Here is a 72,089-nt window from a genome sequence, read left to right as displayed (position 1 = left end):
AACAGCGCTACAATTTTCTGAGGCACGATGCAATGAACGAACAAGTATCAATTACTTCCCATCTTTTGAAAAAAAAAGCTTTCAAGAAATAACCTCATATAGTTAATTATTCAGAGCATTGTCGCACATGGTCAGGAAGAAGATGCAATTATGGGTGTAAAGAGCCAAATTGTACACCTTGGTTGTGTATATTAATAGAACCGAAATATAAAGTAAGGAAAATAAGTATAACTTATATGATATTTACCACCTAAAAAAAATTCCTTTACAAGCAGTAAAATATGTATTGAAGAGAGAGAGGATTGTTGATAATCATATAAAACTTAAAGACATTTAGAAAGTAAACTATGTAGAATTATACAAATAAAAAATCATAAAAACAAAAACATCAAGACTGAGAGGTATATAAATGAATGCTAGCTAGTCGAAGTCAGCAACTCATTGTACATGGAAAGTTCTTTAAGTGTTTAAGTGTCCGAGTGTCGTATTTTAACACTTTTATCCGCAACAGGCCAAAGGCGCTGTCTCATATTGTTCGCTCGTATGACCCGTCATTCATTAGTTCGATTTGTACTTCGTGTTTTATTTCTTTTTAAACATTCTTATGATTTGTTTCGACCAAATTTCTCTTTTGTCGTTTTTAATATTTGGTTTATTGTACAAATATGTATCAGCATGAGGTATATGTAAAATACAAACAATTTTTATTTAAAATGGGAATCAATTGTCTTGTTGACATCAACAAGCTTTATAATAATGTATTTTTGCATACATTTTAAGAGTTCGGTTGCATTTTCCACAGTCTGAACTGTTATGTTTGGTTTCATTCTTTGGGACTTGCTGGAAGAAAAAAATATCAATAAAAAAGTTTTGTGTTGTCATGTTATTATATTAAGGGCTTGTTGCAGAAATGTGATCACAGTATTAGAATCTGATAATTTTATTTAGGAATTTATATTGTTTTCTACTAAAACAGTATCATGTCGAAGTATATGAATGAATTCTCTTTATGGGGTCAATTTAAATATCTTCTTATAAAACTTGACATAAACATTTAACCATAATAGTTTAATTATTTTGATTGCGTGGACAAACGTATTCTTTCTATATGTGTGTATGTCCAGCATTAGGTGGAATTTTGAACAAAGCGCTTTTTAAAACATATTCCTGGGGTTGCATAATTTTTTATTCCTCGTGTATACCCTGTAATCCTTTCAGGACCATGTTTTATGTTCAGCATGCCTTTAACGTGTTTTAAATATTCGATCATTATATAAGAGTAAAACTCTAGTTTCTACGGCCTTTATTTAGGATAGAAATGTTATGTATTAAAGAACATGTAATTTCTGATAGTGGACGTTAACAAATTAAAAAGTTGTGATATCTTTTATATATTTTATTACCGTTTTTGTGAATGTATATTTACGTACCCTGCTGGGTTTCAGCACAGCATACAAGTACTTGTCCAACGAAAAGAAGGCTGCGCTATGGGTTTGCCCTTAAATCAGCATTAAGTCGAAGTACCTTAAAGCTTTAATGTTTGTCGTCGGATAATTTAAGTTCAATTTATATAAAGAAATAAGTCTATAACAATGATTTTGGCAACAAAAACGTTGACAACTTTAATAGTATATCACCATTTAAACAGATGCAAAATTTAAATCCAACTGCTAAGATGAACTAGTTTTTTTGTTTCGTCATATTAATACTGAATGAACTTTGCATAAAAACCATTTTCTTTAACAAATGCTTTCTCTAATAATCACATGTGTAAACACAGATGTTGGGAAAGTAGCATTGCCAACAATCTAGTTCATAACATTATCTGATTATTCATACTTACACGGATAGCTTTATTTTTATTTATTTTATCTACATTTTCAGAATAAGGTTGCATTTTCAACATTGTGAAATGTTATGGTTGGTGTTTAGTTGTGAGCGTTAGCTCACAACTAATGTAGAGAGGCAGTTTTGCAATTCAGTCTGCTTTAGCTAGGCTATGAACGATAACTGCAAGTAAGTCTGCTGTAAGCTATGCTATGAACGATAACCACTTCCTGCCTGCACTACCTGCATTGACATTATGCAGAAGACGAATGTTAGGAGCGTCTGCGCTACTACTGCAGTGTGTGTATTTAATCAATAGTGTTTAACAGCTTGTAAGACGACATTGGCAAGTCTAGTGTTTATCATTGAAATCTGTACATATTGGCTGCTTTCAGAGAAAACGGGCCTTAATGCATGTCAAATATGATTAGCCTGTACACATTGAGCCTGTGTAATTCGCACAAGCTAATCAAGGACGACACTTTCTGATTGTATGGTGTTTTTCGTTTAAAGACAGTATCTGGTACTGGGATGACAATTAATGCATATGCAAAAAGCCCTGTTTTCCCAAAATGAAGCTTAAATTATCTTTTTTATTTATGTTATAAAAAAACCATCTCAACCTGTGCTTTAAGACACACTCTTTATAAATTGAATGGGGTGTATTCATTTCAAACTTGCGATATAAAATGCTATAACATAATTTTGAAAACTGAGTTGCGTCTAAGATTATACAACAGCGAACAACTTCAGTGCCCCTAGCGCTTTGATATTCACACGGACTTGCTGGAAGAAAAGAACGTATCAATAAAAAGTTTTGTGTTGCCATGTTATTATATTAAGGGCGTGTTGCAGCCATGTGATCAAAGTTTTAGCTTCTGTTATTTTCTTTCATACATTTAGTTTGTTTTCTACCAAAACAGTATTATGTCGAAGTATATAAACGCATTCTCTTGATGGTGTCAAATTAAATATCTATATCTATATAAAATTTAATGATATACAAAATGAAGATGTTATGATGTATTTTAATACCAAAAAAAAACGTTAACATATTCACGTATATTGTAAATTGACTTGACTCACTACTTATTTGTTCTGGTTAATATTAAACTTATATCATTGAAACTCTCATTTGTACGAAATAATATGATATCGCCTTATTGTTATGTAAGAATTATATGCAAACAGTGTACGCCTGAATAAACATATATGGTATACAAATAAAAACGCATAAAGGAATATATACATTTTACCATAATAGTTGAATTATTTTGCATGCATGGACAAGCTGATAATTTCTATGCGTGTGTATTTCCATCATTACGGGGAATTTTAAACAAAGCGTTTAAAACATATTCATGTGGTTGCATAACGTTTGTTTACACGTGTTACCCCTGGAATCCATTCAGGACCATGTTTATGTTCAGCATGTCTATAACATTTTCTAAATATATATTCGTTATATAAGAGTATAACTCTAGTTGCCCGAGCGTTTATTTAGGATATAAATGTTATGTTTAAAGCACCTGTAATTACTGATCATGTGCCTTAACACAATTACGAAAATTGTAATATCTTTTATATATTTTATTACCGTTGATAATTATATACCATGATATATTTCAGCATAGCAAACAGGTATTTGTCCAACGAAAAGAAGACTACAATGGGTTTGCCCTTAAATGATCATTAAGTCGAAGTACCTGAACGCTTTCATTTTTGTCGTCGGATAATTTAAGTTCATGGACAAACTGATACTTTCTATGTGTGTGTATTTTCAGCATAATGGGGGATTCCAAACTAAGCGCTTTTCTAAACATATTTCGAGAATTATATGATTGTTGTTTACACGTATATAAACTGTAATTCATTCGGGACCCTGTTTTGTGTACAGCATGCCTACATAACTTTTACTACCTATGTGTTCATTGTTACGGTTAAATCTGAAGTTGCTCCAGCGTTTTATAGGATAGAAATGTTGATCTTACGTTTAAAATTGTTAATAATAAATTTACGTTTTAAATTCTGAGCATGTATGTCAACAAAATTTCAGAAGTTGTGATATTTTTATACATATTTTAACCGTTAAATGTTTAATTATGTGCCGTGTTGGATTTTAGCATAGTATACGAGTATTTGTCCTATGAAAAGGAGCCTGTACTATAGGTATGCCCATATGTAAGTTTTTAGTCAAAGACCCTGAAAGCTTCCATTTATTTGACGTCTCGATAATGCAGGGTTCGTTTAAATATAGAAATAAATATATAACAGCCATTTTGGCAATACAACTGAACACATATTACACGTATACACACAGATGTTGCGAGAATAGCATTGTCAACAATCAAAATAAGATCTGAATTAGCCAAAAGGAGGTTCTCATAACGAAGATTAAAATATTTATAAACTTCGCTCATTCAGACAGTTTTGTTCTTAATTTTCAAACGGGTTATTGACGAGCATTTTTGAAGAACAGATAAAGACATGTTTTAAATTTTGCTGAAAAAATGGTAATACAAAAAAAACGAGTATGCTCTAACTTTTGTATATTTTTAAACAAATATTGACAATTATAAGACCAATTTTCGTTTAAAATGGTAAAAATAAACTTTTTAGCACAATCAATCTTTAATATGACCAACAACACAACTAAAACGACCAAAGAATTAGTTTGACTCATACTATAATTGTTGTTATATAATGTTGACGCTGTAATACAATTTTAATATTCGAATTTGAATTAAATGACTATATACCGTTAAAATTGGTAAGCGCAGCAAGATCAAAATCAGCGTTAAGGTGCTGAGCTTCTTAAGTCTGTAATTGCTACCATTAACTGCGTAGCAGTTTCCGGTTTAGAAAAGAAAACTTAGTGTTTTTGGACAAGTCGAAATTTTGAAATGTATTTCTTATATATTAAACAACAAAACAACGAAATGTAAAATGTACAGACATCTGCAGCTTTCGAAACTTGTTCTTTACAGGGTCCAACCGAAAACATATATTATTGGTTTAGAAGAATAAAATCCACATATTTTAAAATGCGCCCTAAGGCTGGATTTCATAACCACATACATACTTTTTTTAAAGAAAAATCATGAAAAATGCATGTTCTATTGTAAAACGTCTTCAAATGTATTAATATACTTGCTATATCATGCTCTACAAGCATACCAATTTTTAAAGCGGAATAGTTAACAGGTAATTAATAATTAATTAAGAGAATTAAGTCACCTTCGCCATAATGGTCGAGGTCGACTTAACTCTGCAAAATTGAATTTCGGCTTCGCCCATCGGTCGCGATAGTATTTATATATATATATATATATATATATATATATATATATATATATATATATATATATATATATATATATATAGAGAGAGAGAGAGAGAGAGAGAGAGAGAGAGAGATAGAGAGAGAGAGAGAGAGAGGAGAGAGAGAGAGAGAGAGAGAGAGGAGAGAGAGAGAGAGAGAGAGAGAGAGAGAGAACAGATTCACGTTAACATTTGGGAAAACCATAAACCATTTCTTCACAAAACAGCCAGTTCATATTCTTACCTTATATTTACCGAAATAACTTATTTGCCAAGACGACTTATCGATATTTTGTCAATCTTCCATGCCTAAATGTTATTTATTAATTACACTCCTTGGCTATTACGCTTACCTGTTCCTGTTCCGTTTGCGCATTCCACCGTGTATAACATACTTCCTTCTAGTGGTTCATGGGTATTTAACCAGTCACTTTTTGTATTTAATTAGTTAGGAGAGTACCCGCTATAGAAGCAGAGATAGACAATTCTCAATGTATTGCTTTCGCATGCGAGGCCTGTTCATGGTAACGCATGTATGTTGTTGGTTAAACATTCTGTTGACTTTGGAAAGCGTTCGAGTTAAATTTTGAAAACATTCGTCGAGATGTCAGTGTCTTAGTTCCATCGCATTATGCTACACCTTTACGTGTATTTAAGCATCTTGGTTGTTTCAGTTTCTAACAATACCAGAAAATAAAACGTAAATAAACAAATGCACGGTGTTCATCTTTTAAAAAGAGCCTATGCTCATATATAAATAATACATATGTAAACATCGTCAGATATTAAGATTTATTAACCAAACCTAAACAGCTTTATAACATTAAAAGCAAAAGTCACTTGACTGTTAATCCGATCATATAAAGTGTGATATATTAATTAGTTGTTTAAGAATGTTTTCAGATTAGATATGTTAAAGCCAGTAGTCAATGAATCTTACACATCTATTAGCACCACGTTGATATCAACCTAATTAGCCATAAACTACAGTTGGTTGAATGTTTAACTTTCGTTGAAGGTACTTAAAAAGCCTCATTTATTATTCTGTTGTGCTTGTACTTCTTCTACCTTATATTATTTGAAGAATTGCACGAAATTCAATTACAGACAAATATCGTATTTAGACAAAACATTTTTACAAATGCATGACCATTTCTTTTGAAAAAAAAGAAACGTTAACGTTCCACGATAGGACTGATATTTTTATCCCATTATGTCGCTAGTCCTTAATAAGGTGGCCTTCTATGAAGATAAAAAAGCAGTCTTGCCTTAAAAAAAATGATGGAATCTCATAAACGTTGTTTAAACGTCATGTAAGATATACTCAAACAGAATTGCGAATGCTCAGTAAAATTGATCGAATCTGTCTTGCGTGTTGTAGATTTATTATTTTTTCTCCTTAATATATCTCATTATGTCAATCATATTGTCAATTACTGAAAGTATTGATACGAATAAACACTCAGTGTCATTTCACTATACATCCACGTCTAAATGAATATATATTGTTTATTGTAAATTTCTGAATTATGTTGGACTCAAATACAAATTATATATCGATATTTGTTTTCGATTGCGTTAGAATAAAGAGCGACGATGTTGTAATGCTTAATGTGCTCAGCACACGAACAAAGAAGCTAGGACCGGTATGTAATGCAATACAAAGAACTATACGGAATGTGTAACTAAATGTTCAGGATTTATTTCCCTTGAGTTTAAATCATGCTGTTAATATGCGGGACGTTGCCTCCAATAATATGCCGTAGAAAAATGCACTTATGTTGTCATGTTTTGCACAAAATTGTTCAGGTGTGAGATGGTAAAATGGAGAACACATTGACATGTATCAAGGAATGTTTTTAATTATCATTTCCGATGTGTCCCCACCTACTTAAAACTGACTTCAGCCCAAATGTTTGGGTCCAATTGTTGTCAGCCAAGATTTTCTCATTTGTCTTTAGGTGTCGATGTGTCACATAAATCGACAAACGTTCACTTTTTATTAATTACGGAACCGTATCGTGTTGTCCTGTACAGAAACAAATTAAAGTATGTTAATATTTGTTAATGAACGTCCATCCACTTGTATTACATGATTTAAAGTAACAGGTTATTTATAGACATATACAAACTGTTGATTGATCCCGTTATTCAACTGTTATATATCTTTTTAAATATCCACTGCATTAGTTTGTTTAGACTTATGTGTATTGTCGTCTGTTAAATTGACACATGTTGGTGATTTGTGAAACAAGCGGCTGAAAATAAGTGCTTTTCTCCTGTAAAAAAAGACAAATACAGACTGTTGTTTGATCACGTTATTCAAGTAAAACTCATGTTCAAAGCATGCGCTGTTGTGTTATTTCTTACATATAAAAACCTTTTTACTCAAAATTGCAACATTATTTTAGTAATGATTAAACACATATGTAGAAATAATGGTTATGGCAATTTGATTCACTGACAACTTTCATAAAGTGTCACTTACAACAATACAATTGTCTATATACTTAACAATTGCACTCCTTCATTCACATACTAGCTATACGTCATCGTTCCTATGGGCTCCTGGTCATTTTTCCATTTCAATGATAACTGACCCCCGGGACAAGGTTTCCTTTTGTAAGTGGAAGAATTACTTAACTTCTTTGTAATGGATAGTGAATTGGTAATACTGGTGCTTGAGTATCTATATTCATTTAATATTGTTGTTTATGTGTGTTGAGATGTAATGAATAAGTTAAGTAACAGTGTTTTTTTGTAAGACTGAGCACACGGCATATTGTATATAAAACTGTCATGCAACGGCATCATATGCGAACAATTACCTTCTGTTGATTAATACTTACGTGTATAATTGTTAGTTGAACGTGAAATATATCTCTTAAAACGAATAGTTTGCAATTGATTCAAACAAGTGGGTGATGCGATGATTTCCAAAACCAGCAACCACTTTATTGGCGATATAATAGTGAGTTATGTTAGACTATACTTAACATCCCAATCAAAACTTAATTCAGTCATGTAAGTGTTTCCCTTCATTCGTGTATTCTTTCATTCATTCTTTATTCATTCATTCATGCACTCGATTATTCATTCACTTATTTATTCATTCATTCATTCTTTCTTTCACATTCGTACTTTAATAAATACGATAAAGAGGATTTATTTTTTTAGAAATTTAGAAATAGAATAATCAAATTATCATACAATTATTGCTAACTACTATTGATTATTAAACGCTGAACGTGATACACAATTATACCCAGTAAAAAGAATACACGCAAATAATGTATCGAGTATAAGCATAGATGTTTTATCATCAAAACGTTAACTTCAATTGTTTATAAAATCGATATTTTTCTACATAATGAAAGTTGAAAGAAATGCCAGTCTTAATTTCAGTATAGTTTGTTTAAAAAAAGCTATTTAGGACTTTAATATATATAATTTTACTTTTGGATGTCTACATAATTTTATGTAATTTTCTTGAAATATGTCAATCGTTATGTTATTTACAAGTACGTGAATTGTGGTATTTTATGGGCCATTGGTGAGCTTAATATTTTGTTGTATCTATTTAAATATCCACTGCATTAGTTTGTTTAAACTTATGTTTATTTTCGTCTGTTAAATTGACACATGTTTTTCATTTGTGGAACCAGCGGCTGAAAATTAGTGCTTTTCTCCTGTAAAAAAGTATATATAGTTTTGTTAGTCCTTTATGTTACTTATCGTGTTATGAAGCGTCGGTGAACCATCTATTTGGTTGATGTGGTGTATACACTTGTACTTTATATTGCAATCAACTACGCTATTGTACTGTAAAATTCTCATAATCTGTTTGTATGTTTATTATGGGTTTAGCAGTGTACGTTAACGATTTCAAGAGTATTATTTGAACGGTGAACAGGAATGTAAAATAAAACTTTACACAAAATAAAACGTGCCTATCCCCATTAAATATTGTATGCTAACAACAATAAAACGATCCTCGTAGACATTCCTCATTTACTTTTTGTCGAAGTATATTCACGATTCGTATTTCAAACGTCGGTGTCGATTTGCATTTATACTTAAGGAATTTCGTAACACGTTACGAAAAACACAAATATATTAAGACAAGTCAGTAGAAAGACAAAAAGCAAAACATGGTATCTACTACTAACATCGGAACTCATTGAAGACATAATTAACCTCTGTGAGGTCGTTATTATCTTGATGGTCAATGCCTTTATTTCAAAGAAAAAAGGTGTCTGCTTTTAAACGTATATTAACAGCGTACACAACAATTTATATGAAACAATTATGTATTGTACTGACAGTATTTTTTGCAATTAGCGTAGAAGGGGTTCAGAACTTGCATCCATATGTAACATAATGCTATTAAAAGCTTTTCCATTATCTTAATATTGTAAACATCTTGCAAATAAGTGATTGTTATCATATACACTGCACTGAAGCAGTATATGATTTAAGCAAAAGTTATTTTCAAATATTCTTAAGTAAGACAAACTCCCCAAAATGTCACTTTGTAAGATCAAGCGCATATGACCTGTCTTTAGCGGCTAAATTACATCGGGCGTGATTTTGAAAAGGAGCAATTTAACAAGTTTAGTTATTTAATTGTGCCAGTTAATGACACAATAAACGTTTGACGACATTTGTATACTGTACTATTACCTGAATGGTACATCATCTTTTAAACAACACACACTAATATCTTTAAAATGACCCCATTTATAGGTTATTAGATAAAAACAATACAAAAATACCAAAAACAAAACAACAACAATGCAACCTACATAACCGTACATATAACTAAGTGCACATGTATAACAAAACAATATTTTGCAGCGGCATAAAGATTGGAACACAGGTCCTTGATGTTTATACTTCATTCTTGAAAGTGGTTCATCATTTTTTGCATAGAGTAAAGGAAAAAACAGAAATGAACTTCTCCTAAGTAAATATATTATTCAACTAGTTATTTCTTATTTGCGTAAATTGAAAGAGCAAAAGTATTATTTTTGTTAAATTTTGGCCGCTTGTTTAACAAAGTGTTAGCAATTGTATGTCTTAACAATTGGGTTTATCGCTTGAAATCGGAAGGTTTTACTTTATTAACATGCAAAAATAATCAATAACATAAACAAAACATGCAATGGATTTCTTGGATATAAACTTTTAAACAGAACACGTTGCATACTACACTCAATGGGGGGAAAACGTGTACATATTTTTAAATATGTAATACTTATTCAATGTCCAATTTTGTTATATGTACCTTATATTATTTATTAAAATAATACGCTTTTCATTGAATTTCTTATCATTTATGTCCACATGTTTTCTTCGCCTTTGTCAGAAAATGCTAATCCTGAACTTACAAAAGGCCAGTATTTGTCCATTTTTCATCTTTGAAACCAATGATTGATGTGACAGAAGTATTTCCGATAGCTTTCATATGATTGGGTACGCCGTTTATGGGAATTCATGTGGGAAGATGGTTTCTATAATTATTCCGATGTTTATATGTTTTATGTTTTACAAATATGTTTTATATGTAAAGCAATATTCAAATTTGTTTTGGCATTTAGCATTTGTGCGTTTATGCCTAGTTTTATCTTCGCAATCCATTCGTTAATTTAAAGAACTAACTGGTTGATTCCGAACTTTGGCATGATCGGCGTTGTGGGACTTTGTCTTGAACTATATATTTCTGAATAGGCTTTAACACACTTGTAGTAAACGTATACTTTGTTGCGAGCATGCACTGGATTGTCGTTGAATTTACTTGTCATTTACTGTATGTATTTAGACACAAACTGTGTAGGCGTTTCCACTTTGTCCATCATTTCAAATACATAGACATAGTATAACTCCAGAAACTAGTTTATACAAATATTGTATGCAAACTAAGCGTTTATTATAGGCAATTGACAAATACAATAGAATGCTAATGCAATACAATTCACTACTAACAACACGTGACTTTACATACAATCATAATCAAAGTTGGTGTCAACGCTATTCAACGGTTTATGGAAAGCACTTGGACTTTAAACCATCGTGATTAAAATTAAAAAGCAAAAACAATATAATAACTGCATTAAATGTTCATTTAATTACCCAACGGTTAAGTTCCACGAAAACAAAAACATGCGTCTTTTTGAGGCACAATATACCACGAGCTGGCGATAAAGCATCAATGACCAAGCGACGAACAACTATGTGTTAATATATGTCATTACTTAGATATGGTATACTGATGCTTGGGTTATTGAACTTTAAATTTTTCATGACAACCTCGAACTTTCTGTTCATGTGAGTAAACATCATACACATTTGAATAACATTTCATAAAAGCGTTAGTTAGATACCACATGTAAAAAATCATGTTTAATCCCCCTGGCGCCATACGTTTCATACGACCTGACCCATCTAACGTATTCATATGCCATGAATGTTAGTGTGCAAACACTGAATTGTGTGATTCCTGTCCCCTTGACCTTGAAAATTGACCTCAAAAACATATGTCGTCTCCCTTTACTCCAAGTATCGAGCATATCAAATTTGAAAGTGCAAAGGATCAACACTTTATCTTGCGGAATTTGATTTCATGTTAATTGTTGAAGCCCGTGTGATATTGACCGTTCACTTTCGACTCCAGAAGGCATCTTCCTTTTATCCTAAGTAACCACCATATCAAATTTCATGATCGGATGTCAACGAGTTTTCAAGATGTCATGCGGAAAAGCAACGATCTTCTTATCGTGTTAGAATGTAGCCTCTGACTTATTGACCTCACAATCTATAGGCCTCTTCATTTATCCCAAAATAACCATCATACCAAATCCCATGGGTGTATGTCTTTATATATCATTCGGAAATGACATCATAAAAAGACGGACCATCAAACCGACCGACCGACCGACCGACCGACTGGCTAATATTCGGGTTCAGTATCCATTTTTAACGTTTTAATCAACTACTGCTTTTGTAAGGCAAAAATATATATTTATCGGTTGCGTCTTGATCTTCATAATATGCGTTTTAATCGAGAAAACTTTTTTCTGAAAAACAATTGTTTGCCTTTTTATTCAATATTTTTACATTATCAAATTGATATAATGACACTATTTTCGCGACTTCATTGTCCTAACGTATTTGACACAATTACGCTCTCTTGAGTCACAACAATTTAGCACGTTCTCAGTTAATTCAAATCCGTGTCTAAATTCGTGTTGACACTATGCTTCTCATTGAAAATATTAGTTTGCATTTACACTAATGGTTGAGTCAATGACTGCAACCGAGCGAACGGCGTTGTAAATTATTTAATGGAGAACGGAGCTTTATAAACGGCGGTGATTACTTTACGCTATTTAGATTAGGAAAATCAAAGTACATTAAGTATATTACAGCATTGTTTTTCTCATCATGTCGACAATTACAATCATGTCTGAGCCTAAAACAATATATAGCTGAAAAAAAAAGAAATAGCGACTGTTTTAATGTTATGCTAGGTAATTACTTAACATCGTTGACTATTGGTTATGAACACTGTGCAAAGTAAAACCTTGATAATTAAAATGCCTTTACACTTCATCCGCGATCGGCTCAGTCACTGTTACTGAAACATAGCGTCAGATTTGGCATGCAATCTTATTATTTAGCACTCATTTTAATGTTTTAACACGGTTCACAAAGTGTAGAACATGACAATTATCATTAAAAATATTTTTTACTTATGAGAAATAACATTTAATATTTTCTATCAAGCCCTATTTTCTCGTGATTGTATCCATTTTACAATGCTTGCATTTACGCTCGGGCGGATTGATTAATGATCGTTTTATTAAAAATAGACCTTGTGGACTTGTTATCTTATCTTTGCAGCTTGTATACAAACCAAGCACTGAGCTTTATTCGGCAATAAATGAAAGTTCTGCGAATAATAACATTGTTGAGCGAATTTTACACCTCGTTTCGTGCTTGCCGAATGCAATAAAGTGCGTCTGTTATTGATTACGCGGAATGTCCAGAAAATGTTCGACATAAAACAGAACATTAAAACTAAAATTGGTATTGTGAAACGGCAGTGTTTCACACTTCATATGAACCAAAAACCAAGGGGATAAAGTATTAAACATCGGCATTACAGAACACCCGTCGTCTTTTTCTGGTGCCATCAATCCTGCAAAGTCGGCTCTTCAATCGCGTTTAAAGATGTGGTGAAAGTTTAGCTTTGCACCAATACCAAACCTAACAAGCACACACACAACTACTAAACTGTAGACATAGCAAGTTTCACTTACTTATGTTTTCTTTTCATCATATCTGAAAACGTTTCACGTTAATCATAATATGCGTATGTAGATGTCACGTTGGGCCGTTGATTATATCTGAATACTTTGCACATAAATTACTAACTATACCGTAGAACATCATGCAAAATCTAACTGCTTGCATATATAGAAAGTCAAACTTGAAATAAAAGTTTTTACAAAGAAGCTAGTGCATGAAAAAGGCATATGCAGCCTCAAGTGAAGATTGAGATTTTGCAAGCACACCGGAGTATGTATATTTAAATTGCACAAGGTCCTGTATAAGTGACCTGTGATTGTACAAATTGCGATCATTTGCATAACATTTGCATAACAAAATCCATCACCTTCAAATTATGTTTGTATTTTAGCAAATAATTGCTACCGTTTGTTGAGTATTCATCTTTTAAAACACATAGTACACAATATATTATCAATTTGTGTGTTTACCTGCTAAATAAAAGCATTCAACATTATCACCAACTGTAGCAATTCCGTTTTAAATCTCAGTTCAGTAACGATAGCCACTTAGACATATACTTATATAAAAATGCAATTGCTGTTGTCGTTTGCATTGCTTTTTGCGTGCTTATCCAAAATAATGTTTTGCAATTTCGTTTGTTTTCCGTATTCCGATCGCGTTGCATCGTAGAATAACCCCATAAGATGTGGTGCCCTAATCTTAAAACCTTCCTTAATAAAATATACCCATGAAACTATATTAAGATTCGGACGATGATCCGCACTAAGTATATTCGGTGTCCTACAAATATAATTTGGATCGTATAATCAAAACCATGTTTAATAAATGGATGCTATTTTGTATTTACCACTTTGTTAGGCATTATTCCGTAGTGTAGTAAAATTGTTTTTCAACATTTGTTTCTTTGATTAGGTGGCGTTTTCTGAACACCGCGGTCAGCTTAGCTACTCACTTTCTACATAAGCAACGTAATACACCGTTGTAACCGTAGACACTACATGCGTTCAACTGTTCAGATTGCAAAAATGGCTTACACAATATTTGATCAGACACGAATAGACAAAGTTGAACTCAAGCTGCATCAGCAGGAGATATGTTTCAGACTCAACATCAGTCATTAACCTGCAAACTATGGATAGATTTATTATGCAGACGGTTTTAAAATCACATTGTACTGTGATGTAATTTGTGTAATAGATGTACAATGTCAAACAAATGGTCGCAACGTGAGTTGATGGTGAATTTACAGCGAATTAATTTCAATTTCCTTCTTGCTCGATTGCAGGTCTTTACGGAACAATAGGTAATGACAACTCTCCATTAAATCACTATAGTCTCATTTCATGATGCAATCAGCCAAGGGTATTCGGATCCAACGTAACGGACAAAATATCGTCTGATATCATACAAATAACTTGTCATTTCGGAATTATTATCGAGCGTTTTTATTTTAGACACTGAAATTATAAGGAAGGGCATCTCTTCTGGATTGCTACATATGAATAATACTTACCTTATGTTTTGTTTTATTTGAACAATTAAATATTGTTTCCCTCAAAATGTTTGAATATTGTTATACGTCACTAATGTCGATACTTTATGCAATTTCCCAGGTGGAATAGTAATGTAGATTGTAATTTACAATAGTAAGTATGTAAGTTATAAAAATTGTTTTTTAATTCTTTAAAGGTATGTTTTTATGAAATCCTCAACAAAAATATCAATTAAACTTTTAAGCTTTATATACAGTTAGGCTACATGTAATTATACTTGTAATACACCATTCAACAGCTATTTAAAAAGAGAACAATGACGCAAAGCAGACTTTAATTATATATGAAATATACTAGGGACTTTTTCACAGTATGGCAAAATAACAATGTCATAAATTAAAAACTAATGCATATATTATATCATACGATCACAACAACACACAAGACTGAACAAATATACAAAATATCGATCGATTTGTTGATAAATAATCATACATCCAGATAAGTAAATTTTAAAAGCCTTTGACATAAAACTAGGCAAACATTCGTGTTTCTAACATAGCGCTCAAGCACTCTTATAATTTCGAACTCCTTCTTGGTGAAGTTGAAGCATGTTTCGCCTCTGGAGGTCCGGAATTGTCATTACTAGCTGTGATTGAAACTGGACACAATATTTAATCTGGTTGGTTTTGATTATCTTTTACGAGATGAGCTATTTGGTTTTTAACATATGTGTCTGTATGTTAGAATCGAAAAAAACGCGTAATTTTTCTTTAAGAAATTAGAGTCTAGTTTGCTTCATACAGTATTTCTATAAGTGTGCGATCACTATTAACGTTTTTTTCCTTGTGATTATCATAACATAACATACAAAACTAAACACATGCCAGGTGTACATCTGTTTAAAACAAATACTATATAATATTCTGTTCGAAATGTATTGATGTAGTGCGGTTTTTGAATGAATATGTTGATAAAATCATAAAAATATAATCAGACCATATTCCACGACATGGAATTTAATCATAATTGTTTGATGGTCACGTGACTAGCGCGGTGAACGAACGTATATTTCGAAGATGAAATTAAACAAAATTGGATAAAATGAGTTTCTAAATGCATATTTTCACTTTAAAAGGTGTTCACTGGTGTAGATTTATACGTGACAGAGGCTATGATATGGGAAAAAGTAAAGACAAGAAAAGAAAAGATAGAAATAGCAGTGAAAATAGTAGCGCAGTAACTATTCAAAGTAAACAGTTCAAACATAGAGGCCCGTCAAGTGAATTGGATAATACAGTTAGTGTTAGTAAACTTTTAAATAAGACAAATGCAGTTTTATTTGGCGATGATCACGAGTCGAACAATATTGTTTTTGTACCAGAGAGGGGACTATAAAGTGATTTAACTGTGAGCTTTTCAAACATGGCCAGCTGCAGTTTTAGCGAACCGACTATTTCGGATGTGATGAAGTGTCTGGTGGCGATGAGCGATCGGTTTGCTGTAGTTGAAAAGAAACTTCGTGTTTTGGACGTGCTCGAACAAAAGGTTAGTAGTTTTGAGAAAGAGTTAAAGAGCATCGAGGTTGCTATTGATGATCTGGCCAAAATAATGTAGGAGCGTGTGTCCAAGATCGAGGACAAGGTGGATGGGGCTGATGTTAGTGCCGCCTTATTAGCCAGTAGGTTCGAGAACCTTGAGAAACCGAAGGCTTCCCTTGGTGACGAGGTGACATACCTTAAATCGCAATCAATGCGAAATAATCTTATTTTTACTTCCGTTTCGGAAGATAATATTTGTGGTAATGAGTCGCCGGAAGTAACAGAGCGCAAACTCAGGCAACACCTCCACGACGCTCTGAAACTGGCCAAGGAGACTGTGAGCGGCATCCGATGTGAACGAGTGCACAGATCCCCTGGGCAACCAGTTCCAGGAAGGGTGCGTACCATTGTTGCCAAATTTACGTACTTTCAAGATCTAGAGCTCGTGGGGAAGAAATGGAAATCTCTTGCAGGTACAAACTTTAAAATGTATGAATAACTTCCACAACAGGTACTAGCCAAGCGCCGTAAACTGGGTCCCAAGTTGAAAGCGGCTAGGGACGAGGGGAAAAGGGCATGGATCGTGTACGATACACTCTATGTGGACGGACGCCCGGTACGTGACTAGGGACACGACGGAGGTGCGCTGTCCGTTCTGTCGTGGAATGCGCACGGTCTCACATGTGACAAGAAACAATCTACAGGCTTTGTAAATATTTTGTCACGTAATGACATTTGCTTTTTCTAAGAATAATTTTTACCGAAAATTCCAAAATAGAAATGCTAAAAGATGCAGTGGTGAATTAGTTCTTTATAATAAAGAGGGTTTGAAAAACGGTATTCAACTCATTCAAAATCACTATGACACAATAATTTGGCTTAAACTTGATAAAACATTCTTCAAAAAACCGATCAGGATATTTTTTTATGCGGAACGTATTTATGGTGCGAATATTCACCTGTTTATAAAATTGTTAATGTCGATTTGTTTGATGTTCTTGAAAGAGACATTTTTACTTATATTAACAAGGGTGCTGTTTTTCTTGTTGGTGACGTCAACAGTAGAGTTGTTTAAACAATGATTTTATAACCCATGATAAGTTTAATGTATTAATTGATGACAACGATTATGAACCCGACTGTACTCCATTACGGGCCTCTGTTGATCGTTCACATAATAAGCATGGTGTTATACTGCTGGATTTGTGTAAATCACTTAACATTCGTATTGTTTATGGCCGTGTTGGCAATAGTAATAATTTTACATTTCTGTCACATAACGGATCATCTGTGATTGATTAAGTTCTGTACAGTGAACGTCACGTTTCATTGATAGGGGTTTTAATTTTGGTCCATTTAATGAGTGGAGCGATCACGCACCGATACAATTAACATTGCTGTGTAATACGTCCAAAAATTGTTATGATAGTTACTCAGATACTAAGTATGAATGGAATGATGCGTTTTTACAACAGTACCGATCTGGTTTTATTGCTAGTTTACCGAGATTAAATTCGATTGTTCATGATATAAGCTGTGATAATAGGCAGTCAATAAATAAGGCTCCGAATGATTTTATCACTGTTTTACGCAACATTGCGGACCCATTTTTTTCTAAACAACGGACTGTTACACTCAAATGTTGTTTTGATAATGAATCTCCTATGAAACATTCTAATTGGTTTGATACCGAATGCATACGTATTCGCAACGAATATCTTGAACATCTGAGTCGTTTTAATGTTTGTCCGTCGGACTTTAATATGGCCCAATTATACGAAAGTAAAATAGAATTAAAACGTTTATACGCAAAAAGAAGTCAATTTTTTATGCGCATAAAATGAATGAAATTCAAAACCTAAAATATGTAAACCAAAAGACTTTTGGAAATACTTTAGAAAACGAAAAGATAATTTTAATAATAATTTATCATTAGACGAGTTGAACGATTATGTTTCAAACATAAGTAACAAAATATTTGAGTGTACAAATGTTCAGGCGGAAGCTTTTTGTGAAAGTAATGATTTTAATGTTCCCATTGAATCTTTCCCCGTGTTAGATCGACCTTTTACCGTTAACGAAATTGTTTCTGCAGTTAAATCTTTGAAAAAGAACAAAGCGTAGGGTAGTGATTGTGTTTTGAATGAATATTTTATCGAAAGTATTGATATTTTGTCAACACATTTATGTGATCTTTTTAATTCTATATTTAATGCAGGTTTTTTTCCTGACAATTGGACTGAAGGTATTATAATTCCGCTACACAAAAAGGGTGATAAAAACGACGTGAATAATTATAGAGGTATTACTTTGGTTAGTTGTCTAGCAAAACTTTTTACAACCGTTTTAAACAAGCGAATAGAGCAATTTTGTAGCGAAAATAACACTATTTCGGACGCACAGTTCGGATTCCGTAAGGGACGATCAACTGTTAATGCAATATAGGTACTCATGTCTATTGTTCAAAAATATATAAATGAAAATAAAGGATTATATGTTATTTTAGATGATATGATAAAATGTTTTGAATCTATTTATAGAAATGGCTTATGGTTTAAATTGTAAAATAGTGGAATGCGTGGAAAACTTTTAAGAATTATAAGAGATATGTATCAGCATATTAAAATCGAGTAAAATTGTGTTCTATTTTTTCCGATAACTTTGAATACGCATTTAGATTACGTCAAGGTGAGGTATTGTCATCTCTTTTCTTTTCTATCTTTTTTGAAGATTTGGAGTTGTTTTTGCAAAAGGATACAACTTGTGGCCTTATGTTTGATGATATTGTCTTAATACTTTTACTCTTTACAGATGATATGACAATAATTGGTAAAACACCATATGAAGTACAGCAGCATTTAAATAGTTTAAAAACACATTGTGACACGTGGGGTCTAAAAGTAAATACTTCAAAGACAAAAATCATTGTTTTTCGTAAACGGAGTGGCTTACGGCATAATGAAAGCTGAACATACAATGGGGAAAACATTGAAGTTGTGAGTGATTTTAACTACTTAGGTACAGTCTTTAATTACACTGGTAATTTTTTCTTAAATCAAGAGCATCTAGTTGGAAAAGCGTTGAAAGCTATGAATGTTCTTTTGTGTAAGTGTAAGGAATTAGACTTAAGAATTTAGACAATGTGTAAGTTATTTGATGCCTTTTTGAGTCATATTTTGAATTATTCCTGTGAGGTTTGGGGATATACTAAGTCAAAGGAACTGGAAAGAGTCCATCTCAAGTTCTGTAAGCGGTTATTGAATGTTAAAATAAATACCTGTAATGCAGTCAAATATAGTGAATTAGAACGATACCCTTTGTTTATTAATTGAAAATTGTAACCTTAAACAATATAATAATTAAAACTATTTATTCACAATCTGTTGCAGATTGTTATAACGGTCATTCGAATTAGGCTGCAAATATCAGAACATTGTTAACAGAATATGGCTATGCATATATATTTGACAATTATAACGTTATCGATAAGACTACATTTTTGAATGAATTTAAAACCCGTATTATAGACATTTTAAGCAAGAAACTATGTCTAAAATAGAAAAAAGCTCTATGTTAAATCTATAAAAGTTTTGTAAACAATCACATTTCTATGAACAGCATACATAAAGAGTATATTGGAGTATAATTCTATACTTAGATTTGGTCTTCACACGAATAACAAAATGTAGACTTTCATTAAATATATTTTTATGTTACAACATGTAGACTTTCATTAAATATATTTTTATGTTATTATGCTTTTGTCCATGTTTATTTTAGTAATGTGTCGTACATAACATAACACGACTAGGTTTGATTATTAAAATCACCTTAAAGAAAGCGCTTATCCGCTTTTACACAATGTTCACTAAAAAGAATATAATATAAACATAAATTCAGCTTCAATATACATATTTTTGGATAATACGTCGAACGCAAAGACACATATCCTTACGCCAACGGCACACATGTCCTTAATGATTATTCTTTATTCAAGTGGTTCATCAGATTTTGCACATATTAAAGGAAACTCCAGACATGAACCACATTTTCCTCAGTGAAGCATATAAGTCAACTAGTTATTTTTTATTAACGTATATGAAAATAGCAAAGAATTTTTTGTAAGGTTTGGCCCCTTGTTTTACAAAGATGTAGCAAGCGTATGTCTTGACGAATGCGTTAATGCATTGAAATCGTATGTTTTCACTTTATTTACCTACACAAACTGCCGATTGTGTGTTGACTGTATGAGCACATTAAAAATAATACATGCAATCCATTTCTTGGCTTTAAGCTATTAAACAGACAACGTTGCATACTACACCGAATGGGTGAAAACGAGCACATGCTATTTTATATTATTTGTTGAAAAACCACGCTTTTTATTGAATTTCTCAGGATTCATGCCCGCATGTTTTCTTTGCCTTTGTAAGACAATGCTAATCCTGATCTTATAAAAGGCCAGAATATGTCCATTTTTCATCTTTGAAACGAATGATTGATGTTACAGTAGTATATCCGATAGCTTTTATTTAATTGGGTACGCCGTTAATGAAAATTTATGTGGGAAGATGATTTCTTTTAACATTCAAATGACAAATGGAAATATGTTTTATATGCAAAGCAATATTCAAATGTGTTGTTGCATTTAGTATTGGTGCATTTATGCCTAGTACCGCTTCGCAATACATTCGTTAATCTGAATAAGACTTAATAGCGTTGAATACGCTTTTTGTAAAATTTGTTCTGGGCTTGATCTTGATTTTAGTTGAACTGACTTTTCATTTTACTGTATGTTTTGGACACGAACTTGGTAGGCGTTGCCACTGTGCCCACCATTTCAATTACATGGACATAATTTAACTCCAGTAACCAATCAATTAATATATTGTATGTGAACTAGTTTTTTAGGCATTTGACAAATACAGTAGAATGCTTATACAATACAATACAATTCTAACAATACGTCATTTAACATACATGCATATTCAAACATGGGGCCAACGCTTTTGAACGGTCAAAGCAAAGCACTTGGGCTGTAACCATCGTTATTAAAATTAAAATGCAAAAACAGACTAATAATGTTTTTAAATCATTATTTATTTACCCAAAAGTTAAGGTTAACCAAAACAATACAAATACGTTTTTTTGATGCATAATATAACACGAGCTGTCGTTAAAACACCAATTACCCCTCGACGAACATTGATGTGTAAATATATGCAATTACTTAGATATTGTATACATGTGCGTGGGTTATTGACCTTTACCATCAACATGTCAACCTCGAACTTTATGTTCATGTGAGTAAACATCATACACATTTGAATAACATTTCATCAAAGCGTGCATTGGGTATCACATATTTAACCCCCGTGGCAACATACGTGACGAACGACCTGAACATCTATAGTATTAATGTATAATGACTTTTAGTGTGCAATAAATACATGTGTGTTATTCCTGTCCCTTTAACATTTATATTTGACCTCAAAATCATTTGTCATCACCCTTTTCTCCAAGTATCGAGCATACAAATTTCAAAGGTCCAAAGGCTCAATAATTTATCTTTCGGGGTGTGATTTGATGTTTATTGTTGAAGCCCGTGTGATCTTGACCCTTCACTTTCGACTTCATTTGGCTTCTTCCTTTTATCCTAAGTAACCACCATTCCAAATTGCATGATCGGAGGTCAACGAGTTTTCAAGATATCATGCGGAACGCAACAATCTTTTTTTCGTGTTAATATTTTGCCTTTGACTTCTTGACCTTACAATCTATAGGCATCCTCATATATTCCAAATTACCATCGTCCCAAAGCCCATGATTGTAGGTCTTTATATATCATTCGGAAACGAAATAATAAAAAGACGGACCATCAAACCGACCGACCGACCGACTGGCTTATTTTCTGGTTTAGTATCCATTTTAAACGTTTTACTCAAGTACTGCTTTTACAAGACAAAAATATAAATGTATCGGTAACGTCTCGATCTTTGTAATGTACATTTTAGTCGAAATAACTTAATCCTTTTCTCAACGAGATTTGCCTTTTTATTAAAGATTGTTACATAATCAAAAAGATAGAATGACGCTATTTTCGCGACTTAATTGTCATAACGTATTTGACACATTGACGCACACTTAAGTCTGAACAATTTAGCACGTTCTCAGTTTATTGTAATTCGTGTTTAAATTCTTATTGACACCTTGCTTCACACTGAAAAGATTGGTTTGCATTAACATTGAGTATATAACTGCAACCGAGCGAACGGCGTTATAAATTATTTAATGGAAAACAGAGCTTCATAAACGACGCTTGGTCGTTATTACTTTACGCTATTGAGATTAGAAAAATCAAACGATATTTAGTATATTACAACAATGTTGACCTCATCACGTCGACAATAACATTAATGTCTGAGTCTAAAACAATATCTAGCTAAAATAAAATAGCAATTGTTTTAACGCTGAAAGTCCAGAATATGCTCGACATAAAAACAGTTCATTTTCACTATTATTATTGCGAAACGGCAGTGTTTCACATTTAATATGAACAAATACCAAGGAAAAAAAGGCATCAAAACATCGGCATGGCAGTCAAGCCGTTGTCTTTTGTCTGCGGCCATAAATCCTACATTGTCGGCTCTTTAATCATCTTAAATGATGTGTTGACATTATAGCTATACACCGATACCACATCGAACAAGCACACACACAACTACTAAACTGTAGGAATGTCAACTTATGTTTTATCTTCATTTTTTCTGACTACGTTTTACGTTACTCATAATATACGTATGCAGATGTCACGTTGGGCAGTTGATTATATGTGCATATTTTACACAAACATTACAAACTAAACTGTAGAAAATAATGAAGTATCTTACTGCTTGCGTATGTAGAAAATCAACTTGAAATAAAATTTTGCACCAAGAAGTTTGTGCGGGAAAAAGGCATATGCAGCCTCAAGTGAATATTCAGATTTGTCCAGTTCACGGGAGTATGAATATTAAAGTTGCACAAGGTCGTTTATATGTGATTTACCTGTGAGTGTATAAATTGCAATAACTCGCAATATATTTGCAGAACAAAATCCGTGACGTTCAAATAATGTTTGTATTTTACCAAGTAATTTCTACCGATTGTTTCGTATTCATCTTTTAAAACATATGGTACGCAATATATAAACAACGTGTATACATACATTTTTGCTAATCTGACCGCGTTCTGCCGAAAATGCCACAAACCGACAATTATACTACTATCTAGGTAGTTTGTTTACCAGCTCAATACAAACATTCAACACTATCACCAACTGTAGCAATTCCGTTTAACATCTCAGTTCAGTAACGATAGCCACTTAGACATATTTTATATAAACATGTAATTGTCGTTTGCATTGCTTTTTGCATGCTTCTCCAAACAATGTTTTGCAATTTTGTTTGTTGTCACTTTTCCAATTGCTATGCATCGTAGAATAACCCCATAAGATGTGGTGCCCTAATCTAAAATCCTTCATAAATAAAAAATACCCATGAAACTATATTAAGATTCAGATGATGATTCCCACTTAGTGTAATCGGAGTCCTTAAAATATCATGTTGAGCGTATAATCAGAATCATGTTTAGTATATGGATGCTATTCGGTATTTGCCACTATCTGAGACATTATTCCGTAGTGTAGTAAGAATGTTTGTCAAGATTTGTTTGTTTGATTATGTGGCATTTTCGGCAGAACGCGGTCAGATTAGCTACTCACATTTTACATAAGCAACGTAATACATAGTTGTAGGCTGTGCTTAGTGTAAAACATTATTTGACGCGTGCATATATCTGAGTAACCACCGACTTGAATAATATATGTTTCACGACCTATCCGAAAATAATAAAATGACTAAACTAGTTTTCAAACTCGCGTTGACCGGATTGATATGACTACTTCATGTTCGGCTGCAAACATTTTTGTTTAACAATTGACAGTTGAAAACAAAATATAATTGAACAAAGTGATTAATGTAAATGAACATTTAGATACGTCTGAACTAAACAAACGCATGTATTAATCTTATTGTGGATGTGTAATAACAGGGCACACCACATGCGCTCAACTGTTCAGATCGCAAAAAAATGGATCACACAATATTTGATCAGTCACGAATTAAACAAGTAAAACGCCAGCTGCATCAGCAGGAGATATGTTTCAGAACAATCATTCACCTACAAACTATGGATGGATGGATTCTGCAGACGGTTTTAAAATCACATTCTACGGAGATATAATTTATGTAATAGATGTACCATGTCAAACAAATGTTCGAAACGTAAGTTGATGGTGAATTTACAGCGAATTAATTTCAATTTCCTGCTTGCTCGATTACAGTTTTGTACGGAACAATTGGCTATGCCATCGCTACGTCAAATCACTACAGTCTCATGTCATGGGTTGTTCGAGGCAATCAGCCCAGGTTATACGGGCCTAACATAACGGACAAAATATCTTCTGATATCATACAAATAACTTGTCATTTCGGAATTATGATCGAGCGTTTTTATGTTAGACACTGAACTTATGCGGGATGGCCTCATTTCATTATTGCTACGTTTGTATAATACTCACCTAATGTTTTGTTTTATCAGAACAGTTAATTATGTTTCTTCTTTAAACTGATTGAATACTGTAATACATGACAAAGGTCATTACTTGATTGAATTTCCAAGTTGTATAGTAATTAAGATTGTAATTTAAATTAGAAAGTATATGAATTTAAACATTTGTGTTAACTTCTTTAAAGGTATGTGTTTGTGACATAAACCCTCAACACAAAATATAAATTAAAATTTTAAGCTATACTTATTATACTTGACACTTTTTTATTTTACACACTGAAATTATGAGGGATGGCATCATTGCATATTTTTTACGTATGTAAAATACTCATCTTAAGTTTTGTTTGATCAGAACAGTGAATTATGTTTTTCTTTAAACTGTTTGAATATTGTTATACGTGACAAATGTCGTTACTTTATTTAAATTCCCATTTGGATTAGTAATGAAGATTGTAATTTAAAATAATAAGTATGTAAATTAACAAATGTGTGTTTACTTCTTTAAAGGTATGTTTTATGACATAAACTCTCAACAATAATATAAATTAAACTGTAGAGCTCTGTATACAGTTAAGCTATACTAATTATACTTGTAATACACCATTCAACAACAATTTCAAGAGTGAACCATGACACAAATTACACTTTAATTATATATAAAATATAATAGGGACTTGTCCACAGTATGGCAAAATAACAATTGCATGAAGAAAACATTAATGCATGCATTATATCAAACGATCTCAACAACACTCAAGACTGAGAAAAATATACAAAATATCGATCGAATTGTTAATAAATAATCCAAAACCAAGATCAGTAAATTATTAAAGCGTTTGCCATAACACCATGAGAACATGCTCGTTTTTAACACACTGATAATTTAGAACTCCTCCTTGGTGCAGTTGAAGCACGATTTTCCTTTGGAGGTCCCGGTTTTGTCGTTAATAGCTGTGATTGAAACTGGAAAAAATATCGAATATGGTTGGATGTACTAATCTTCAAGAGATATGAGGTATTTGTTTTGTTTTCACATATATGTTTGTATGTTAGAATCGAAACAAACGGAACATACAAAACTAAACACATGCACAGTGTAAATCGTCTGAAACATTAATGTACATAAATTAATAATACGTCTGACATCATCGTAAAAGCTTGGATTAATTTACACAAAACACAACTTTTAAACAGCTTTATAGCATTAGAATTAAAGTTTTTGTGTCTGTTAATTGAAGTATATAAACTGTGATATATAAATGTGTTTTGAAATAATGTTTTAAGTTGAAGGCACCTTAAGTGCAACATTTATACCAATGTTGTATTTGTATTTCTGTATACCTTATATTATTTGACGTATTTGCTCAATATTAAATTAAAAACAAATATCATATCTAGACAACACACATTTTTTCAAACAAACGGTCATTCCTTTTGCAAAAAAATCCGTTTACGTTCCACGACAGGATTAACATGTCAATCATATTGTAAATTACTTAAAGTGTTTTTTATGAACAGACAATCAGAGTCATTTCAGATAAATTCATGCTTAAATAAATATTTATTGTTTATTGAAAGTTTCTGAATCATGTTGGACTAAAATACAAATTATAAATCGATATTTGTTTTCTATTGCGTTAGAATAAAGAGCGACCATATTGTAATGCTCAGTGCGCTCAGCATATGAGCAAAGTAACTCAGCCTGTAAGAGTACACACTATAAGATTGTATATGTTATGCAAAACAAAGAACTATGAGGCATGTGGAACTCGATGTTTAGGATTTATTTCCCTTGGGTTTAAAGCATGCTGTTAAATTGCGGGAAGATGCCTCAACTAATATGACATAGAAAAATGAATTGATGCTGTCGTGTTTTGCTTCAAATTGTTCAGGTGTAAAACTGTACCATCGCGAACACATTGACATGTATCAACGAATGTTTTTCAATAATCAATTCCGATGTGTCCCGACCAACTGAAAACTGACTTAAGACCAAATGCACGGGTTCGATGGTGGTCATTTGTGTTAAGGTGTTGCTGTATCAAATAAATCGACAAACGGTCAATTTTCTTTCATGTCGGAACCGTAACTTGATGTCTCCTGTAGAAACACATAATACTTTTTTTACATTTGTTAAAAGATGTCCACCCACTTGTGTAACATAATTTAAAATTATCGGTAATTTATAGACACATACAAACTGTTTGATCTCGCTTTTCAAGTTCAACTCATGTTGAAAACATGCGCTGATTTGTTATATCCTACATATGTGAACCTTTGTACACACAATTGCAACAAACACTTTTTTAAAGAAAGTAATGATTAAACACATGACTTTGTGGGTTAGAATGTTAACAATTTATTTCAATTTAATGTTTTTGTAACATGCAGATACAATGATAATTGCATTTATGCATAACTGACAACTTTTGTAAAGTGCCACTTACAAAAATAAATGTGTCTATATGTTCACTACTGTATTCAAATACTAGAGCTCCGAACTAACTTGTCCTTTTGTAAATTGAAGACTTACTCAACATAATTGAAATGAACTGGGTATTTAGTAATAAAGTATTTAAGTAAATGCCTAAATTTGATATTACTTTATTATTTATGTGGAGCTGTAATGTATAGGTTAAGTAACATTTTGTATGACTTATCACACGGCATTTTTGTATATAGAACTGGCATGCACCGGCATCATATGCGAACAGTTACCTTCTGTTGATCAATAATTACATGTATAATCGTCACTTCAAAGTAAGTTATATCTCTTAAAACGAATAGTTTGCAATTTATTCAAACACGTGGGTGATGGGATCATTTCCAAAATCAGCAACCACTTCATTGGTGATATAATAGTGAGTTATGTGAGGCTATTCTTAATACCCTAATCGAATCTTGATAAATTGAGGTAAGTGTTTCCCTTCATTCACTTATTCATTCATTCATTCATTCATTCATTCATTCATTCATTCATTCATTCATTCATTCATTCATTCATTCATTCATTCATTCATTCATTCATTCAGTCATTCAGGCATGCATTCATTCATTCACATGTGTACTTTTATTTACATAATTGTGTTTAAGAGGTTTGTTTGTACAGTGGAATAATTTAGTGATCAAACATATAATGTTTAATCGTATCGACTATTTACCGTTGGGCGTGATACAAGATTATATCCAGCATATCGTGAACACTCAAATAGTGTATCGAGCATAAAGCATTGTGGTTTTGTCATCAAATCGTTGACTTAAATTGTTTATTTTAATTGATTGGTTTATAGACAATTAAAGTTGATAGGAATGTCAAATACGTATATTCAATACAGTTCTTAAAAAACTATGAAAAACTCTTTATCATAATTTTACTTTTGGATGTACACGCAATTTTACGTTATTGAATTTAATTTTTTGAATTGTGATTGTGTTTACAAGTACGTGAATTTGGTATTTTTTGGGCCATTGGTAAGCGTCATAGTTTATGTTAATCTATCTATAAATATCATCTGCATTGTTTTTTGTTAGACTTATGGGTATTAATTTCTGTCAAAAGGAAAATTGTAATTGGTTTAAAAAAGCGGTTGAAAATACGTGCTTCTCTCCTGGAAAGTCTATATAGATGTGTAAGTCGTGTATTTGTTTAACTACTTTGTTATGAAGCTTCGGTGCTCCATCTATTTGGTTGATTGTTGTATACAATCGTATGTTTGATAGTGAAATCAACTACGCTATTGTACGCTCATAATTCTCATGATCTGTGATACTAATTTTTTATATTACGTTTAGCAGTTTACGTTATCGAATTCCATATACTAATTTGAAAGGTGAACTGAAATGTGAACGAATACTTTACAAAAAATAAAACGTGCCTTTCCCCATGAAACATTTTGTGTAAACAACAATAAAACACTTATCGTAGACATTCCTCATTTACTTTTTGTCGAAGTATATTCATGATTAGTATTTCAAACGTCAGTGTCGATTTGAAATCATATTAAAGGAATTTCGCAACACGTTACGCAAAGCACAAACACATTTTGCAAATTCACGATAAAGACAAAAAGCAAAACATGTTCTCCACTAATAAAACTGGAACTTATTGAAAATATAATTAATCTCTGAGAGATCGTTATTATCTTGAGAGTCATTGTCTTTATTTCAAAGAAAAACGTTGCCTGTCTTAAAACGAAAGCTTACACAGCAATTTACAAGAAACAATTGTATAGTGTATGGAAAGTATTTTGCATTTGCAATATAATACATTGTCGTCTCCCTTTACTCCAAGTATCGAGCATACCAAATTCGAAGGTTGAAAGGCTAAACACTTTACCGTGAGGAATCTGAGTTCATGTTAATTGTTGAAGCCCGTGTGATATTGACAATTTACTATCAACTCCAGTAGGCTTCTTCCTTTTATCCTAAGTAACCACCATACACAAGTGCATGATGGGAAGTCAGCGAGGTTTCAAGATATCATGCGAAAACGCAAAGATCTTCATTTTGTGTTAGAATGTAGCCGTGGACTTCTTGACCTCGCAATATATAGGCCTCTTCATTTATCCCAGATAACCATCATACCAAAGCACATGCGTGTAGGTCTTAATATATCATTCGGAAGTGACATCATAAAAAGACGGAACATCAAACCGACCGACCGACCGACCGACCGACTGGGTAATATGTGGGTTCAGTATCGAGTTTAAACAATTTACTCAACTATTGCCTTTTCAAGGCAAAAATCTAAATTTATCAGTTACCTCTCGACCTTAATAATTCACGTTTGAATCGAGACAACTTAATCTTTTTCTCTATGTGGTTTTCTTATTTATTCAATAATGTCACATAATCAAATTGATAGAATAACACTATTTTCGCAACTTATTTGTTCTAACGTATATGACACATTTACGCACTCCTTAGTCAGAACAATTTAGCACGTTCTCAGTTATTTGAAATCCATGTCTAAATTCTTGTTGACACTATGCTTCTCATTGAAACGATTAGTTTGCATTAACAGTGTGGTAATCTAATGGTTCAGTCAATAACCGCAACCGAGCGAACGGCGTTGTAAATTAGTTAATGGAAAACGGAGCTTTATCAACGACGCTTGTTCGTTATTACTTTACGCTATTGAGATTAGAAAAATCAAACGATATTTAGTATATTACAACAATGTTGACCTAATCACGTCGACAATAACAATTATGTCTGAGTCTCCAACAATATATAGCTGAAAAAAGAAATAGCGATTGTTTTAATGTTATGCTAGGTAATTACTTAACATCGTTGACTATTAATGATAAACACTGTGCAAAATACAACCTTGATAATTTAAATTTCTTCACACTTCATCCGTCACTGTTACTTAAACATACCGTCAGATTTGTCATGCAACATTATTTTTTCGCGATCTTGTAAATGTTTTAACACGATTTATATGGTTAGCAAAGTGTAGAAACATGACAATTATCATTAACAATAGTTGTTTACTCATGAGAACTAACATTACATAATTATGTTATATTATGCCCTTTTTTCTCATGATTGTTTCCATTTTGCAATGCATAAATATACGCTTGGACGGATTGATTAATGATCGTTTTATTAGAAAAAACACTTTATTGGCTTATGACCTTATATTTTAAGCTTTAATCCAAACCAAACACTGAGCTTTATTCGGCATTTAAATGAAAGTCCTGCGAATAATAGCATTGCTTTAACGAACTTTACAGCTCGTTAAGTGTTTGCCGAAGTACAAAAAAGTGTGACTGTTATTGATAACGCGGAATGTCCAGAAAATATTCGACATAAAAACAGAACATTATCACTATTGTTATTGCGAAACGGCAGTGTTTCACATTTTATATGAACAAATATTAATGAGAAATCGTATCAACACATCGGCATTACAGTAGAGCCGTCGTCTTTTTCTGGTGCCATCACTCCTACATTGTCGGCTCTTCAATCATCTTGAAAGATGTGTTGAAATTATTACTATACACCAATACCACACCCAACAAGCACACACACAACTACTAAACTGTATACATATCAAGTTCCGATGAATTATGTTTTCTTTTCATTATTTTTCTGCCCACGTTTAACGTAACTTATTAAAAACGTATGCAGATGCCACGTTGGGCAAATGCGTATATGTGAATATTTTGCACATACATTACTAACTATACCTTAGAAAATCATGAAGGATCTGATTTCTTGCAAATGTTAAAAGTCAAACTTGAACAACAAGTTTGTACACAAAAACTGGTGCATGATAAAGGCATATCCATCCTCAAGTGAAGATCGATATTTCCCACGGGAATGAATATTTAAGTTGCACAAGGTCGTTTTTATCTGACCTGTGATTGCATACATGGAATTCGTTTGCAATACATTTTCAGAACACAATCCATGATGTTCAAATAATGTTTGAATTTTACCAAATGATTGCTACCGTTTGATTCGTTTCCATCTTTTAAATACATTTTACGCAATATATTATCACTCTGTATGAATAACTCTTTGAGCGCTATAATACTATCAGGGTAGTTTGTGTACCAGCTGAATACAAACATTCGACATTATCAACAACTTTGGCATTGCCGTTTAACATCTCAATTCAGTAACGATCGCCACGAAGACATATACTCATATAAACATCCAATTGTTGTTTCGACTGTTGTCCCTATTTCGGTAACTACGTGTATGCATCGTAGAATTACCACGTAATAGGCGGTGCTCCAAACTCCAAAACAAGACAAATAAATTATATACATGAAACTACACCAAGATTCAGATTCACACTTAGTGTAATCGGTTAACGATTAAATATAATTTTGGTCGTATAATCAGAACTATGTTTAGTAAATGCATGCTATTTGTATTTGCCACTTTCTGAGACATAATTCCGTACTATGGTAGTGTAGTAAGAATGTCAGTGAACATTTGTTTGTTGGATTAGTTGGCGTTTTCGGCACACCGCTGTCAGCTTAGCTACTCGCAGTCTACATAACCAACTTAATAAACAGTTGTAGGCTGTGCTTAGTGTAAAAAATAATTGGATGCATGCCTATATTTGAGAAACCACCGACTTGAATAATATATATCTAACGATTAATTAAGAAATTATAAAATGACCCAACTAGTTTTCAAACTCACCGTGACCGGATTGATATGGAAGACGTCATGTTAGGTCATGTTCGCCCGCAAACAATATTTGTTAACAATTGACAGTTAAAAAATAAATTATAATTGAAAAAAGTGATTAATGTAATTGAACATTTAGATATGTCTGAACAAAACACACTCACCCATTAATCGTAATGGGGATGTGCCAAAACCGTTAACACCATATGCGTTCAACTGTTCAGATCGCAGAAATCGCTTACACAATATTTGATCAGACACGAATAGACAAAGTGGAACGCCAACTGCATAAGAAGGAGATATGTTTCAGACTCAACAACAAACCTGAAACTAAAAACTATATGTATCAGACTCAACATCATACCTGAACCTAAAAACTATTGAAGGATGGGTTCTGCACATTGTTTGTAAATCACATTGACTATTATGTTATTTATGTATTAGATGTACAATGCCAAACAAATGGTCGCAACGTGAGTTGATGGTGAATTTACATCGAATAAATTTCAATTTCCTGCTTGCTCGAGTACAGTTCTTTACGGAACAATATGTTATTACATCTCTCAATCAAATCACTTTAGTCTCATTTCATCAGTTGCTCGATGCAATCAGCCCAGGTTATTTGGACCTAACGTAACGGACAAAATATCGTATGATAGCATACAAAGAACTAGTCATTTCGGAATTACAATCAAGCATTATTTTTATTTTTTTGACACTGCTTTTATGAGAAATGGCATCACTTCTGCATGTCTACGTATGTATACGACTTACCGATGTTTTCTTTGATCAGATTCGTTCATTATTGTGTTCTTCAAACTGTTTGAATAGTGTTATACGAGCCAAATGTCGTTACCTTATTTAATTTCTCAGGTTGTATAGAAATAAAGATTTTAGTTTAAAACAGTTAGTATATAAACTAACAAATTTGTGTTAACCTCATTTAAAGGTATGTTTTTATGACATAAATCCTCAACAAATAATATAATTTAAACTGTAAAAGCTGTATATACAGTTAAGCTATATTAAATTATATTAAATTTACACCATTCAACAGCTATTTAAAAAGTGAACCATGATGATAAGTACACTTTAAGTATATATGAAATATAATAGGGACTATGCCAGAGTATGGTAAAATAACAATGGCATATTAAAAAAAAATAATGCATGCATTATATCAAACGATCACAACAACACTCTAGACTGAGAAAAAATACAAAATATCGATCGATTTGTTAATAAATAATCATACATCAAAGTCAGAAAATAAATAAAGCGTTTGACATAAAATAAGGATAGCATAGCGTTAAATGATCATTTTATAAGAAACGTGATTGAAACGGGAAAATAATTGAATATGATTGGATTTAATTATCCTTTACGAGATATGAGGTATTCGGTTTTTAACAAATATGCCTGTATTTTTAAATTGAAAATAACGCGCGATTTCTCTGCTTCCCAATCTTTAAGCAATTGACATCTAGTTTGTGTCATACATGATATATAAGTGTGCAATCAATATGAACGTGTTTTCTTGTAATTATCATTACAGAACAGGTGGGAGAGGCGTGGGACATGTATGATGCTACTTTCTGTGATTTATTAAATGTTCAATCACCAAACGTTTTGGGACGAGAAATTTCAATAACGCAACACGGTTAATTACTTAAAAAGGTTAACTTCAGTTGAATCAATGTTTTTAACATATCAGAACAAAATAAAATACTCCATTTTTATATGGTACTAATTATCCAATACATCAAGAAATAAGTATTTTGTAATATGTATATAAAAGGTTTATTTCACTTGCATTTCAATTTTGCCATGTCTAAACTACGATATAGCATATAGCTTTCAAATAGCAGCCAATAAAATTTGTTACAATATAACACACAACATGCCTGTTGACACGTGAATTCTTGGTTTGCTTTTGGTCTTTTAAACATCAAACCATAAAGCAAATAAATGGTACATTATTAATGACAGTAAACTTTTCATCTGCATAAGTCTACAATGTTCAGTGCCATTTATTCTGAAGAACATGTTTTGTTTGTTCAAGTGAAACAATTTCATTTCAAATCTTCTATCTGCTACATTTGAGTGCATTATGCAACATTATTCTATATCCAATAAATTCATCCAATCGGCATTCTTCATATCTACCACGTGACCGTCCAATATATTCTGGTATTGGATCAAAAAAGTCTCTATTTTTTCCATATTGGACAGTTGAGTACAAGTGCACTAAGCAATTGTTTTATAACAATAAAAGCCGTTACCGAGAAAAAGTATCCGAATGTACAATAATCGATTCACACGTGCGTTTGTCTTGAAAATAGCATAGATGCAATTAAAGCATTTTAAAATCAAAATTAAAATTTAAATGAAACAAACAGCTGAAGAAAAGGATATAGAAACAAAGCTTATAGGACGTTTAAACTGTACAATACGTGATTTTTTAACGGCTCGTTCAATATGACGTCAAACTGTGTGCTCTACTCTACTGATGAAGTGGCAAAAGATCCCTACGTTAAATATAGTTTTTCCCCTCTTTAAGGAGTGGCTATTCTTTCAACATCCGTTTAACACTTGTGGTATACACTTGAAAATATTTGCTTTAACTTCCATAGATATGGATGATTTTGATATCAGAGTTATGTTAAATTTTAATTGCGATGTTCTTGTCACATTGAATGTTTTTAATTTTATTTTGTAATGAAAGTGTTAAAGTATAATTTTATGCATATGCCAAATGCGTTTTCTCCATAAACAATTACTTGCAAAAACAATAAAACGGAATTTTCGTATCAGTTGGGCGAGGGCTTTTCACACATTATGGTCCATTTGTTATGTATAATTAAAGTATTTTCGCGCAAAACATAACACCACTATATCAAACACCACATTAAAGGTGAAAAGAAGACATATTCTTCACAACAGACGTCAGTTCTAATTGAAAAGTTAATTAATCTCTGTGATGGTGTTCATATCTTAAGGGCAATTGTCTCTATTTCAAACAAAAGCGATTTGTGTTTGGGAACTTATAATTATAAGCTCTCTCCGAACACGTTAAAAGAAGCACTTTCGTAATGCACTGAACATATTTTACATTAGGGTAGATGGGACTATGTTTGATTGCTAAGAAATCTTTAAATATTTTTCTGACAATGCGCAGTGGTACTTACATATATCGTGTCATCTTTGAAATTCAATTCTTACTGTAAAGAATTGCTATACACGTATACGTTTCCGAATATAACACAGATTTTTACAAAGTTTTGCCACAATTAAAAAAGCGTATAGATACTTTACTGATTGCACGCAAAATGCACGGTTACCTATTTGTAAATTCAAGCAAAGCTTATTTAAATTATGTAATAATAAAATATGTAGTGTGAGCTTATATATATATATATATATATATATATATATATACATATATATATATATATATATTTATATATATATATATATATATATATATAGTTATTAAATATATATATATATAGGTGATACGCCTATTCATTTGAAAAGCAAAACTGGTGGTATGAAAGTTTACAATTCAAAAGTAACACAAATATATCAGACGAATGGTAAACAGATGGATTGTAAGCTTTACATTAATTTGTTTTCCTTTCTGTGATCAAGTGTAAGCACATTGCAATACTTTTACAATTTCCTTATAACGAGGGCGTTATAATTCGTGAAGATTATATAAGTTGCACATCATATTGATTTGAAGGATGACACATGTTACATTTGCTTTGCTCTTTTATTGTGTATTGTTGAACTATTTCGTTTATATCTTTATAATACACATGCTTATAATTTAAATATTTTAATTAAAACGTATGCTCACATGCAAAGCTTGGTTTAGAGTGGCATTGCGATATGTTTTCATATGCATCACTAAATTATTAAAATGCTCTCCCAAATACAAAATTACACAGATACACATTACGCATGCTTAACATGAAACTTTAATAATCAGTCTGGAAATAAAAAATTTTGAACTTGCATTTGCAGATGACCCAAACTTCACCCATTTATGCCTATTGGACTATTTCATCCTTCTAAATTTGATCAATTTATTTCCAAAATTAGGGATGTTTAGTATATATATTTCTATATTTAGAATATTTCTTACATAAATTCCTTTAAGCAAACAGCGCAGACCCTGATGTGACGCCTCATTATTCGGCGTCTCATCTGGGTCTACGCTGTTTGCCAAGGCCCACGCTCATGGACATGTGTACACACTGAACGTTAGAATGCCATAACCAGAATGTGAATAATTAGTTTAGCGAACTGAATTATAAAACGTTAAGTTTCAATATATAAAATTAACTATTGTTACGGCATATTTACTGTCGAAATGTGTATAACATTCTTTTAAAAACTAATAATATTATTTGCTATGTTGCAACAATTTACCCCCGCAAAACAATAGGTGTTAACTGCTAAGTAATTTAATGGTGTAATGAGTATTTTCGACAGTTGCTTCCAATAATCAAATAAGTGGAGCAATCATTTATAATGATTTAAAACGTTTCACGATTATATTTTGCATTTAAAATCCAATATATCAAATTATGTGCACTTTAAAAGACGTTACATTTCAAGCAAGAATGTACGTTTTCCGACCTGTTAACCATCAGTTTCAATATTCTTTATGAGATTGGGTTTGGTACCAAATATTCAATACAATACACGTTATCGATTTCACTATAACACAAATATCCCGTTAAGTTGTGTCAGGCAGTATGAAACTGTTGTCAAATAGAGAGTTCATGGATCAGAATTTATATTTCATATCAAATGCACGTACTAGTTCATACAAGTGGGTTCTTTTTATGTCTCAATAGATACATGGGGTATTATGTATTGTTTCAAGTGATTTTGTATTAGCAGATTTTGGTTTTAAATAAATGTTACATGTACCTACTATACTCAACAGTGAAAAATGCGCATACTATCACTTTAATGCTGTAAAAACACGATACGATTCACGACATTCTATGTTCAACTATAATTTAACGTTTCATCGGGAATGAAAACGACTCTTACTTGTAAATGAGAATGTGTTTATTGATTTATTTTTATACCAAATCTTATAGCTTCCGATGTAATTAACTTAATGTGATAAAAAGATACATATAAATAGTTTCTGTCATTGATTTGTATGTAATATTATTTCATAAAGGGATATCACACTTTGCTAATACGCGTTTAATTTTAAATAACGACTTGATGGGAATGCCATAAAATACCATAAGTTATCTACATGATTGTTTCCCATTTAATATCACGTGAAAATCCTTTTTTTTCTCAACTAGAACACAGTACAGATAGCTTGCATGCCCGGGGTAAGCTTAAATGTGACCAAACTCCAATATTGCATGTTTTTTGTTCGATTTTAAGACAGATTTCATTGGTTTTAAAACTGTTAAAAGATAACTATCAACTTGTTTTAAATGTAATACTCTCAACATGATATTACAAGGTTGTTCAACCGTTGCTTACAATGGCATATGAAGTCATATGAAGACGGTCAGTCATTCCTCTCTTATTATTGCTGACTAATTTTAGAGGCAATTCTAAGCGTTTGCTATTAACTATAAAATAAAATGACTGTATGTCGATACAATATAATTAAATGTATGTCAATATCATGTTAGTTATTGACAAATCACTTATTTAAATCACTTAATTATAGGTACAAATTAAAATGAATTAATGGTATGATAAAGCCTGTCTTGTTCAGGTTTTAAATCTGTCAAACTTCAAATATGAAATGAATTCATAGTATGATATTGTGACGTTATACTGTTACAGCTGCAGGCATTGATTTATTCTGATGTAAATCTGGCTATTTGCATTAAAAAAATTGCCACGAATACATCTCCTCAAGCTGATAACTATTTAAACAAGTCTCAATTTAAGTTTGATTATGGTATATTAATAATTGTTATTTTATAAAGGATGATAAGCCTTGTTTTCGTTGAAAAAACAACAACGGGTATTACTCACAAAAATAAAGCTTACCAAAAGGCATCAACTATGTTGTGCCTTTTGCCGTTTATACTTGAGTAAATTAACATGTATTTTTATGCAAAGCAAATAACATTCTGAACGTAAAACTGTTGGTAACATTGTGCAGCAAAGGTTTTAAGTTGCTTTCTTTTTCATCGGAAGTCATCTTATTCAGATGTCTCTTAAATAAACGACCCATTCACAATTTTTACAATACTTTATGCAAAACCACCATACATTATATATTTACAAAAAATATGAATGCATTTAAATATATTCACAAAACCCAGTAAACCCAATATACAATTAAACATATGCACTTGTGCGCTCATAAATTTGCATAAATTTGAACCAAATAAAGAATGTATTTATACATGGAGCACACAGACATACTCTGTACTGTTTAAAAGTACATTCATGTTTCTCATTAAATTGAAAATAGTGTTTGCACGTTCCTACTCTATAATCATAAAATAATACACAAACAAAAAGAAACTGTAATTGCACAAGCAGAAGAGAAATGTTAATTATAACACTTAGACAGCTTTCTGTTTTAGTTGATCTACGACGAAGAACTGGCAAGGACGTGTATTGCTGAAGAACATACAACGATTTTCATTTGATGTTTTGCTTGCTCGAGTACGGTTTTGACGGTACAACTGAAACGGCCATCACTTCATTATAGTCCGAATTCAATATTTCTTTGATGCAATCAGCAAAGGCCATTTAGGCCGTAAAACAGGGACATAAAAGCGCTTACTGTCATAATTATCAACTTTAATTGCGGTATAAATATCCGCCATTCGAATGTTGGTTGAGGGAATAAAGACGAACAGACGACGATGTGCAAATGACTGTGCTGTATTATATGATTGTTTTGAAGACAACACTATTTTCTAAATGAAACGAATTTTACCAATAAACATTTGTATCCTTATACAACTTGATATCATTGTAGACGTATTTTTTTGAAAAATGTTTCGTGTGACTATCATTTTATCTGCTACACTGTTACTAAGAGAAGATATGTACATTTAAATTATGACTTGATTGTTGTATTATTATAATTGTTAATAATAATAATTCAATACAATTCCAGCAGCTGGAGTTTCACTTCTTTATATTGATATTGATTTGATGGTTATATGTTAAAGTATGGGCTAATACATTTCGTTTCATTGTACAGAATATTAATAAGAACATATTGATCATAAATTAAACTGTTAGTTTATTGATAGATAAGCAATATTTCATATCGTTTGCAATATTGCTTACCAGCTGATATACAGTAAGCAAGCTACAGACAAAGAAATAATATGCTAAGAATGCATACACTTTGCTTATCGTGCTATAAGCAAACATTGTTCAACATATGATGCAAAACTGCGGATAAAATGTACCCATAATAACAAAATAATTATAATTTGAAACGCACGTTGAAATATAACAAACTATAATAATTCAGAAAACATACATTTTAAAAGAAGTAAATCTGCTTTCCAAACAAATGAATGGTTTGATTGATATTAAGTTAAACATGAAGCATGTAAACTTCGAGTGCACGTGTCTATTTTACAGGTTCTTGTAGTTCTCCCGTAAGTTCTGACGAATACAAAGCGAAACAACAACATGGTATTGTGTCTGTACGTTTGTTTAATTCTCTGTGTAATTATATTTGCTTTGGGTTCGTTCTTCGTTGCATTGTGAGTAAAGTTGCCTTTTTAAAAACATGCTCTTGTAGATGTGCCCATGAACTCGGTCAAAACAGCCAATTTCTGAATTCAAAGTGGCGTCATAAGTTCAATTAATTTACGTGTTTAGTTAACGCTTTTTTAATTGCGGTGTATATGTCTTTGTGTTGTCATTTCGAATAATATATCTAAAGACCTTGTTGTTTGTTTATAATGATTATTATAGACTACTCATAGATAAATATAAGGACCCATAATTTCGATGTTTATATCGATTATGAAAGGCTTCTTTATGCAACCTTGACAGTTTGTTAAGTCTCATACTGTAAGAATTTAAATTGATAGCGTTGTTATGGCTTTAGCATATGCTTACTCTCGTTATTCGATACGGTTCTTCTGTTTTGAAATTCTTATCTGAAATATTGGCCGTTACGTTGCATAAGTATTAAACTATCAAACGCCACAGATTGTGATATAACGCAATTTGAACCAGTGAAGGGTTTTGCCAATCTTGACGTAAGAATTTTGCTTACTCACTATTTCATTGTGAGTAAATCAATCATTCCCTAATTTAAATGGCTTCAAAAAACAAAATCGAACAACAACACAAAGTATAGGTATAAGGCATGTTATTGGAAGCAAAATACAAATTCAATAGAATCTTGATTTAGCGGACTTCATCCAACTGCAATGACTCAGGACGTGTTTCCTCATGGAACGGAAAACTGATGATTGACTGTTTGAAGCAAGCGGAAACCCAAAATGTAAAGGCCTTCTCGATAACTGAAAATATACTAAATAATGTTACAGAAAGGAGTCAACAAGTAAGTTATACTGAAATATCAATAACAATAATACCGTTGACTGCATCTAGTACAAACAAACTTAAAAAACAAACTCAATTTACTAAATTAACAACAACAGTCTCTTAAAACCTTCATAGACGTAAATTCTGAAAATACAAATTAATTAAACCAAAACAAAATATGCAAATATACCATACATATGGTACTGCAAATTAAGCCAAGTAAGGCGGTGGGTGGGCGACCTTTCTTTGCTGCCAATAAAACCTCGAGAGACACAACACGCCTCTATACACCTTTATAACGCCTCTAAACCTTGAAATGCACGAGCTTATTTCACGCTTAATCAAATCGTTAAACAAACAATTACGATCAATACCGAAAACTATAAATAGAACCAATTTAGAAACGTGAATAATTTCAGGACGTTTTTGTTTTCTCTTTTTTTGGGGATGGATTTTTTTAACGTTTTTAGAATTTTTTACCTAGAATACAATCAAAACTAAAAGCAGGGGTTTTAAATGATGTACACGAGAAGTACATATTGGTGCAAAGAACATCCAGTTACAAAAATCCATGTCTAATCCCGTATTATATCACAAGGACTTTCGTTGATTGTTAATGAATGCTATAGCGAATACACCATCTATTATAAAATATCGACTAACGCGCAACGTTCAAAACATTCATTTATCAAAGTTTGTGCCGGATAACACTTTCTTGTTAGAATTCACTCTAGTGTTTTGTTTCGAAATAGAAAAAAGCACTCCTCTTTTTTCTATCTCGTGGCCACGACATAGCTAACGCATGGCCACGAGTTAGCTATGTCGTGGCCACGAGATAGAAAAAAGAGGAGTGCAAAACTAAATAAAAAAGGAGTGGAATTAAAAAAAGAGCGGTGCAGTAAAAAAGGCAGAGTGCTTTAAATAAAAGGGGAGATAATTTTTGCGATCTCGAGATCCCGAGTTAGTCAGCCAATCAAATTGTGCGTAACATGTGTAAATATTCTGTACGTATATATTCTGGTTCCCAGCTTCTACTGTAACAAATAGAAGCCTGGAATTTGCGGAACCATGGTCGACGCGATAATAATGGTGAGTTAACCAAGTATTAAAAAATGTGGTTCGTCGGGTTATCATTCATTTTTCAATCGAAATGCATATATTTCATTCTGTTAACGTTTTTTCTTTTTTCGGGTTCTTCCGCATATAAGAGTTAATTAATGTTCCATTACCTAAGTATGTTTCGGACAAGTACACAGATAGTGTAATTTCGGATGTTTGAGTAAATTTATAACATACTGTATTTGTGATGTATTTTTGAGTAGTGTGCCTAATATGAAAGGATTGCGGTGTGGTTATCATTGATTAACAGTAGTAATGCATTTTTATGTATTCAGGCCTTTTTCCTGGTTCACCACAGTCAGAATTTCAGACCTTCTTTTCCCAGATTAGCAAAATGCTTCAAAATATCTTTTCTAAACTCTATTAAAATGGTTCGTGGTTTTCAAGACAAAGTTATTCATTATTCATAATTCAAATCATAAATCATATTTCAGATGGATCATACCAGGTTCCAAGTAATTGAGAGTAGGTCTGGCCCAGATCACATATACAGTGCCTGTGCCCAAAAAACTCAAGTACCCCTCATAAACGAGGAAGCAAGAGGGCAATATCAACTCCCACAGGACAAACACCTAAACATTAACATTAAAGGATTAAACTGGTGATTATTTTTCACTTTCTAGTACTTATTTCTTTTCTATTATAATTCAATTGTATTTTTATAATTGTGAAATCTCTTCAACTAATTGTAAAATTTGTTGAAAACACAATATATCACTTATTTAGTACCAACATTTGGTATATATCACTTATACAGTACCAACATTTGGTATATAAACTATGGATTTAATATTTGTTTAACATAGGCTTACTTAATAGAACACTATCTTGTTGTGTGTATATTTGATTTTTGCCACTAATATTAAGTTCTTTGCATTAGGACATGGGCTAAAATTTTAATTCAAAGATCAAATAAACCACTCTTCATTCATATAAACTATTTTGGCACAAGCCCATCGATCCTTTTTTAAGCTTTGCCTTTAAACACTCAAATTTTCATGTTTCATCACTGATCTAGGATGAAACCCCCCCCAGACAAAACAAATGGTCCATCGAAGAGAAATTACGAAAAGATGGCGAGTCAGAAAACAGTTTCTGGAACAACTATGCAATTGCCATGAACAACATGTTTGGTGGAATAAACAGAACAGGTACATAATGATTCTTAAACAGTGATAACATAAGTATATTTTTCTTATTTTGCTGGCAGAGCACTTAATTTTATATTCAGGTATGATGCAATGTCATATGAATCATGCTTATTAAATTGAATTTAGAAAACAGTCATAACCATATGTCATAAGCTGTACATATGTACACAACAGAAACAGTGGGAGATGATAAATGTAGTAAAGGGCGGGTGATTTTATAAAAAAAATCTAAAACGGCTATCAATCAGATATTTTGTTTTTGTAAAATATATGACTTATTTTTAGTCAAATTAAATAAATAAATTTTTTGAAATGACTACTTATTATGTATAAAACACTTTTTAAGAAGTCTATGATAAAGAAACATAGATTATTAATGTTTGCTTAAATAACATTATATTGTCATTTCTTTAAAAGAAAAAAATGATTTATCCAGCAATATTATCATATATTATTATTTCTTTTTATTTTTTAATTTTACTTTTTTTGCTTCAATCAGGTTCCAGCTCTCCAAGAGAAGTAGCAGGGCATATATTGTCTTCTCCAATGAGAAGAAGTATCGTTGTAGAACTTTTAAATGAAATTGAATATGAAGCAAAGGGATGCTACAACAAGGAAAGTGTTTTAGCCCAAAAGGATTTCTGTGACCTGGCTGAATTTTAATGGCATGAACTCATTGATGAACTATTAGAGCAACAGCCACTGCTAGCTGATGTTCTCTTGGCTGTGTCTCTACCAACCTCTAAGATAAGGAATACAAAATCTGTTCAGAGACTAATACTGGTCATATCTTCTGTGTTTGGAATGTTGATGAATACAGAATACCAGGAGTTGTCGTTACAACTCGTTAATTCAAAAGATAATCGCAAGGACTTAAGCTAATGACTAAACATGCCAAAAATTACATTTTGTTTTAACTGTGTTTCTTTTTTTTCTTCAAATGTTATGTTTTAGCCCAAAAGCACAAAATATGAACTTAACACCTTGTGTATAGAATGAAATATTGTAAAGTGTGCAATTTATATTTAATCATTTTATGAGTAACTCAAGAGAAAATTTCATTAAAGAGTTGCCAAACTCAGCTGTGAATGAATGTTTGTTTTATAAAATATTCAAATATTATTTCTTCAATCTTGTTTGAATATTACTTACATTTAATGACAATCCCCTTTTGACCAACTTGTAGAGAAAAAACAATGGAATTTTTCTAAAATGAAGCAAAACCAAGTATAAGATTTTTTATTGGCTACTTCGTTCGACAATTATCTGAAATGTGATGTTTCTATGAGCCTTTAAACTAATTGTTCATGTAGTAAGTTAAGCGCACCGACTTGAAACAGGTGTTGTAAATTATGAATTATTCACTATATACATTTGTATATAATGTATGCTTATATAATTTTACTTAATAAAATGCCTTTCATGTAAATGGAAATATATGAAGTATCACTCAAATGTGTTTGGTTTAGCTTTTCAAACCCATTTTAGTTGATTTATTTAAGGTAATATTAAAAAAAAAATCAAATGAATTATAGTCAAAAATGTTTGATCATTTCAACCTTTGGGTTTCACTCTGAGCCATTCAGGCATGTTGTATACAATGGATAAGTTATCGGGACATTTTAATACTGAGTTAATTGATTCCATTGCCAGTGGAAAGAAATTCAGCATTGTTAAGGGCCAACATTAACTTTCATTTAGGTTTAAGCACTGTCCCAACAAGAGCTGTCAGAGGACAGCGCGCTCGACTATTTGAGTGCTTGACAGTATAACGTAAGCCATAATAGGGTAAATTCAAATTATTTAATATGGTCAAGGTAATAGTTCAGGTATATTTTCCTCAATCTATTGAACAATGGTAAAGACATAAAACAAAATAACAAGATTTTATTTAAAGTTTAATTGCAATAGCTTGGGTGGGAAGTTTGGACGGTCCTTCAAAAATAAAGTAAATACATATATTTATATATTTGTTTAACCATGTTTTAAAGAAAAAAATATTCTTTTTTGGGTTAGGTGGGGGTTGAGAGGGAGGTATACTGTGGGTTGTGGTCATTTATAAGATGATCTTTAAAAAATAAAAAAGTGTGTGTGTGTGTGGGGGGGTCAGGGATTCTGGGTTGGGGCATGGGGTATTGTTTGAGTGGACTCCATTGTGGTATTCAGGTAAGTGGTGTTTTGTCTAAGTATTTATAAAATCTGATCATAAATAAAGATGTCATGACAATTTAACTAAAAATTACTTTTGACCTTCAAAGTCAAGGTCATTCAAAGGTCAAGGTCAAATTGAACTTGGCAGGTACAGAACCCTCATGATAGTCAGAAAATTTGAAGTTTGGAAACAATAGCTTTGATACTTTAGAAGTCAATTGGATCTAAACACAAAATTTAACAAAATATTCAGTTTCTAAAATGTCCCGATATCTGATCCATAGATTTATCAATAATATGCATATTCTAAGTGGAAAAAGAGTCATAATTATAACAAAATGCTTGATAGAGTTGTCTGCTCTTGTTTATAGGTTGGGGTCATGTTGGAAAAGAAGTATGCAAAATATGAAAGCAATATGTCAAAGAACATTAAAAATATTTTGGGTGGTACGCAAACTTTAACATAGATTCATTAAAATTATGCATATTCTAAGTGGAAAAAGGGCCATAATTATTACAAAATGCTTGATAGAGTTGTCTGCTCTTGTTTATAGGTTGGGGTCATGTTGGTAAAGAAGTATGCAACTATGAAAGCAATATGTCAAGGAACATTTAAAAAAATTGGGGACGTACGCAAACTTTAACATAGATTTATCAATAATATGCATATTAAAAGTGGAAAAAGGGCCATAATTATTTAAAAAAATGCTTGATAGAGTTTTCTGCTCTTGTTTATAGGTTGGGGTCATGTTGGTAAAGAAGTATGCAAAATATGAAAGCAATATGTCAGGGGACATTGAAAAGATTTGGGGTGGTACGCAAACTTTAACATAGATTTATCAAATTTATGCATATTCTTAGTTGAAAAAGGGCCATAATTATTACACAATGCTTGATAGAGTTTTCTGCTCTTGTTTATAGGTTGGGTCATGTTGGTAAAGAAGTATGCAAAATATGAAAGCAATATGTCAAGGGACATTTAAAATATTTGCGGTGGTACGCATACTTTTACATAGATTTATCAATAATATGCATATTCTAGTGGAAAAAGGGCCATAATTACAACAAAATGCTTGATAGAGTTATCTGCTCTTGTTTATAGGTTGGGGTTATGTTGGTAAAGAAGTATGCAGAATATGAAAGCAAGGGACATTGAAAATATTTGGGGTGGTACGCAAACTTAAACATTTGCACGCTAACGGGAACGCCGACGCCGGGGTGAGTAGGATAGCTCCACTATATATATTTCATATATAAAAGTCGAGCTAAAAATCCGGTAAAGAAGATTAACACAGAAGAACTGCACACATGGATTTCTCAGAACCAAATAAAGTGTTATTATGAAATTGAACGTTAAAAAATAGGGTTACATTATTATGCTTAATAGTTCTGAACTCTTTATTCAAATTACATAGAATGTTTGAATTTTAAAAAACATTGTTATAGACAATGACTTTTAATTACTAAACTGTTTCTCATAAGGCCAAAAAAATCCTGTTTATGATCACCAGATTGACCCTCTTTTTGTATCCCCACCCAATCGTTTTTTATTGACACTTTCTTTAAATATGTCAAAAGTCAATTATTTATAAGTAAGTTCTTTTCAAGGTAGATTTGATCATTTTTCAACAAAAAAAGCATAGCAGAACAATTAAGAACAGAAAAGAAAAGAACTTTATTATGTAACTTATACTTCATGGTATATCGTTACAAACAAATGTTAATTTATAAACATTAATCACGCAACACCCGTACCGTTCTCACACATTTTCACCCATACGCACTATCCTCAGAAACACACAAACATACACACACACTCACAATAACATATGCATTAATTCAACATAGAATATACATTTCCATCAAACGTAAATGATAAATAAATCTATCCAATCCATTAACCATATTTAAGATATTTAGAATATTCGAGGAAAGACTTTCCTAAAAAGATGTGAATATTCAATTAATCAAGGAATCTTGTAATAATAATATGTATGCTTTTAGTAAGGTGACAGTTAAATAAAATCATATTCTATCCCCAGTTCATTATTACACAAATCACAACACATTGAAAACTGTTAGACTTCCTTAGTTTCGAAACTAAAATACTGGTTAACTAAAGTTCTTCAGCAGATAGTTGAAATTCCACAATAGTCCTTCATTTCTCTGGTCATATGCGCAGATGCAATGACTGATTTGTTAAAGAAGAGAATGGCCAGGGCATCAACATGGCTTCTTCCTGCTCTGCCGATCTCTTGTATGTAAGCTGCAAATATAATGTGTGTGTGTATATATATATATATATATATATATATATATATATATATATATATATATATAAATGAAGATGTTCAAGATATTCATTGGTTTAGAATTGTACATTTTGCTAAAAATATTATGAAAATTGTTTCTAGTTTTAGGATTATTTGTGTCATGTTTGAGCTGAGAGCACAAATTAGAACTTAAAGCACAAAATAAAATTGTATAAGCTCAGGTCAGTTTGTTTGCATCAGCAGATCAAAACTTCAATATATATTATCTTGTTTGTGCTCAATGCTCAATTCTGTGTTCATTGCTCAAACTGCAAATAGTTTTGTTGACTTTTATATCTAATATTGGAGCTTAATTATGCTTACATTATGACCAATATTGTTTAATTCTGTTTTCGCAATCAGAGACGTAGATAACAACGTCTCTATCGCAATGCATCTGTAACTGACTGGCTGTTGATAACCTGAAAAAAGAAGAAAGTAGTGTAGTTTCAGGGCTAGTTTAACTAATTAGACCTTGGTTACACAGGATTATCATCCCACCAAGGAAAATTACAAGCATCTGGATTTAAGCTCGCTTGGTAGAAATGCTAGAATAATGGTCAACACATGTTTTAGTCCTGCTTGTGTCATTATCTCTTTCTCTTGTGTACTGTGACTATGTAAATTGCTTAGCAGTTGAATTTGAAATTTAAAAAAAACCCGATTATTTTCAATAATAATTATTTTAACTCTCAGCCATCATAGCAAAAATTGCAAGTAAAATAGGACAATGTAAGTAGTTCTAGTAGAATGAGCAGTGGCTTGTAAAATTTATTATATAGTTGTTTGTTATAAATTAGCATTGATAAAACAATCAAATTAAATGGATGTACCAATACGTTATCGATTTTTTAAACAAAATAAATTGTATTATGTAAGCCAAAAATGTACATATCATTTGCAAAAATAAGATTTTTGACGGTACTATTAATCCATATAATTAATGTTATCCGAAATTACATTTTCCATTTATTTATCCGAAAACTATTCAACTTATGAAGAATGAAAAAACTCAAACACAATCAATCGTTCCGTAATAATAAATCATACCATTGAAATACTTAATTATAATACTGATCAAGAGATAAATAATTTGCACTACGAACCACCTTTTAAAATTTGCTAGTTAACCTACTATTTCCATCGCCTCCGCTATAACTTCGTCAGTACCTGCTGACTCTTTGTATACAAAGGGGCAGGTAATCCAGACTAAACGTTAAATTGGCATTACAAACAATTTGATTGGCTGAGCTAAGTCGGGATATCGAGATAGCGAAAATTCTCTACTCTTTTGTTTAATGCGCTCTGCCTTTTTTTACTGCACCGCTCTTTTTTTAATTGTTTGCCGCTTTTATTTAGTTTTGCACTCCTCCTTTTGCTATCTCGTGGCCACGACAAAGCTAACTCGTGGCCACGAGATAACAAAAATAGGAGAGCAATTTAAAACAAGAAAAGCACCGCTTTTTTTTAATTGTACGCCGCTTTTATTTAGTTTTGCACTCCACTTTTTCTAGAAAAAAGAGGATAGCAATTAAAAAAAAAGAGAAGTGAATGTCACCTCTATGCCACCGTTGATTGCTGTGTGGACGCTGAGTCGCTTTTATTAATTCGACAAGATAACTGTTTTCAAAGTCCATGTGCTTGCATACAGAAATCCATTCATAATTTTTATCAAATGATACATATTTCCTTGTTTGAAAAGTACTTACGTAGATAACTTGAAATGACGTTTTCTTTGTCTTCCGCGCATTGTATTCAGAACATTCATGTACATCAAAGATAGGTGAAATCATGTTTTTTTAAAGATGTTAATACTATTCTTTCCACAGAAAATATTTAACATGTTATTATATCATATTTTATCTCATATTCCGGTAAGCTGTCTTATCACATAGTTCAGTACAAAAACTAGGACATTACCAACGACGTTAAGTGCGATTACTGCACGTCATTTAGACGAAAGTTATACACATTCCGTATTTTGTGATAATAGTTGTCCTCGAATACTTTTAGGGGACACTGATTCAGGATAATTACATCAATTATTTATTGTTGATTAGTTTTTATACTCTTGGTTTTCTTTCTGTTGCTTTAAACTAAGCTTAGCTTAACTGCTTAAAAGTGTTTAATATAATCCGATCACTATGCTGTTGAAATAATGAAAACATTTACTTAAAGTTATGTAATTGACACGCGCACTTTAAAATCGGGGGCATCCAAAATAAGTGACCTACTTGCTTAATTATAATAAACTAATTTTTGTCAATTATTCCGTAAAACACATTGCACGCTTTTAAGGGACGACACTTTCCGCCTAAAGTCGATTTCTGTTTATGATTTTTTGTTTGATCCATAAAATTGAATAGTGTGCTCACTAGTTAGCCTGAGCTGATTGCACAGGCTTATATAATATAAAGATGTACGCAGAAAACGCGGCGCATATCTTAACTAAGCAATAATATGAAGCCTTTTATGGCGGTTCTTTGTAAAGCATCGGTATGTGCCGCTACTTATTGTAATACAATCTGGGGATTTCTGTTCTGTCAAGCTCAATTATCGAAATAATAAACACTAATAGTAAAATTATGTTACATAAATATAGAGTCAGAATCGCTACATTTATTGAGTTAAAATAAGTTATTGTTTGTATTGATTTGTGTTTTAATACACCGAAATACTATATTGATATTACGAAGTTAGTCTTGAGGTCATGGTTATTTCTCGCATTGGCGTGCAATGTGCAATATTTTATATGCGATAGCTTAGTGAATTTATGCAAATACCCAGATTAATTTGTTTTAATCCGCACCTGGATAATGAAAATGCTGACTTTTATCAGTCATTTAAAAAGACATACTTTCTCGAATAATGTCAATCAATATAAAACTTTTTACTAAAAGTGTGATACTTTATTTACCCCGTTTACATAATGGAAACGGAAAACAAGAAAGCAATCAATTTAAGTCATAGGTCGAATGTTTACTTGTACATTTATGACACAGATAAGGTGTAAAGGTGTATGTTAATAAACTGCCCCTACCGTTGCTTCAATCTCAGAAATAAGGTACTAAAGGAATGCATAGTTATTGGTTTAACATCACAATAATATGTACATGTATACCTAGTACAAAGTGTAGTATTACACGTAAATTAAACAAAGGTACATACAAACACAATTAGCGGTTGGTTTATATCATAACATTAATCGCAGTCAGCACATTGTTTGTCAATTGTGTCTTTAACCTATGATGTAAGAGGATTCAATGTCAACACTGTTAATGATGTGTATCCGTATTACCCACATGATTGTAGATGTACACTGTTGTGATTGTTTTGACGTAACGATTAATACCTTCTTTTAAATGATTGTTATCAAATAAATCTGCAAAAATGAATAATACTACGACGCTGCTTTTCTTATTGGATAATCAAATACATTTCGCTTGTATCAGGTAACAGAGAATATACACGTAAGAATGATTTAGAATTGGCTTATTTAATAAGCTTTCAAATTCATACCACCTTATTACATTTCAAAACACGGTGCATCCGAAAATGCTCTAGTAAAATTATTTCAAATAGAGTTACCGACTAGGATAAACTTAATCGAAATGATATTATCTAGACGAGGTTCCTTATGCATATTGTTTTTCATTCGTCCATTATTATAATCCTTTTACATTATCTACTTCAAAAAAATACAACTGCGAAATGTATTATTTTATTTTTAGTTATTCGATTGCTAAGGTTAATACAACCTTTTGAAATCCCGATTTCTTAGGTAAAACAAACCGGACAACTCTATAGCATCTACAGGATGCTTGACAGATCACAAACCTCTCGACATTTGCGTTAAGAAACACTAATAAAACCCTTATTTCAACCTTGCGGTTAAAAAAGGGATATCTTACTTTAAAAAAAAAATGCGCCTAAGGTTATGCGATAGCAAACATTCCAGTTTCGTTACCGTTTTGAGTATTCATTGCAGTCAGTAATATGATCTGTGTTTGCTGGACGACATGTTGTCAATGCGGCGGTAACAAGGTGACAACATCGATATTATATTGGCCGAACGCGGGCTTATCAGCTTCTTTGACTAATTGCTAGCAAGACGAGAACGATCAACACATCATTTATGTTCCCCAATGACATGAACCGGTATGTGTATAATGTCAACGAGGTTTTCAGACATTCGTCACGGCTGTTACATTTAGGATGAAATTGAAAACTACAAAAACGATGTTTTATTAATATGTGATATTACAAATAAATTGTGAGACAGCATATGCAAACAACCGGGAATCATTTCGCATCCGACTTGTATTCAATACAAAGAATTATTGATGAAATGCTTTTTTAAATTGTAAAGCATCTTTTTGCTTATGTGCAATACATGTGTCAGGTGAACGAATAGTGTAAAACAGGGTAAATATTGTACAGCAATATCCAACATTTAAACGTTTTACGTCTTGTAGTAAACACTTATATTATATTATTATATTAAGGTCGTTGAATTGTACGCCTATTCAGTATCGTTCAATCGCATATAAAAACAACTTTCCTGAAATAAGTTTGGAACACCCTTGTTTCGTTTTTATGGTTATATAGGCAAGACAGGCATGTAATCAAAGACTTGAATTGTGGAATTCCATGCAATCCGATGATCTGTATTGTTCAATAAGTTTGTACTAATTAAATGCGTCATCCGTTTTTTAAACGAGTAAATTGCTAAATCGACACTAGCAAGGGAGGTCTTGAAATAAATATTTTATCATATTAAATTGTCATTGATATGTATGTTGACAATAAATAATATAAACATAACATAATTATATAAATAGCATTTACACAATAATAACACATGATGACAGATTTAAGTGATTGCTGTAAATATATTCACTGAATATGCTGTTTAACTGCACTCAAGACGAGTCGCGTTTAAGGGTTTTACGAAAGCTTCAGTCCATTCCTTGCTTGTTCTCTTCGTTTTTATAATACGAATGTTGAATAAGTGTTAATCAATCACCGCAAATCAGAAGGAGCGGATGTCCTTTGAACCTATCTCCTTTTTACCCGTCACGATGTTGTTCCCTTTTTCTACGCTATAGCGTACGTTAAACCATTGAACGGATTCATATTAACATTGGGTTACACGTTAAGGACATGTGCACAATATACGACAAACCAGACCACATGATAGGCTACAGAAAACTCATTGGAGGTCCAGATGATATCATCACTCTCTTTATAGACTTTAAGATGACCAACTAAAAAACCGCTTGACCCGTTCTTACCTGCGGACATCAACTGCTGTGGCGATCGAACATTCTAAATAGAAAAGACATGCTAATACTTGAAGGCTGAATTTCAGTTTTCATGTTTATGTCAGTTTTAGGCCAAACATGCTTTTTTCTATTTAATAGATTTCAAATGTTTTGCACACCGTGAGTACATGTAACATATGTTCAAATGTGTAATGCATTGATGATATTCATGTAAACAACGCAAGAAGCTGAATGGCACTTACAGTGACTGTCATATGTGACGTTGAACATAAATATAGTGATTGAATTTTCGTTAAATCATTTATATCTTATATGCGGTTATATTTGACATATGATAAATATGTGCAAATGGAAGCAATCATTGATGTTTTAATACGTCATGCCTGCCGTTATCATATAAGGAAGGCTAACGTTTTATTTTAATTTGAACGGTACATATTAAGATTTAGAAGCATATGCATTGTATATTCAAAATCTTGAGTACGATATATTCGTATTGCAATGTTAAAATGTCAACTCTACAGACTATAGTAGCAATCTATCCAAATTATGTTTATGGCTTTGCTTTTTTGAAATGTACACGTGTGTGATAAAAACAGATGAATGAGTCATTTATATAGTGCATTTCATTTATACTACATTGGTATATCATCATACGATTACATTGGCGGGATCATACACGCTTATAAGTTTGATAAATGTGGTTGATGGACACCTTGACACGCATACTGATTGTATCGAAGGTAAGCATTACTTATAAATTTAACTTTTCTTAATCAAATTCACCATGAAAATTTTAAATAATTTCTAAAACATTTACTATGAGCTTAAAATATGACGCCGTTCATGCGGTTGTCTCGACAACTGGCAGAAATACTTCATGATATAAGCTGGAATTGCACTTTGTCAATACTTTGAAAATGTTCAAAATGAATGAAGCCAAACGTTACCGCTTTCTGACAAAAAGTATGACCACGCGAACAAAAGTTATACTACGTAAACGTAAATAAATCTTCGCTTAAAAACAATGCAGAGCCTTTAAATGAGTATGACCACAACATCCCAAATAGTGAATCTGACCTGGCTGCAATTGAAACCAGCAACTATTTGGTTCAAGCATTGACAATATCGTACCCATAACATGTTATATTATACTCGATATTCCTCATATCGTGTTTTCTAAGTCGGAATTTATAAATAATTCAGGCGTCAATTTCCTCTTTATTAATTCACAAATTAAATGCATAAGACGTCTTATCAATTAATGAAAGTGCACACATGTGGATAAAAGCTGCACTATTAAATTAAAAGAAAAAACAACGGCCTCTTAGTCGCCGGCGTACTTATCTTGTTCATCTGTTTTTGCTTCTTGTTGTTTGACAAATGTAGGATATTGCTGGTCGTGTTTCAGGCCATCAAACATATTACTACAATATACCAAACACATGTTAATACAATGTAATGCTTATTCAAAACATGTTCCTTTATCAATCATACACAATTGTATTTCCGTGTGTAATGCATGAACTAACGTCTCATCTGGCAAGATCACTAGAGGGTGATAAACCATAATGTCATTAATAGCTATTGATAACAAATACTCGATGACAACGTTCAATGCTAACATAAATATCGACCAAGAATTCAAAATATTGCAATAAAACACATATAATAAACGCATTTATAATACTATATAGTGTCGACAACATCCACAAACTGAACAATGGTGTTTTGATGGAAAGAACACAGTTTTTATCGAACCGGTAATGAAATGAAAACTCCAGTTTGTTTAACCTCAACACACTTTGTTTCGAACGGTAAGACATCGAACGTCTATTTTCTTTCAATGTAACAGATCAAAATAAGAAATAATATCTACTACACAGTTCAGTAAATTAAGTTCCAAGACGTACACGTATGTGTTGTTGGGTTTTTGATTACTATTTCAATGATTAACAATTTGGTATTTTTAAATTAAAAGTTATATAAGAACCAACACATACAAGACACTATGATTATTAAAAAAATGTCGTTTTGAAGTAACAAGATTGTCATACTTAAACATTCTATTAACCAACTAACCATGTACAGAGGCATGGTCCTGTAGTTAAACAAACGACTCGAGAACTACTCTGCACAACCAATTACTAAAATATATTATCATAACCTCTTCGCAAGTTTCTGGAAAAAGTTCACTTGCAATGCGATTCTGATTACAAAGCCATATTTGCATCAGTATCCATAGCAACAATAAAAGTTTCACAGTTGTTTCTGTTTACTCTTGTTTTTGTTGATTGAGGAGCATTACACTGTTTGCTTAACAAATTCCATGTTAAATGAGACAGTTCGACAGGTTATAAGCAGTGTATTTTTATATATAGTACACACAGATGTCATCGTTTTAATACATAAGGCGAATGTTTAATTTGAACATTATTTCTCGCTACCGGTCGAAGTCGATATATATGTATGTTCGCTGTTTTGCTTCCAGCGTTGCTTCAATATATGCTAAAATAAGCATTTTCTTCGATTTTATTATATTTTACTATCAAAATAGCAAACAGTTTGGACGTTCTGTGTCGTCTCATCTGGATCCAAACTGTTTGCAAAGGCCTTTAAAATTCGGTTCCAGCGCTGAAAGATTAAAGACGTACAGCAATTCTGAGTAATTTAAGAGTGTGTCTTAAAACACAGGGTGAGATGTGTTGTTTTTCCAAATCATTGATACAGCTAATCAGTGTGCACATTCTTATCTTATTTGACATGCATTAAGCCCCGTTTTCCCTGAAAGCAGCCAATATGTACACATTTAAATGATTAACACTAGAATGGCCAACGTTGTCTTACAAGCTGTTAAATACACACTATGTAGTGTACCAGTGAGAACAGGCTGATGCGGTGGTAAGAGCAGACGCTTTCAGCTTTCGTCATCTGCTTAATTTTATTGCAGCTATCCACACAGGCAGTCACGGGTTACGGTTCCAAGCGTAGTTATGCCCATACTGATTTGCAAAATTGCGTCTGCATTATTTGTGAGCTTACATTTCTATAATCTTAAATGTCCTTGTTATTGGGAAAACTTCGCTATAAAAGAATCCGAAATTTATATATTTAGTAACAAATGTTGGTTATGATTTGTAAAATTATAAATATTGTATATAAACTTTGATTTAAAAACATAAATTGAAGGTATTTGCTCCAATATATTAATTTTTCTAACGTAAATAAACATCGTTTCCACATTGGAGTGTTTTAAGTAAGCTGTTTGACAGTGCGTTCTTTGATAGTGAAATTCAAAGGGAATGAATATTGAGTTCAAGCGATATACGTTCGATTTTGCATTCAATGTCCTCCTTTTAATAATAATGTAAACGCTCGACTGTTATTATTTGAATCTTACCAGATTGTTTTCCGTTTGTGTTTTTATTTTCGATGGTGTCATCGTATTAAACACAGACAAACACGGCCATATAAACACACCATTTGAATAATACTCCTCAAAAAAAATATTATGGATACTACTTCTATTGAGGACACATTTTGATTTGAAATCAAGCACTGATTTATTAAAAAGTTCAAATATGTTTTAATATAATGTAACATGTGATTTCCGATAAAATAGCAAAATAAGATTGTGAGATTTTATTCTATTTATAATATGTATCGGCATCTTGTGAGCTCGTTCAAAAGCAGTACGCACTGTGATATCCTTTGCTCGGATATAGTTGAAGCAGCGAATATCACTACATTGCTACTGAACATTAAATAAGCAAACATTAAAATCATACGTTAAGACACGAGTTTAATATGACTATATACCTGTATTTTATGTCATTGCATAATTTATATTAAAATGACATATTTGAATACATGTTAAGTGTTGTGTATTATTTATGTTCAAACAATTTATCACGTCTATAAATAATTGAATCACATGGCTTGAATAATGAGTTCGAAACTATATTTAGTTGTTGATTTTATATATGTTAATGGTCAATTCCTGAACAAACTTATCCTGGACAATAGTTCACTGAAGTACAAAGACCAACGGACTAATGGTGGTTTCAATCGTACACTAAATGGTTAGAGACTGCCTCGGAGTAGACCAACACTATTACACAAAGCCAAGTAATGTTGGGGAAACATCAGGGTCGGGTTCCAACAGATGTTGGGCACAATAACCTAACGTACAGTAGCAACTGCTAATTGACTGCCGTATCGGATAGAAGCAATATATTAGGTTCTTCAGTATTATTCTCCAGTGGATTCCCTCTTAATTCGTTATATACGGACATGGTGACGCAGATTTAATGTCAAAGCTAGAAGTGGAAGAATACCAAGATGAGAACAGAGTCAGTCTAGAAGACATGAACACCATCGTCAAGTGCCAACTAAAGCGGGTGACAGTTTTCTGACAGCTAACACGGAGCACTAAAATTAACGCTCAAATGCACATAGTTTATATATCTTCCGTTTCAAAAATGCCTCTGTTTATAAACAGACCTAGCGGCTAAATATCCCCTCAAACAATGAAGAGACAGCAAGCCAGTAAGGGAAAAAGGTATGACTGAAACCCGTGAGTCTGCAAGAGACGCTGTTTAACTAGTTTAAGGATCATCCGAGTCATACTGCCCTCTTGACTTTAATTGTTTCGGAGATTAAGGAGAAGAATAAGAGACAATATACCAATGACATGTTTCAGTCATTGATAATATAACACGTAAGGGCTTGTTTGTGTTCGCTTTAAAATTCATACCCGTTGAAGGATATAATTAACTTCTACTTAATTTTAATTTAATTAAAATGTGTTACACATCGTGAGTACTGAAGGATTTTCAAAATGTATGTACATGTAATACAGAAGATAAATTAGAACGATGCACAGTGGTGGGTACTAAAGAACTTTCAAATATTTATTTCATAGAGGAGATGACTCAGCACAACGCACGTTGCTGAATTGCACTTAAATTTCGGGGCTGGGGAAATCTACTTTTGTTTTAATTTAAATTATAGCATTATTCGAATAAAAGTTATTTACAGTACATTTTGCGCTGACGTATCATTTATAACTATCAAGCGATTATGTGTAAATGTGTAGTTTTGTGCACATAGCATCAGTGATTAATGTTTCAATATTATAATACCATAATAGTGGGGACGCAGTTTAGAAAAAAAGCTATATTGACACATCATACAAGTTGCATAAGCTTGATTCATAAAACATAAGACAAGTCAGAAGCCAGCACATTACTCCAAAAAAGCAAAACGCATTAGGACATTGCCATGCCGTTACTGTTCTTGTTTGAAGGTAATTTTAAACATTAGAAGAGGGTTTTTTCAAAAGAAAAGTGACACCCAGTTTTACATATTCAACTTTTATCTCTATGTATTATATATTTCATATTTGGCATGACTATGCTATAATGATATACTAATTAGTTTAACATGAAAAATGCAATCGCCATTTTATAGTATTTACAATGCTATACAGTAATATTATTCTTAATTTAGGAAATTTTCGATTGCATAATATGTTTCTGAACACGAACCGTTGCTAAGTCAGTAGCAATTGGAAAATTGACGTTTCCCTCTGTGATTTAAAAAAAATCATTGGAAATTAAAATAAAATGTAAATATGTTTCACTTTTACTAATTTTGAATGACTGTTTAATGTTTAATTTGGTTGCTCGTTCGCATGAGTGTTGCTTAGGTCCGACATTTTCATCCGTGGAATCCACAATAATCAAGTTGACGCCTCCCAGAGGAATGCGCTCTAAGTGTCGTGACAGGTTTCTATGGTGATCTTTGCAATCAGTTTTGTAATCAAAAGCGTGTTACAGGCACATTAAAGCGTCGACTGATTAAGTCGCCAGGATTATGTTGATTGCGCTAAATAACACAACGTTAACACTGGCGCGTTTGCAATATAGTGATCAGTACGTAAGTTGTTGAAACGACTCAAGGTGCGATGCGATATAACAATAATAGACTGTTAATGCTTAACAATACATGTTTTTGCATTATTTGATCTTAATTTCAAACTTGCAGTTTTGATTTATGTACATGTTTATAAAAAAGAGAATAGTTTTGAAGTAACACAAAACGATGCGTCATTCAATTGACAATTACTTAATATTGTTTTATTTGGGAATACAACCTAATGAAAATGAAAAGTATATGTTTAGAACGAGCGCTTCTAATATTTGTGATGACTAAATACTCTACTGTATTGTACCCCGACATATATATATGTCTGTTATAATGCTACCGGATACATTGTATTCCACGTCAACAGCAAATTTTCAGAGGGGTTAAACACGTGATAGTCAATATGGCGACGTCAATGCCGAGGCAGGTATTTTTCGCCGTTGTATATCCTTTATTATTTGTATTATTTTTTAAATATCGCTCACTGCCCAGCCATTAAATTCAAAGCTTTGTCTGATATATTACAAAACGATCAGATATTACCTGTTATTATATTTTTCGTTATGGTTTGTATATTATAATATATATGCGTAGACCAGCCTTTAACACGCGTATACGTATATGTTGAAACGGTTAAATTAAAGTTTTTTTCCTGTATTATCGATACTGTATAGCAAGTTTATTAAGTTCTTGAGGCACAGACATCATGTGCCATCTTTTGCGAGCGATTTGTTGTGAAATACATCATACGTTTTTTCATATAAAATATGGCGTTTCCAGCAATTGGTCTTCGTTACGTCTTTTTATGCTCCCCACAAATTGATTTGGGGGAACATATTGTCGCCGCTTCGTCTGTCCGTGCGTGTGTCAGTGTGTCCGTCCGTCCGTTCACAATTTTTGTCCGGGCTTTTCTCAACAATTAATGAACGGAATTCAATTAATCTTTAAAGGAAGCTTCACTACCAAGAGGTGATGTGCATATTATCATCCGGTTCGGGTCGGATAATTTTTCACAGAGTTATGGCCCTTTGACATTTTCCATTACCTGTACATATAGTGCAATTCTTGTCCGGGTTATTTCTCAGCAATAAATGACCGGAATTCAATGAAACTTTATGTGAAGCTTCACTACCAAGAGTACATGTGCATATTATCAGCCGGTTCTTGTCGGATGATTTTTCACAGACTTATGGCCCTTTCAAATTTTCCATTATCTTTACATATAGTGCAATTCTTGTCCGAGCTATTTCTCAGCAACTTATTACGGGAATTCAATGAAACTTTATGGGAAGCTTAACTACTTAAAGGAGATGCGCATGTTATTTGTGGGATCTGGTTAAATGAATTTTTAGAGAGTTATGACCCTTCGAAATTGTTCAAGTTGCTCAACCATCCATCGTATTATTTTGTCCAAAGTTATGCCCCTTAAGACGTTTCCTATTATCGGAATATATAGTGCAATATTGTGACAAAAAAAAAACAACGTTTGGGAGCATCACTCGTCTCCGATGGTTTCTTGTTATAAAATGGATCGCGTGAGAAAATATATAATAATTTCAATACATTAATATAAAGTGTACATTAAATGCATAATGACACGTCTGAACCAGGCAATGGAAAACTGGATAAAGCTTCTTGATTTCAAGCTTTATTTTTGGTAACGAAATATATTTAACGTAATATACATAACAAACAGTGTATCGCGGCTTTTTGTCGGAAAAAGGACAGACTGTTTTAACCTATATACTAATGCCTGCAAAGGAGAGTATGCATGTTATAACGTCCGTATGTGGGCAGATTCATTCGTCTTCCACATTTTATTGCACTCGTTTATTGCATTGACGTGTTTTGTAATACGTTCAATTGGTCTTCCTTATGACAAAAAGGATAATTATGTCGCGTACAAACCCCCTCCTCTCCGGTAGAGGACGAGATCACAATTTAAAAGGTCGATTTATAAGATTATGTATGTTTAATTTTGCTTCAGCAAGCCAATGCTCTAATGAAATATATCAAATTATCTAGTAATAGTGTTCCGGTCGTTCTAGATGTTATCCCGATAGCATTTGGTTCGCTAATTGTATGGCTGGAAATGACTGTACAACACATAAATAACCCGAATTATTTTCTTGAAACAAATACCGGTGACAGAAATCGTTTTCACTCGCCATATCTATTTATACTCATTTGAAATTCAATTGTTTCAGCAATGAATATTATACTATTTTATCAACTAATTAAAGAGTTCAGCGAAAGGATTTTGAAACAGTTTTAATTGTTGTTATGGATACTGCACAATCAGGACTTGTAATTAAAATTGCATTGCAAGCAGAAGTTTTCAAACGGCTGAAGAAAAATCTTCGATTATTTATTGTGTAGGGTTATAGGCGAGTATTTGCTGGATTATTTATATAAAGGAATATATTTGTCCGTACTTGGTTACTTGGTAAATGGTAACGGTCAAATGAGACAGTCCCGCAACGTCAAAACTACACATTAATGAAGTAATCAGCATGTAATCAATTTGATCATGGTCTGTTCTCATTAAAACACAACAGCAAACGCGTGTTCGTGATGTTTGGCAACAATTTACTGAATATTTTGGTAGCTTTGTCTTCTAATATTGATCTTTTATATTAGACGGAAATTTAAGTTTTTTTATGCAATTTAAGTTTTTTATGCAACCACCGCAAGAATCAAATTTTATTTATGTTTCACAAATATAAATATTCATTTAATATCATGCGCAAATATGAATTTGTTCTTTTGATCAAACCAGTATGTATTCGATTTCTGGTATATGCCGACACTATATACTATAAATATGCTTGAACAATATGATGAGTTCCGTGTTGAGATTTATGATGCCTTTATTTATGATTTATTTATTTATGATCTAGTATTTGTCATTAAAAACTAGGGTGGATATTCTGGTACATCAGTGGTATTGCAAGAAATGACGTGATATATATATTAAATCAAAATCATTAATTAAATAATATTATCTTAATCATACTCGTTACATCGTAACATATTGTAATATATGTAGGTTGACAGGCCCAATGTGTTAAGTATACGCTTTACCCCTTCCCACTCATAAGCAACTTGATCATGGCTATGTGCAAACATCATAAAACCAGAACAGCCAGCAAGTCACTTGCAGTCTGTTCAGTTTTTATGCAGTTTGCTGCTCATCAGTATTTAAGAGTTGGAGCCGTAAAAATGTGAATATAGTAAGAAAGTCTATCATTAGATGTAACATTCTAAGGGGCTACAAATGCGTCAAAATACGTATTTAAGTGGTAAAGCGCTAATCTGACCGTTTCAGTATTTTTGTAAAAATAAATCAACCATGCAACGCTTTGCAATTAAACATGTCAATGATTATCGAGATAAAAATATAGGTCAACACTTGTTTTATTAAATCAATCTTCCAAGTTAGGTGATTTGAACTCGTACAAAACATGTTTTGTTGCAAATTATCATCTTAGGCATAATATTCGAACATAAAATATAAATATTAACTAATTTACATTTCTATTTTCAATATATTTATATAATGTCAAACGCATGGCATTTAGTAGGACAATCTATTGTCAGAAAAAATAATTCCTTTTGAGAGTTATTTTAGTGTTCGAGCATCATAGTAGAACCAATTATTTATCTTTAAAGCAACGCCTACAACATGGTCTCTCTGATATAAATGAATAAACGGTTGTGTAAATAATTTATGTGTCTGTCAAGAAATTATTACATATGATTTCAGCGACATCATATTAAGAAATATTACACCTCAGAGATATTGGTACTTCTATAACTACATGACCGGTTTCAGTCTGTAAAATGCGATAGAGAAACCTAACAGTATATGGACCGGTCACTATTTTGTATATGGACCGTTCGGGGTTACACACCACTTAATGTGCACTGTGTTATAGCGTTTTATTGAACAGCATTGGCACTATTTCAGCTTTAATAAGAAAAAAAAACTTAATTTTGATTAAACGAAACGCTTACCTCAATGCCAACATTAATCCAATATTAATAACAATAAAGTCGAAACGATATTCACATCCATTTTCAATTGTTCCATCTCTTTATCGAAACTTATTTCAAATCACACTATTGTATTGTATTCCTATCGAAGTTAACATTATGTATGATAAACACACAATCCGAAATACGTTTTGCATTCGTTTGATGCCTTAAACAAACAACTAACTGTTTAAAAACATCACGTCCAATATGTCCTTAAAATCCAGAGAATTTAGCTCCAACTGGAATGTTACGTTAGAGAAACTACGTCACACGATATACGTCATCGTTTGCGCATTTAGTTGCATGAAAAATAAAAGTACGGAAAGCCGGTACAACAATGTACAATGATACAGGGGAAACTCTTCGGTGTAATATAAGAAATAGTAAACTCCACTTCGGTCCCCATGGCATTATAGTGACCAACCAGGCAACCCGAAACTTTATATGGACCTCAGCCTAAGGCTTCGGTCCATAAACAATTTGTGGCTGCCTGGCTGGTCACTAAAATGCCGTAGGGACCACAGTGGGGTGTACTATTTCTTAAATAAATTAATTAATCATAAGATTGGAAAGTAACCAACAACCTTTAAATATGCGGAACCATCTGTCGTTTATCGACTTTATATATCACATTCAAAACTAACGCAATATTGTTAAATTATTTTGTATTTACTACGTGCATTAACTATTGTATTAAAGGTGCGATCGTTTTCTTACAAAAATATACATAAATATACACTATTCATAAAAATAGTGTACATCCGTTGTGATAGGGCTATAGGGAACACTCATAGTGTAAATTGTAAAATAATGTTAGTAGGAACAAATGTAGTAGAATCTACACAGAGAAAAAACTCAACGATTTACATAGTTCAATAGCTTATTTTTCATGATTGTTATGGTCAACTTTAAATAGTTTACATGTGTTTGCTTGTCTTTAACATTTGTATTTTTAAACGGCATGCTTTGTTATACATTTTTAGCAAAAATGTGTTATACATGTATCGCAATCAACACTAAGGCATGGGGATTGCGTATGTGCAAGTACGTGATGTAATATTATCGTCTTTATAACTATATTAGTCCCACACCAACAATTGATGTGTACTATATCTCAAAAATCAAACTTTCTGAACAGGATACGAACAATTGCTCGATCGGTATCATTATTCACTGGGTAATAGCGCACTTGAGATATCACTCTGTCAGCAATTCTAGCGACACACACCACGTATAGTATGTGTGTTTCGTTCGTAATACATTTTGTACAACGTTGTCAATTATTATGTTGATTTCTAGTAGACGCAAACAGGAAAATCAGTTTGATTGCTAATATTATTATTATTAATGTACTATGTTTGAATATGTTTTATGAATGTGACCATTATGAAAGAGATAATGAATTAGGTATTTGAACTTGTCTTCACCTAATGACACATGTTCAGGTGTAGTTAATAATTGCATAACATATGTCTCGTTTTGTTTGCTGTTAAATAAATTTATTAATGCTTTTAAACATACAAGTCTGCTTCGATAAATCATCTTTTCAAATTGAGCGATTGTACATGAATTTTTGGTTTGCGCATACAGTATCATTTATTGAAGTCTGAATCCTGTAATATTATACTATCCGAGGGATATATTTGAAGATATAGTTTGGAAGATACTTTATGGAAAACAAATTCAATTCAATAAGCTTGATGTATGTACAATGTGGAATCCTGCAAAACCAACACTTTACTTTTTACTTTTTACTTAAAAAGCAACTCGCATTAGGACATTGACATGTGGTATTCAAATGAGCCAGGGTATATTTGTTTATTTGATTGATACATTTTCATTCGCATATATAATTTGTTTTATGCAGCCGCATGATCACGACTGATTCTGAGTGTTATGTTTGTATGACATAATCGGCGTACATCAATGACCACACATGCATGCTTGAAAATGTGTTAGTCTGTGCATAAGGTAACAATTGAAATGTAAAACATTGCAATACAACTAATTTAATTTGTTTCAAATGTATTGCATGCATATTCATTACGCACACATTTATTAAAAAGACCATCCTCATGTACTTAATCCGTGTTGTTATTAAAAAACTCACTCGCGCAGCTGATTTGACAAGGGTAAAAATATAGTCAAGACTATATTTATTGTCAGAAGGTAAGAAAAGGCTGAGGATTGATGTTTTCTAGTAGGCATAAACACAGCCATAGAAGCAGAGATGTCTCTATCATATTCACAGTGTGACAAGACATTTTAAATTGAAATGTTTTGTCAAAAATATTTGTACCGTGCTCTGTAAAAAGGGGGTTTACTGCATGTGCGTAAATTTCTCCCCTGATTAATCAGGGGCAAAACTTTCCGGTTGTATGGAATTTTTCGTTTACAAGTTAAAAGTTTCTTCTTAGCAAAACGCCAGTTTAGACGGAAAGTGTCGTCCCTTATTAGCCTGTGCGGACTACAAAGGCTCATCTGGGTTGTCACTTTACACACAAGCATTAGACCCCATTTTCACAGATCATGTCCCATTCATATTTCATGCTTATTTACATTATTATAGTGAACGCGACAAAAATGAAAAATACAATAACCGTTTTATGATATATGCGATCTCCATGCGAATTATTTAATATTAACCTGAATTCATGTGAATTCCTGGATGCATAATATTTAGAAAATACAGTTTCACTTCCAATTTTACAATTACACTAGGTTGAACACCAAATGCTTTTATTTCCCCCCTTTGTATACACAGTGCGTAGGCTATTGTAAGTGTTAAACTGGTCAGGCTATTTTCTCCGAGGCATTTAAAACACATTTGAGCTTCGCAAATAAGCATGCTTTAATTGCCGCGTCAGGTTGCTATGGCTACGTTTGCAGTCAGTTCTGCAATTAAATTATCGTACAAGCACATTAAAACGTCGACTGATGAAGTCGCCTAGATTATTGATTGTGCTGAATAACACAACGTGAATGTTGGTGCGTTGAGATATATTTGTCAGTACATTCATTGGATTTTTGTATCAAAACAGGGCTTGCAATGCAAGATAACACGTATTGAACGTTGCTAGTAAGCAATAATTCGTTTTTATGCTGCGGGCTAAATTTGAAACTTAAAAATAACAAATCTAGGCGTTGTATGAAAAAATCAAAACATTATAATTGTAATTAAGAATGACTTTAGTTTGTTTGAGCAAGAAGTGAAAATTCTACCTGTTAACAATAAAACTATTGCTAACAATGGGTTTCAAATGAACGCTTTCCATATGGTTTTCTTAATTCTTTATTATTTTCGCACTATGTCGTATTTTATAATCGATTTGCGGGCAACATCGTTTTAAAAAGAGAAAGCTTTGTTTAAAAGTTCACATGGATTAGGTTATTGACAAATGTTCCCCTTACTTTTAATCTTAAAGCCTCATTTATCAGAACCTGTGTATTAATTTCGTAATGCATCAACATCCTTTGCGTGTGATTCGTTCTTATTGCAAGGATTATGTGTCATAAATGCTTTCATAAAACGTTATAAACATGTCCAGTAATGTATATTGTTACAATCATTAATAATGCCATAAAATTAGCATAAAGCGTCCGTTAAATGCATCATTGCGCGCCTTAAGAAGTCAATTATAAAATTGATACAGCTTCTTGAGCAATCCAATTTACATAAGGAATGGATATATTCCGGGTTATTGGTCATCAAAGTTCAGACATTTGTAACTTTTAAGTTTATTCCTGCGAAAGACGGCATTTAGTATTGCAACGTCCGTCAGGTGGTTATTCCATTAATCCACATGCTATTTACACTATTCAAATAGTTAATGCATGCAGGTTTTTTTTGGCAAAAAAATTCCCAATTTTCAAAATAAAATAAAATTGTTTTTAGAAAGTAGTGTCTTATGCGTATTTTTCTCAATTTTAATTCAATTGCATCTAACAAAGTATTATATGATTTTGTTCTTTTAATATGAATGATTATAAAGAGTTATATCAAATTTAGTAATTCCCTAATCAGTGGACTTTTCGTGTGAAAAAAAAGGCTTGTGAATAGGACTGTAACGAATAGGACTGTAACGAATACACTAGGTGACGAATACGATACGTATCACGAATACAGGGTGGCGAATACGAATATTTATTCGCAAATATGAATTTCAATGAACAAAAATTATACTGACAACTTGACATGAAATTATATAGTATGAAACTGCGAGTATTTGTCAATTTGATGAATTGAGTATCATTGCATACTGAAAATATTAAATATAACACTTTGAAATAACAAAACACTGACTAGAACTGCTTAAACTTTGAACACAGTTTTGAGAACATGACTAGTAGTGTCAACATTATCAATAGCATTCCCTTTGCTAGGCTCCATGTTTGTTGATAAGTTGCACAATCATTGTCGTAAAGATAAACAAAAAAGAAATTCCCTCTGCTAATCCTTTGTGTGTATGTCTGAGCATCAAATCACTCGTATTTACCTAAATAATCATAAAACCACCATCGAAAGATTTTTCAATTCAATGTCGTAAATATTCAACCGGTGCCCGCCATTTTTTGTTGATAATCTCACTGTGTAACATAGTGGGTGGGGTAAATATGAATAAAAACGCCGGAATAAGAGAAAAACATTTAAATATAGGGGTTCATTGTATGGATCTTCATTTGCATGGTAAGATAAGATGATTAAACTTTCAAACTCGAAACCACATTGTTTGTATTCGTCAAATATTCTGTTCGGAAGGTGGCGAATAAAGTATACCATTCAACCACAGCCGTATTCGAGTAATTCGAATATTCGGATGAATCGTTACAGCCCTACAAGTGAATTTATTTTCTCAATTTCATGAAAATGCCGATAAAATTCTCAAATCCAAAGCCATGGGCTATCTTCCCAAAAAGTGGAGAAAAAACCCTGGCATGGAAATTGTTGATATTGATTTAAGTAATTTAATTTAATGTCTATTGGACTAAACGAACTTTTGCCTCCAATTCTTGTAATCCCTGGCGAATGCCATTTTCTCAGTTTATAAACCAATCACTTTCAAAGAAAAAATATATATTTCCTTGGCTCTGACAAGCAAATATTTCAAGGACACATTTAACCCATTTATGCCTAGAGGACTCTCCCATCCTTTCTAAATTGAATCAATTTATTTCCAAAATTAGGGATGTCTAGTATATCTATTTTTATATTTAGAATATTTCGTACAGAAATTCCTTTAAGGAAACAGCGAATACCCAGATGAGACGCCGCATCATCTGGGCGTCTCATCTGGGTCTACGCTGTTTGCTCAGGCCTTTTTTTCTAGACGCTAGGCATGAATGGGTTAAGATTCTCCCATACGATTGTTTAAAAATTAGATACATTTTCACATTTATACCTTTATAAAACTTAAATATTAAATGCATATGCAAATACAATTATATTATAAATGTTAATGATACACATTTAAAACGTAACTATCGGCAAAGCATGTACATAGAGAATTCTAGGTTAGCGTTGAATACAGTGAAGTTTATGTTGCGAGGCTTTGAACGCCGGGAGCACGAGCCTTGGCGAGCGCTTTCGGTGTTCGAGCCGAGCAACATTAACTTCTCTGTATGCAACGCTAATCCTAGTATTCTATTTATCCCATTTGATTTTTTTTTGTAACGTGACATTTGACATAAATAGATCTAATAATCTTAACAATAATTTTAATTCAGTCTTAAAAGCGCTTAAAATCTAACGAATGTAACCATGCGTAGTGATATAAATGTATTTGTTCTGGTACGCAAAACAGTCATAAAAAATTCACACACAAACTGTAAAACAACTAAAAATATCACCATATGCCTCAAATGAATTTTACGCAGTATCCGAATTTTAACACATTACGACCGCAAAAAGATTTTACTTTACTCTAATTCATTTTATTTTCGAAAGAAAATCCAATATGGCGGCGATTGCCTCCTGACAAAATGATGTTGGCGTCCATGTTAAAATCATTTCCCCGAGAACAGGGAACGATAAAAAGTACAAAAAAGCAAAACACGTTCGAACTAGTATCTTACCTTTAATTATCCTTTAAAATCCATCTAATAATCCATTTAACTCAATAATTTACGATTGTGCATCTAAGGTCTTTAATAATTATTTTAGCATAGTTAAATAAAGACCCTTATGCCATCCTATCACTTTAAGTCTATATTCAAATGAGTTTACGAACTCAATAAACTTTTTTCTTCGTTACACGCTACGTCATGTACTCTACATTACTGCTGTTAAAATGAACCGGAGCAGTTTATCAAATAATAGTCGTTGGTAAACTCGGTTGAATTTGCAGATTTCTGCATTCAAACATAATTGTGTTTAAACTTGCACAATTTTTTATTTGTCTATGGTAAATGCGCTTATTGTACAAGAAAATAATTTAATATATAAATACACAAAGAATGAAAACATTCCATTACACAACAAATAAATGAGTATATAATACCCGTGTACAAAATGGGACGTTCCGAATTCCAGTGTGGTGCTATTTTTACAATCTTATACTTTACACAGCTCTATGCCTAACGTAAATTAAATCGGAAAGCAAATATTGCAGATTATTTATGAATTGTGCGATATTTGTATGGCTTGTTTTACATTCTTAAACCTCAAAAGTATATACATGGGTTATAAACAATGCACATTACACGAAATAAGGAAAATGTGATAAATTGACAATTCAAATATGTCGATATGCAGTACATGTACATGTGAAATAAGTTGCGTTTATAATAAATCGTCAATTTTTTTTTTTTGGGGGGGGGGGGAAATGATGCAATAAGTGTCATTTGCAGCTGATTCATCATTATAAGGATGGCGAAAAATTATGTTATATGACTAGATTTAAAGGTTGAAGGTCGTATGATTTTGAAGCGAAAGTTTTCTCGCATTTTAGCGCATATCGCATGACGTCATTTGAAAAGTAGTCCGTGCACGCGACAGGTATATTCCACAGTGTTGAAGACAGGATAGTAATTCCACAACGTGTTATACCGTCAATGTCGCGTTAAAAATGGGATAAAAATATTTTTAATTGCACTTGCATGATGGTGAGAACATTATATATAAACTATATAACATTTTATATAAACTATATGACATTATTATCATATAAACTATATAAAATTATATATAAACTATATAACATTATATATAAACTATATAAAATTATATATAAACTATAGAACATTATATATAAACTATAGAACATTATATATAAACTATAGAACATTATATATAAACTGTTTCTGAATGCACATATGACTAACATATAAACACTGTCTCTGGTCTGCGAAGGTGTCTTACTTGAATTGTAATTGTTGCAACACACAATATAATACTCTTCTATCAACAGATGCAATAGTTCACCGAAAGGGCTTTGTAATAACTTAAATTTTTACTATGGATACAGAGCATAATTTGTGATCAAAACCGCGTTGGAAGCGAGAGATTTCAAGCGCCTGCAGAAGCTTCTGTTCTTGTGTCTGCAATATAATACGAGAGGCATTATCTTAAATATTAATATACAGGGGTGTATTCGTCTGTATATTGTTACTTGGTAATCTTTATGGTCGAACCTGACAATAACGAAACTACAATTCCGATGATAATCATTACGGATTCAATGTAATCTTGGTTGGCTGTCATACTACGTACATTTTGAAAACACAACATAACAATGCTAAAGTAAAACACAAAACCAAAAACCATCACGAAATGTTGGTAAAGAATACACTTGATTTTATTGTTGAACTTGTTTCTTATGGTGATCGAATGTATTGGACAGAAATATACGTTCGATGTCATACCGTTTGATATATGCAAAGTGCATTAATATGGAAATAAAAATATGAATCTTCATTCACTGTCCTTTGTTATAAGAACTGTATTATTCAGATGAGACTAGCATGTGGTATATGTCGACAATATATACTATTGGGGATATGTTTTAATCACATGTTTAAGAACAATATGTTGCATTCCTTGCCGAGATTAATGTTTAGTGTTTACATTAGATTGCCTAAATTACTGTTCAGCATCTTGTAGTAGTACGTTTGATGCTTTGAAATACCAACCAAAAAGCGTGAAAAAGTATAAATCAGTAGTGTACATCCTTTGATGTTTATCGAGCAAGGAACGATATTCTTCATAGTATACAATTATCCCCCATACTACATACGTGGTGTTGTATGCATACGCCTATCAGAAAGAGTTGTTTGAATAAACGGATATGACAATCGTTATATAATTACTGACTCTATATCGCACTATATAGCACACGCTTTTGCAAGCCAAGACAATATAGAAATGCCCTGTGGAAATCACTTCGCTATGTATAGTATTGAACATTTTACTTTAAATATTTGCCTCATGTGTTATATAGTTTGCCAAACTTTGAAGCTTGTGTTAATAATCAAAGCCAAAAAAATGAATACAACGTGTGTTTTACGCGCAGAATTACACAATTTACAAAACTTGTTAAAGAAATTATATTGCGTCTTGGTTAAAAAAGTGTTTTGTTGTGTTTAATTAGTTGTTATGTTGATTACAACATTATTAAAGCGACACAATATTATACTTGTATATATATAATAATGCACAAGAAGTATAGCAATCAAAAGCAGTGGCAATATATCATGCAACGAATGTCTGCTCAACAACAGTAGTAGACACGGATGCACAGATTAATTTCCGAAACAATTTCTGCCAAAACGAAGGATTGCAGAACGTGTCATCGTCGACAATTGTCTGTAAAACTGATTAGAAATCCGTACGAAGAACAATCACACCGAACCATAACGACGTTTACTTGTCCCTCGGGGAATGTGATGTGTGTTTTATATTGACCTGGAGGCTTTCTTGTATGTTATATTGCTCTTCGAAAAATAATAATACCGTCATTTGGAGTGTGTCTGATCAGGTTAATGATACGTGCTCACATATGGCGGAATACCGTTTAAGTTTCAGCGTAACCGTTTGTCAGTTGTAAATATCGCGGCGGTGTGGTAACATATACGATATATATGTGTGTGTGTGTTTGCTATGCCGGGGAAAATAACTGCTTCAATGCTATAACAAAATTTAATAAAAAAAAGTCATTATCAAAACACACACATGACTGTCAAGGCTAAGTAAATACACTCAGTTTAAAAAAAAGAACTTAGAAAAAAATGTTGTTGTGTCTGATTGTACTAAATATATGATTTTATTAACAAGTAGTTGACGAGTTCACATATTGTTCATTGCCTGAAAATGTTGAAT

This window comes from Dreissena polymorpha, chromosome 9, assembly GCF_020536995.1.
Source record: "Dreissena polymorpha isolate Duluth1 chromosome 9, UMN_Dpol_1.0, whole genome shotgun sequence".
In the NCBI taxonomy this organism is placed as follows: Eukaryota; Metazoa; Mollusca; class Bivalvia; order Myida; family Dreissenidae; genus Dreissena; species Dreissena polymorpha.
The sequence above is the reverse complement of the archived record's forward strand: the minus strand, read 5'-3'. Positions refer to the sequence as shown.